This window comes from Denticeps clupeoides, chromosome 15, assembly GCF_900700375.1.
Source record: "Denticeps clupeoides chromosome 15, fDenClu1.1, whole genome shotgun sequence".
Taxonomy (NCBI): Eukaryota; Metazoa; Chordata; class Actinopteri; order Clupeiformes; family Denticipitidae; genus Denticeps; species Denticeps clupeoides.
In genome coordinates, this window is record NC_041721.1 from 10,601,973 (window position 1) to 10,674,061 (window position 72,089).

Here is a 72,089-nt window from a genome sequence, read left to right on the forward strand (position 1 = left end):
GGGTTTCCTCCCACAGTCCAGGAGAAGTGGCAACTCGGAATTGTTCCTAGGTGTGTGTGTGTGTGTGTGAGAGAGTGAGTGAGAATTAAAAAAAAAAAAAGAAATTGTCACAAATGAACCAATATGAAGAGGTGAGGAAAGGAAGAGGGTTCCTCTATTCTACCAGTTGCAGCTCCCCAGTAGTCTGCACCGATCCCTGATAAGGAACATCTAGTTCCTACAGCGCCAGGCCTGGCCTTGGCGTCTGGGCGGAGTTCAGCGCGCAGCTAGGCCGCCCCTCGAATAACAGGAAGCACGGCGAGCTACAATCTGCTTTGCAGGCGGCTAAACGAAGCAGCATCGGTGCAGTTCCAGTAAGTAGTGGGGAGCAGAATGCCAGGCCAGTCATGAGCTTTCTCCCACTGGCCTATGGCAGACAAAGCAAGGCCAGGCATGTCACGTCATGGCAAGGCATCCACACCGGCAGCTTAGCCTGCCATGTACCCTGCGGTTGCTGATACAGTTCCAGCCTTTGGCCAACATTTACAGCTCTGCCTGAAAGGCTGGAGAACAAGGCAGCCTCTCAGAAGACATACTGATTGGCTTTTAATTCAACACTTTTGCACCACCACACCCGTGTGGCCACGAGAGGTTCATATTGCGTGGTGGGGAAATATATTGAAATACTTTAACCTTAAACAACTACAATAGTGTAGTTTTTCTACAGTATATCTGCATACACTGTTTATTAATTGTCATCTTGTGCTTGCAAACATGTGACTATTTTATTTGATGTTTCTCGTGTTATTACCGTAGTTGTGTTTGTTTGTAGTTGTTATTTGTATGTTATTGCTATTTGATACACCACAGTCCATTTATTACATTTATTATAATAAATATATGTTCGTGCACTTTTTTTTAATTGGGAGATGTACATTTCAGTTTGACAAATGTTTATACTCAAAATCCACATACATACTAAAAAGCTGGGTTCTCCTGTTGTGGCCTCCCTGTGGGACATGGGTGACATGTCCACTGAAAGAGGCAAATACCAGCCACAGGAAGGAAGTGAGTGAGTGAGTGAGAGAAGGGCAGCAGACACGTCCTCTGACAGAAATGAGTGAAAACAGGGATATGTGGGTGGAATAACTTTTTTTTTTTTTTTTTTTTTTACTACTGAGACGGTCATAGAGACAAAAAGAACAACTGGACCTCTAAAGGCATGTTGTTTCGCCATTACACTGCAAGTCCGCTATTGTTCAAGTCCTGCCATCTGCTGAGCAGGGGGTTCAAAAGTCAAAGTGGGTCCGACAGTCCCTGTCTGCCCCGCCCTAAATCCGCTCAGCTATTCGTCAGCTATTCAACACCCGTTTAATTGAGAGGTTTCGTTGGTTCATATAAAGAGCAGCTGGAATGTTGATGAGTGGGCAGGTTGCCATAGCAACATTAAAATATTGTGCCATCGGTGCACCTGAACGGTCAGCCCAGTTCAGCGGCGCTCAATTCATTTGATGACTTTGATCCAAATTTGAAAGCTGTCAGGGGACAGGCAGGCAGAACAGTAGCATGGGGGTTAGTGACACCTTTTTGTGACCTAATATTTAAAAACTGAATTACAATAAAACAGACGATGTAGAAACATTATGCAGAATAATATGTCATAGTACTAGATTTAAATGGGTTGACAGGTAAGGGTGGGCTGTTGCATGTTGGGTATTTTAATTGCCCCGTCACCCCCAGAGCCATCATTGCTTTAGCTTGGCCTCGTCGCTGCACACTGGATGAACCTGAAACCCGTTAAACGGATAAATAAGCAGAACTCCTCAGGAATTTGCACCGTTTGCGTACAGTAAATGGGGGCTCCACGCGTGAAAACTCAGAGAGGAATGCAGCCATCTGAAGTTGTTTGTCTTTCAGTGGAAGGGGCTTTGTCCAGCGAGCGTGTCTGATTGAAGGAGCGGTTCGGCGGCTCCGCCGTCTGCGACCTCAGCAAAGTGGGGGGCTGAAGTGAGCGGAAGATTAGGGCAGAGGAGTGGAAAGAATGAGCGAGACCAGGGAAGGGGGATAAGAATGTGTAGGACAGGAGTGCCAAGGAGATAATGCCTGCCTGTCCCTCCCCCTTGCCCTCTTTCTCGAACCCCTCAGCCCCCCCCCCCCCAAAAAAAAGCACCCCATCCCTTTCTGAGCTGCTGCGTGGGATCAGAAGAACCATGAATCATAAGCTGGGCTCTGAGGCTGCGCAGCGTGAGCAAATTTCTGTTGTTTCTCCGTCTGTCAGAGAAAACGAATCGAGACTTACCTCTACCACCAAAAGCTTAAGCTGGCGGCTATTAAGGAAAATGGGCAAATTCATCTTCGTAATCCTGGGAAAGTTTTTTTTTTTTTTTTTTTTCCCCCCCACTCATGTGCTGGGTATATCTGGCACTGGGTCTTTTAACCCTTAATTGACTCCGCGCCCATTTACACTACCCACTCACACATGACCACATTTAAAACACTGTAGAACAAGTGTGAAGGCTCAACACTATATGGGGAAAGAATATGAAAGTGAAGCGATTGTCATTGGGATATACACAGCACACGGCGACTCAACGACATGTGTCCTCTGCTTTTAACATCACTCTTAGTAATCAGTGGGCAGTGGGGACTCTCACGCAGCCTTCAGCAGCCATTTATCACAGCATCATTAGTGTCAAGTTTAGGGTCATTTTTAAATGTTTTTGTTTTTTTCAAAAAATCATTGACAATGATTGAAATAATGTATTCGAACCCACATCTGCTGATGTGGACCCTTGGTGAGCAGGGAGCAGGTGTGGGGACGGTGCTCAGTGGCACCTCAGCGGCACCTTGTCGGATCGGGATTCGAACCAGCAACCTTTTGATTACGGGGCCGCTTCCTTAACTGCTGGGCCATCACTGCCCCTTTATATGTGAGGTTACGTGGTAAACAAAACATTTTTAAACATGGATAAAATATTTCCTTTTAGACAATGGGGAAAACTGGAAGAGGTCCACTTCGCAGAGTAGATGTGGGGCAGTGGTGGCCTAGCGGCCCCGTAATCAGAAGGTTGTCGGTTTGAATCACGTTCCGCCAAGGTGCCACTGAGCAAAGCACCGTCCCCACACACTGCTCCCTGGGCGCCTGTCATGGCTGCCCACTGCTCACTAAGGGTCCACATCAGCAGATGTGGGTTCGAATACATTATTTCAATCACTGTCAATGATTTTTTTTTTTTTTTTTGCAAAACCACATTTTTAAATGACCCTAGACTTGACACTAATGATGCTGTGATCAATTGCTGCTAAATGCTGCGTGAGAGTAACCCGCTCACACGTGCACAAAGTTCAAAATGCCACCGAGCAAAGGTGTCAGGAGTGGCATTACAATTATACGGTCTTCACACACTATTCACACAACCCTGAGAGCCCTGCCTACATAATTTTCAGCCATTCTGCGATGCACGTGCCCCGTGGATGGAGGAAGGCACCATTCATTTTTGTCACCAATCATTGGCAATGAAGTACCATGTGATGATGGTTGTGTTTTAGACAGATTTGTTCAGTTGTTTCCTCTCTTCCTAAATTAAAAAAAAAAAAAAAAAACTATTTAATTTCTTTCTGACTTTCATGCACGGTGAACTGAACACTGCTCTCCTTTTCCCCATTCTTAGAGAGGGACTACAGTTGCAGGTCAAAGGTTACGTCTGTGACGCAACAAGTCCCTCTGCGTGGGTGTGCAGAATCTGCTTCCGGTTGACATCAATAGCTAAGAGCCAACAGGCCCCGCTCTAAAGCAACTTGCAACACAACATCACAGCACAACAAAGTGCAGCCTGCTTCAGCTCGGCATGAGGCCATGCTTACGGCCGTTCGATTGCAGTTGTGGACTAAAGCAGATTACCTGTCTCGCGAGGGTAAAGTGGAAGGGAACAGATGGCAGAATGGAAAAGTACCAGAGTTGACTGTATGACTTTGTGCAGTTATGAGAGCTGTACCACTATTTATCCCCAGCTTTATCTGAAACATCGAGTCCTTACAAAAAGCACAATCAGGGCAGAACTCTTTTCCTGTGCCAGGCACACTTACTTTTGAAGAACTGGAAATGATTTACGGGTCGTACTCAAACCGGCTCCACATACTTAGTTTTACCCCAAAATTTGCCACCTGGAACCTCTGAGGTCTCACAGATTTTTATTTTCTAACATAATGAAAACTGTAAAGTATGTGATAACCGGTGCAGCAATTTTGTTCAGGCCTTCGGCCAGGAAAAGGAAGCCAGACAGAAAAACAGAGCGACTGACAGAGTCCTGTGGAATGAGAAGGAAGTGTGTTGTGTGTTGTGTTGTGTGAGTGTGTGCGTACACTCAACGTCCCTAAAACCACTAAAAAAAAAAAAAAAAAAAAAAAAAAAAAATACAGTCATGGTTGCCAGATCCTCAAACACTTTACAAAAAAAAAAAAAAAAAAAAAAAAATTCAGAGTAATAGCTCTTTGGTGTGTCTGTATTAGTTTTTTTATATAGCTGGTAGATTTAGGATTAAACAAAAAGAATTTGAGAGGTAATTCAAATGGGCCAATGTACACTATACCATACCAAAACGTTATTTGTCAAATAATTATATAACAGACGATTCATGATAAAGTGCATTAAATAAAGGAAAAAAGATAATTACATAGTGGTAATCTTTCAGTAGTGCACCATCTCGTGGCAGGACTAGGTAGTGCCTTTCAACAAGATAAAATGACATTTTTCATTTAAATTAAATGAGAAAAAAAAATACTGCATAAAAAAAAAAAAAAAATCAGAAGAAATAAAAAAAGAACACTTTTTGACAATGTACAAGTTTATTTTTTAATGAACTCTTCAGTGGTTGGTAGTCACAGCACAGCTCGCATGTATGAAGCCACACGCCTATTTGACAAGATAGGGGGAAATTAAAAAATAAAAGGAGAAAAAAAAAATCTAAAACCAAAGAGGAGACAGCTGAAAGTCCAACTACAGCGACTTGTTATTCATATATATTTTTTAAACTTTACTACAGTATATTTTAAAGGCCACTGAAATGCATAACACGTGTTTCTTGATGCATGGACTTGGAATCTGATGTGATGACAAGTTCTTTAAACTGGACAAGACTCCTCGCATGGCATTGACAGTGCATTTAGACATCATGTAAAAGAAAAAAAAAAAAAAAAAAAAAAAAAAAAAGAACTGGATTAGCAATATCTAGGAAGATTTTTTTTCTCATTTATTTGTATGTTTTAAAGTGACAACACCTTGGCTAATACTACAGCTTTTTAAAAAAATCAAAAGGGAGGAAAAAAAAAAAAAAAAAAAAAGTCAAGAATATGAACAGCACTCTTCCAAAGATACTGAATACAACGTGTGAAATGTAGTGAAGCAATTATATTATTCTTCTCACAATTATGGTGAAAACACTTTAAAAACTGAAAAGACTGCACTGAACTCGGCTGGCCGCCCCTTGCAAGAGGGAGGCTCTACTGTAATTCAATGTCTTTAGGCTATAAAACAAAGAGAGAGAGAGGAAGGAAAAAAAAAAAAAAAAGAAAATAGTTAAAAACACACTTTGTTGTCCTCTGAAGTTCGTATATTTTAATAGTAACAGACGGGAACCGTAAATGCATGCCATGTGCTGGTCTCAAAACAATACATACAGGTATATACAGAGTCACTCAGTACCTGCTAAAACAGTGAGGAATAAGGAATATAAACCAACAACTACACTACAAACTTAAAAAGAACAAAAGGGGAGGGCAGGTGAAGGAGGAAAAATTTGGAAAGGCCGAGCGATGGACAAGGAGGGAGGGGTTAAAATAGAAAAAAAAGGAGTGAACATTTCTATGAGTGATGGACTCTTCATTAAAGCATTTTTATAAGAAATAAATGCATATTGCACATACAGTGAAAGCTTAAATTCCACCAAGTCCATCTAATCTGTAAAGCAAAAAGTTCAATTTCCCTCCTTGAAGACAACAAAACACAAGGGAAAGAAGAAAGAAGGCATAGGAAGGGTGTGTGCACGTACGTGTGTACATATGTGTGTGTGTGTGTGTGTGTGTGTGTGTGTGTGTGTGTACATAGGAAAGAGGGCAGAGGGACAAGAGCTGTGTGCTAAGACCGTGGAATGCTGGGAAGTCTTCTGCTGAGTGACAGAACCTTCTGGCACTTTGGGAAAAGGAAGCGTCTGAAAACAGGAAGAGAACCTCAGGGAGAACTGCGCATTGAATAAAATGTCTAAAGCAGGTACAGGAATAATAATAAAAAAAATACAATGGGGTAGAGGGAAAGGTGGTGAGACCCCAAAAAAAAAAAAAAAAAAAAAAAAAAAAAAAAAAAAAAAAAAAGGATTCAGTGGCACAAGTAAAATGGGGCGGTGAAGAACTGTTCCTCTGTGACAGCCAGGAGACTCTTTCGTTTGTTCGTATGTACAACTAAGGCTTTACTGGTTACATCATTTCTGAAGGCTTTTCCCGCCCCTCGATCCTTTCACATGACTATCTGTTAAAGAGACTGTCTTCTGTAAACGTGGTGGTTCTGTAGGGAGAGGTGGGGGCAGCAAAAAAAAAAAAAAAAAAAAAACAGGCTATCTGTCTAAGGGATGGGGAGAGTTTTTCAGTGGAGGAGTAAAGTTGACGTGGTTTGGGGGAGAGACTAAACCTTCTTGTTGCTGATGTCTGCTGCATTTAATACATAACATGTGCAATACCATTAGTCGCTGCCATGGAGAGGGTGGGGGGTGGGCACAGACGTGGGAGAAGGCGAGGAGGGAAAGGGGTGTGGGGCTCTGTTCTATTTGGAAAGCTTGCTAATGACTCGAATTAGGGCTCCGTTTTCATCCTTTAGTCTCTGGTTATCTGCCTTCAAGTCTGGTAGCGTCTGGAAGAGAAACAAGGGAGGGGAGAGAGGAGAGTAAAACAATAAAAAAGAAGTTTAGAGAGAATTCAGCAAATAACATGCAACAGGTCACCTGTACAACCCCACCCTGATGGAGGTTAATTGCACAGCTTGCATTGGAACCCTAAAACACAAGCGCCCTGAAGGTGGTGCCGTCAACACACTAGACAACTGAAGTGGGGCGTGAGAGAACAGCCATGCAGACCAAGAACTCCGGCTTCATTTCCCGGGAACCAAACACACAGCAACAAATCAGGTGAAGCAAACAAGGCCTTCGTTTTAGGTTTTGTTCGTCAGCGAGGAGAAGCCAAACGACAAAAACACAACGATCGGGTCGGAGAAGATCACACCACTTCAGCCGCATTATGCACACCAATGATCACACAAAATACTAGAGAAACTTTGGCTTGGTCCCTTTAAAAGAATCTCCACCGCTCAACAACAAAAAAAACGCAAAGGTTCCATAAACCCATATATAACAAAAATAAGCAGAGACCAGTTCTGCCAGGTAGCTCAGCAAGAATCATTGACTATATAACTGTATATAACTCCATCTCGTCCCTTGGTTCCCAAAGAGTGGTTCCAATGGTTACACTGTGGCTCCCTCTGGAGAGAGAGTACCCTGCTGTGTGTCATTTTTATTCTGAATATACTCAATGTAGTACAGTATATATCCTTTACATGCTGTGTGATCGTAGTCCACTGCAAATACTGCAATCAATATTAAATGACAAAATTCTTTGATTTTACATTTTTTAATAATTGGGAGGACTTTACTGCTGCTGTGTTTCAACGTTGATTATGAAGCAAAATATTACTAATAATGAAAGTTTGAGAACCAATGTACTTTGTACATTTACCACATCCATATTCTAGTGGAACTAATGTTTTTTTTCCCCCTAACTTTTTTTTTTAAATAAAGCAAGTAATACATTTTCATCAAATTGTATTTCATTGCAGACAGCATGAACACAAAATAATTCACGTTTTTTCATGTCAACATCATTCGATTTGCAACACATTCCAAAAAAAGTTGTGACAGTACAGCATTTACCACTTTGCACAGTTCCCCTGTCTTTTAACAACACTTAGAAACATTTTTCTTCATCATCTCAAAGATTTCTGCCCGCACTTGGTGGCAAACTGGCGATCCTCTGCCCATCTTTGCTCCTTTCCTCGATGCTGCTTTTGTTCCGAATCATGATTGCGAGTCACCTGTTAACATCACCAGTTTCAAAATCACATCATTATTTAGTTATTATACCTCATTACTACACCTGAATTGGCCCCATCCCAACTTTTTTTGGAATGTGTTGCAAGCCTGAATGGCAAAAAGTGATATTTATTTACAAATCAAATGACGTGTACCAAAAAAAAAAAAAAAAAAAAAACATGAATTATCTTGTGTCTGCAATAAAATAAAAGTTAAGGGAAATTTGTGAATCACTGCTTTATTTTTTTTATCCACTCCCTGTCCCAAGGGAGGAAAATGTAAGATATGAAAACACTGTTTTTATAGTGTATTTGTAAACTGTATTTACAAAATGTATGTAACTGTATTTATAGCATACTATCGGCAACCGGCAGTTAGCACGTTTTATTGTCTCGCTGTGCTGAAAAAAGCTAAAATCAATGAAAGAAAGTTTATCAAATGTGCCACTGCATTAAAGCGGTCACATTGACACCGGAGGGGGACAAAAAAGGATAATACTTGCAGGTTTTAAACACAGAGAACTCTGTGTGAAATATTTATGAGATGAAAGATTTTTAAGAGCACCTAAGGGAGCAATGTGCCATGAGCAAATCACCAATCTGGCTCCCCCATAAATACACTGGTTTCATGAAGCCATGCAATAGACCTTCTCCTCAGGCACAACAGACAGGGCAGAATCACCGCCACTGAAGGGAGGGAGGAAGGAGACAAGAGAATGAATGAATGAATGAAAGAAAAAAATAAACAAACAATAATGACACAAATTTAAATGAAACCAACAACTCTCGGTGAAACAGCCACATCATGCAGAGAAGCCAGAACAGGCATGACCACACTCAAAACGCCACACCGGGAGAGGCTGGCTATGGACCAAGTGGAGGTACTTCAAAATGAATCATTTATTTTAGATATTACTCCAAAAACTGAGAAAGTCAAAATCGTTTAATAATAATCCCTGATTATGGTTATATTACCTACTCAAAAAGGGGCACAAAAAAAGGAGCAGAGTAAGCAGGTTTGTAGAGTGAACAGTCTCTCCGGGTAAGGGCAGAGGGGCGTAGTGAAGGAACGGGTGCACCTGCCTGTCTACGAACACGGGCGGAGCGCGAATGGAGCATGAGAAGAAGGGTGGTGGAGGGGGCTAGTGGAGTGAGGGAGGGGGGCCGCCTACAGGTCCACTGTGGGCAGCGGGCTGCAGGTCTGGGAGAGTTTGGCCACCACGCGCGCCAGGGCACGGTTCTCCGCCTGCAGCCTCTCGTTGTGCTGCCTCAGGGCCTGAACCTGCTTTACCTGGTGGAGGTTCTGCAGGAAAACCACAACAGGACAGAGCGAGGGAGAGAGAGAGAGAGAGAGGGAGAGAGAGAGAGAGAGAGAGGTGCGTAGGAACAGAAATAGCAGAATGCCACAGAGTGAATGGACACAATATTCATGTGATTGACAGCAAAGTCAAGAAAATGAGGGGAAATAGTAAAGTGATAAGTGGGAATATTCATTAAGACACAAAGATCATTTAGATAAAAAAGGAGGAGACGAAAGAAGAAAAGGAGAACAGGAGCTTGTAGACATTAGGAATGGCCAGGACTTTCAGTGCAACAACAACAAGATGAAACAAAATTATGAGACAAAGAGAGAGCGAGAGAGAGCCCAGCCAAGCCAGAGCTGCTAAATGACCATAACTACCGGCAACCGTACCGGAAACTAAGCTGGATTTGCTGACTGCGCATTACGGGCCATTTTTAACTGTACTTGAGTGGAACATCCAGTCTGACGGGCTTTTGATAAACACACACCTTGATGTATGACCTGGGCTTTAAATCTACACATAACAGACGGTACAAAACCGGATAGCTTCTGTTGGAACATTATACAACAGTATTTGAGATAAATAAATTAGGCAGTACAAAATGAAGACAAACTTATCAAGAGAAGATAGCATTAAGGATGAAATGACCTGAAAAGACTGAAAACTACAGGACATAATTGAATGACATAATATGACATAATACAAATCACATGCTTTTAGCATTCTTGACACTGATTTTATAGTGACACCGGGTCAAGATCCCCAATGACTGGCACCCCAAACTCCATGGTTAAATCAACAAATTGATCATGTTTGAGAATGTGGATGATCAAGATTCATCCACAAGAATTTTTGTCCTAAATAAGCAACGTGATCTGAGGTTTATTGCAGATGCCACACATGCAGAATCTTTGTGTATATTTTACCTAGCCTCTTATCGCTCATGTCGAAGGCATGTGATAAAGCCACAGAATGACTGTACTTTTGGGGTAAAACACTTAATATGGCCGAGACTGTTTCCCTTAAACCTGGACAAAACAGCTTTCCATGTAAAAGTAAACCAATAAAGTTACCTTCAGTTCCTCCTCCATCTCAGAGATCTTCCTTTCTAGAGCCCTTCTTTCCTGTAGACAGCAGAGAGGGAACAAACATTGTCAGAAAGCAAGAACTAATAAAATTCAAAGTCTCAAAACACACATTCATACACAGACACCCCCGACCCAACACAGACTGCATCCAGCATGTACCCCATGGCAGCTGACTTCTCGTTTACAGTCAGATGATGTTAGAAATGAAAGACTTTCTGGGGTCAATTAAGACCCCATGAAGAGTTATGGAGTCCATGGATGCAGTTTGTGGTGCATTATGGGTAATGAGAGCTCAAGGTGAGGTGAAGGGCTCCCCAAACGCAGGCAGGGTGATGAAGCAGGAAGACAAAGCCAAAAGTGGCAAGAACCCGTTGTAGTTACTGACCATTAATGTGTATAATATAATATATATAAGAAGTGTTAGGATTATGATAAAAAGTTGATTAAGGGAATTAAGTTGACATGGCATTTCAACCACTCATCTGTAGTGGCTCCCGTGACCAGGTGGAATTTTGAAGGACATTACGCAGATTTTTCAAAACCAAATAAGGACTCATTCAATAAGACCATGATGACTGAGGGGAGCTGGAGCAGTAGCATGCTGCTATTAAGGGAAAACATAAGCCCAAGATCAAGTAGGTGGTGAAAGAACATGTGAATCAGGTTAAAGTGCTGAAATGATACTTATGGGGGGGGGGGATCATGCAAATATCATAACCTTCAAGCTTAAAATGCAAACATTTCTGCAACCCCTCTCTCTCTCTCATACACACACACACATACACACACACACACACAAAAAAAAACACAGATATCTAATGCCACAGAGTCCAGAGGGGTGATCACACGTTGCCTGAGATACAAGAAACACACACAGGTGACAGAGGGAGCTTGTGATTGGCTGGTGGGGCTGGTCCCACGCCAGATAGATGGGCGCGTGAGACAGCCAGCAGTGGAGCTATTGAGCTGTAGAAACTCTGAGAGCTTAGACCATACCACCCAGCTGATACTGAGGCCTGCCTGTAACCTTCAGACATAAACCAGTTGGCATCCGTTACTCAACTCTAATTACACAAACTCGGCTTCCAACAAAATACGTACATACATACATAAATGGTTATGGTGTTAAGGGGTATTTAAGTGTTCAGGGGTAAGATGAAACAGGATGTCTAGAAGGGGGATTTGATACAAGAACACTTTGAGGAATGAAGTTTGAAAGTTTTTTTTTTTTTTTTTTACCCTTTTCTCCATCTCCAGCTGAGAGCGGTCTGCAAAACGTTCCTGTCTCTGTAACACAAGTGGGATGGTCACAAACATGACTCATGTTAATTAAAAGGGTTCTTACACGTTTTTACAAAAGAATTTCCATGACTTTTCAATGAACACACATTTTCATGAACAAATGTTGTCAGAAATGTTGTGGGGGAGAAGAAAAAAAAAAAAAAAAAAAAAAAAAAGTCAAATTTACCAGAAAATTGTTAAACTAAACTAAATCACAACCCTAATTTAGCTTAACTGAAACGAGAGGGTTTCTTCCTCGAGTTCACGCAAGCGGGCTGCAGGAGACCCTCACCTGCGTGGCTTTCTCCAGCTGTAGCTTCAAGTCTGCCAGCTCCAGGTCTGTGTCACGTAATTGGGCTTTCAGCTTCTCATTTTCTGCTAGGATTTGCTCATAAAGCTGTGCAGTGAAATACAAAAATGACATTCATGTTCACTCCATCACATGACATTAACCACTGAACTTAACAATGCATAATTTTTATTGTGCAAAAGTCTAACCACCTAGCAATTCTTCATATTCTGCTTTCAAAAAGATATTCGTAAACAAGAAATACCTGGAGAAAAGGCTGAACATTTGGCTGAAAATAACAGTTTCTCTTTTAATTAAGCAGCCTTCTTATCTGGTAGAATAAAAAGTGAGGTGTAAAGCATGCTGGAGGATTGGGGCTGCATGGTCACACAGTAGTGTTGGGGATCTCATCAAAATGAGATATCCACCAATGAGATATCCAATGAAATAACCACCATGAAATAACAATTATTGACAACCAAGTAAAGCTTTTTAGAATTACAAAAACTCTGTTTTAAATAACGTATTGACAATAAAGTTGACCGGTGCTAAAATAAAAACCTGTGCACCCATGTCATTTTCCCGACAAACTATAAAGAAATGAGGGGTGGGCTCAAGACCTTTGCATAATACTGTATATACCTCAACTCGACTAATATTAAGTAGACACTGTAAAGACCCAGACCCACCCCACGGACCTTTTTATAATCAGTGGTGTCATCCCGCTCCAGCCTGCTGGTGTACGGCCTCCGCCCCTCGCCGTAGACCCGGCTGGTTAGGTGCTCGTAGCGGTCGTAGGAAGAGCTAGAAACCCCTGATTCGTTTCTGGAGAACACAGCATTACCTTATGCATCAAATATTTACACTGCGGTGTGGGGAGGCGGGCGGGGTGTGTTTAATGTGTAGCACGGAGTTGAGGGAATTGTGGGTAAACACAGCGGGTAGGGGACTGTACACAGAAAGAAGGCAGTGAGGTGACAGAGAGAGAGAGAGAGAGAGAGAGAGAGAGAGAGAGAGACATACCTTGAGAGCCGGTCACTCTGCAAATATATATGGGGAGAGAGAGAGAGAGGAGACATTATCAGTAATGTTTTTACCTGCTGGCACCCATGCCGCCCCTCATGACATTTTTAGAGCAACCTAAGCCCCTCTGCTGTCTAGACTGCAAGTGTGTCTGGAATGTAGATTCATCAATTAGCGGGTGCTCTGCTGCGTTTGGGCACTGATTTTCAAAAGGAATGAGAAAAGGGAGCCGCACCAAGCAATTGGGACGACAGGCAGGTTATTTCTGGTGTTGCGATCGCACGATGACAGCTGCGAAGGGATTCTCAGCCTCACGTAAAAATTCACAAGTCTTTTCGTCAAGATCCTCAGAATTCTCTCACCTGCCAATCACACCAGTTCTAAGAAGAGCTTGTGCGCTGTACCATGCCGCGCCCTGGACCAGGCCTGCCCCCACAGTCCCTAACAGAGGCCCAGCAGCATCAAACCACACCGAGAGCTGAACTAGATCTCCTCTGGAGTAGCACAGACGGCCTCCCAGGAAGCGAGGGGAGACGCGGCGGGACTGCATCCTGCAGACACGCTGCTCCACAACGACCGACAAGGCCCACAAATTACAAAAGTGTGCTGAAGCGGCACAGCCAAAACAATAAAACCCCTCAACTGGAAGTCCGGCAGTGTCAATATGATGGATTAATCAAAATGGCATTTTAGGTTTATACACTACAGTTCAAAAGTCCACGTCCTGTCTGCCACTTTAAAAAAATTCATGATCGTTATAAAACGTGCAATGATCCAAGTACGGCTGAAACAGTTGCAATAATAAAAAAAAAATCCGCCTTCATCACACTAGCCAAGTATCCAGAGCTTCAGCAAACCAAGGTTTGAATTCTTATCTATTTATATATATATGTGTGTGTGTGTGTGTGTGTGTGTGTGTGTGTGTGTGTGTATAAATAGATAAGAATTCAAACCTTGGTTTGCTGAAGCTCTGGATACTTGGCTAGTGTATCCAGAGCTTCAGCACACACACACACACACACGCACACACACGCACGCACGCACACGCATGCACAGAGAGACAAAAAAATCATGTAGTAAAGACAGGGTTATGAACTGTTATAAGAACGGGCTGGAACAATCACCTGTCATAAACAAGAAGACAAAAAAAACCAATCCAGTGCTACAGATTCTGTGACCTATGTGGGTGAAGGAATGAAAAGGGCTAGAGAAGGCAAACAATAAATGCTTTTGTAGGAGTTTAGTGAAGTGCCCACATGCTCTACGTGGCTGAGCTGTTGAATGTCTTCTCTGAGTCTGTTTGATGATAATGGCCTATTTCCTCTCTCAGTTCCATTGTCCACCCCACCCCAAACAAAGCCATCGTCTACTCCCTTCACTTCTGGTACAGCAGAAAGGCAGGATTCAGTTTCTGTTCCTCCCTTCCACATGGAGGGAAAAAGATTTCTGTAGAGACCTGCCCCAAACCTCTATCTCGTCTCATTAAATCACTGTGGCAGCAGTTACAAAAAAAAAACTTGTCCAAACGAAGGGCTGAAACATGTCTTACTGCACCTTGCAACAGAGAAGAAATGGAGGGAATCTGCGGCAATCAGGCAGCGAGCGGATGAGGTGAAAAATGGCACCGCTGAAGACGCTTTTACTGATTACTTGGGCAGGACACCAAATATTTGAAATCTCAAATTTTAAAACTTAAGACCTTTTAAAGTCCACTTTAAATAAAATGTAATCTTTCCATATCAGCTCCGTCACGGTTCATCAAAATCCCGTGATCGTGTTGTCAAGTTCCATTTGAAGCACAGATAAGGACTATCTTATGTTGAACCGTGACAATGCACACATTTCAAACACATTTTTCTCTTCCTGTGGAAAAGCACCAAACCTGGTCCACACGTGTGCCGTCTTAAGACAAAGACATTTATAACTGACATCCAGGCGCTAATATGCGTGAGAAAATTGGGACGTGGGAAAACACAAATAGAAAAACAAAACCAAACGTTTATGCCCAGCCCTTTACCACAGCATCCCCTAAACACCAAAATTGCGTTGCATCAAGACAAGTTCTGTATTCCACTTGTCAAAAATCTTACTTCTATCTTGGAAGGTACGGCTGTGAAGATGCTTCAAATTGACCTCTTATTTTAACCTCTGAGGGGGCGGAGTTTGGTGACTTGACTTCATAGTTTTTATGCGTCTGAAATTGCCTGCCTCTCGCCGATTAGCCACACACGGATTTATCCTGTATTCCCCACAACTGACTCCTGGTGTGAAACCTTGAAAATATGACCAGGCGTGAAAATGCCCCGTGGGACCGGACGCAGATCTCTTCTAACGATCTTTCAAGGCCCTGCCGGGACCCTGCTGGGTATCGGGAAGAAAGGCACAGGCGATCAAATGGGCGTTTCCCCCAGTCCCGGTCTGCTCACAGCATACAGCAGCGTCTGCCTGCTCACTTGACTAAGACCACCTTTTTTTTATTTTTATTACCATAGTAACAGGATAATAGCAGGAAAGCAGTAAAATGGAAAACGATTAATGTGGGTCCAAAGACAGTGCGAGGGTATTTTTATATATATATATATATATATATATATATATATATATATACACACACACACACACACACACACACACACACACACACACACACACACACACACACACACACACACACACACACACACACACACACACACACACACACACACACACACACACACACAGCTGGCGGGCGTGTTCAGAGAGCAGATCAAATCTTCACATCACAGTGGGGTTTCAACCCTACCACAATCCTACACAAGGTGGAATTCCTTGTCTCACACAAGAATTTAATAATGAACTGTAGGGCAATACTAGGAAAGTTCAGGACAGAGCCAACATGTCACAGAGGTTGTGGAAAGGTTACCTGAGGTTCACTTTTAGTGCTGCCCTCTTCTGAATCCGACTGCTGGTCCGGATCATTCTCATCGCTCTGGGCAAGAAAGGCAGACAGATGTACTTATTTAACGGGCCTGAGTTAGTTCCACAATTATATAAGTCAGGCTTGGGATCAATGCCTTTTTAATGATCTGATATTAGAAATTATATGAGGAAACATATGAGTTATATGAGTGGGTGGTAGTAGCCTAGGGGGGTCACACACTCGCCTATGAGCCAAAAGACCCAGGTTCAAACCCCACTTACTACCATTGTGTCCCTGAGTTAACCCAGAGTGTCTCCAGGGGGACTGTCACTGTACCTACTCAGTGTAAGGGTGTCTCTAAAGGCTGTAAATGTAAACATACATACATACATACATACATACATACATAGTAGAGGTGTGAACCTTCACTGGTCTCATGATTCGATTCTATTACAATGATCAATGCCTCGATATCAATGCATTGCAATAAATCCCATTAACTTTCTACATTATCTCATGATGTTACAGAATACAAGATTCTTACTACAATTTACTACAATGAGCAGAAAAACTGCCGGCGTTGTCCGCACTCAACTGAAGCCACAAATGCCAGAAAAGTGGCTGCTTACTGGAGAAGCCGCTTTCAGGCCAAATGTGGCAAATGTTGCCGTTGGGCTCAGTTTTCTAAACTCCCGGTAAAAGAAAAATGTTGTGTTGTAGAGATCTGGACACTCCATTCCTGCTTCGAGTGAGTGTGTGTTTCAAAGGGGCAGAAACACGCTTTGATTCCAGATTTTGTTTTTTTTTTTTTATTTGATTCGCAGAAATAAGTCATGACCTGCAGCGGTCAAAGTTCAACAAATTTCAACTCTGACCACGGTGACCATGGAAGAAGGCCGCCGAGTGCCGCACAGCATGAAACTCCTACCCAGAGTGGCGCTGTACTCAGATCAGGCAGCCACAGTCACTACCAGCACAAAACAAATATGACAAAGCAAAGTCGTTATGATATAATCGATTACGTTCTGCACTGCATCGACGCAGAATTGTACACATCTGCATCAGAATGCACTGATTATATGATTAATTTCAACAACCCTAATACATAGATTAAAAAAAAAAAAAAAGGAAATTGCTACATATTAGGATTCTAACTGAAAATGTATCATATTTATTAATAAATAAGTATGGTAATATATGATAAGTTATATACATAAATGTTTGTTTAATTGCTTCCCTGTATGCTGTATTATAAAACAATGGCTTGGGCAATGCATGCATGAACTCTAGTGTTTCGAAATTTGCCCTGGTTAGACAAAAATACTCTTGATGTTATATCCACTCTGTCTAATTTTTTTAGACTGACTCATATGCCGCCATCTCTGTGGAATCCAACTTAACATATTTAATTGTCTAAATTAATGTCAACTTTTGGCTCTCTTAATTGTGCCTGCTGTTAATGAGCAGGCTTTTGTTGTTAAATTCTGCTAGCCGCGAGCTGTTGTTCTGGAAATAGTTATGCACTCTGCCATTTAATTGAGACCAGCACTCATCAGACTGAGCAGAATGTGCCATCTTACCCTTAATAACTTACCCTATAACTTCGGTTTAGCATTCACCCCCCCCAGTTAAAACGCTCCTTTCTCTGTCTGAATAAAACCTCCCATGTGCAATAACAGTGTGGTCTTTAGTGTTATAACATTTAATCATTAAATGCACATTTTGTTTGGATCTGAGGGCTAGACAACAGACCTCTAAACTTGAATATCAATTATTCTGTGCTTATAATACTGGAGTTGAATATTATATGTGTAGGTGTGTGTGGTTGTGTGTGTGTGAGAGACAGAAAGAAATTGATATATAAATAGATAGATATTCACATCTTGAATCGGGTAAGAGACCCCGGTAGAGCGTCTCTTTTCACGTGGGCGTCTGCGGTCTCTTATGGAGCGCGGCTGAGACTTGTCCTCTCCTTCCTTCTCCTCCTCCTTTTTATCCGACTCTGTTTATAGACACAGAGAAACGGTGAGATGTTAACAGCCCAAATATCTTAATATTTCATTTCTCACATGATCGTTGCTGAAACTGAGGAATTCAGGGCTGTTATTTATGACAGACCTTTCTCGGCATCTCTGGAGCTCCTCTGGAAACTGTAGGAGGAGGTGATGCCGGTCAGGTTATTGGGTCGGTTGAGGGAGCTGGAGGAGTAGAGCGAGCTGCTGGAGGATGACAGGGAGGAGGTGCTGGAGGACGGGGTGGAGGTGGTGGCAGTGCTGCTGGAGGAGCCGGGTCGGTAACGCTGATAGGTCTAAAGGCATAAAAGTGACCACAAGCAGAGGAGCATATATAAATTATTTATTTATTTAATTGTGTGGATTCCCGTTTTCTTTTCTTTTTTTATTAATCTTCAAAGTAAAATACAAAACAATCAAATATTGTGAGATATTGGTAGAAAAAAAAAAAACATTAACATTAACAATATTGTGGTATGGAATGAAACATATACACACCTCTTCAATGCTGCGGTAGCGTGACCTGTAGTCGTCCTCTTTAGTCTCAGTCTCCTTCTTCTCCTCCTGCTTCTCTTTATCTTGCTTCTCTTTCTCCTCCTTCTCGTCCTCCCGGGTGCGTGTGGGACGGCTGCGACCGATGGTCTTCTCTGCCTCCTGCAGGTCTGTTAGAGTGACTCCCTGGAAGTGTGATGGGGCAGGAGCAAAAAATCAGTATTCACGTTTGTTTGTGCTTTCCTGTGAACGTGAAAGTGAAGTGATTGTCACTTGTGATACACAGCAGCACAGCACACGGTGCACACAATGAAATTTGTCCTCTGCATTTAACCCATCACCCTTGGTGAGCAGTGGGCAGATATGACAGGCGCCCGGGGAGCAGTGTGTGGGGACGGTGTTTTGCTCAGTGGCACCTCAGTGGCACCTTGGCGGATCGGGATTCGATTAGAGGTTGACTACCTTCTGATTACGGGGGCCACTTCCTTAACCGCTAGGCCACCACTGCCATACATACACACACACACATACATTTCGCATTCATTTCGGAACTAGCTCCAAAAAAACACTGGGACATATTATGAAGATACTAATCTGTGAGATTAAACAATAGACATTATCTGCAGCAGGGGTTGGCGATATATCGAAAATACTCTATGTATCATGATTTGTTCCACATGCAATGTAGTAAAGTATTATATCGTGAACACATTATAAATCCTAGCATTATTGCTAAACCGATAGCATGTACTTCGCTTTCAAGATTCGCTTCAGTGCCCAGTCAAAGCGGGCAGCTCCCTCAAACAAGAAAACTTGGCATGTACCTTTTGTACTAGAAGAGAAGCGAAACCACAGAGATAATCTGTATCCATACATGCCACAACACTCTTTTTAGAAGAGAGTATGCTGCGAGAGTTCATATTGCTAGTGTAGTGTTAATAGTCTTTTCTTTTAATGCTTTTTAGTTGTACAATCTCATTTGTTCACCAAATAACCAGAAACATTTGGGAAAATTGCACAGTGTATGCACACTGGTGGCACATGTTTAAATAATAAAAAAAAGGACACTTGATCCAGAGTGTCAACTGCCTACTAGCAATTTTGTTTTTGCTCACAAAACCAGTGGATTTCAAAGAGAGAAAAGGTGGCTGAGCAGTTAACAAATACGAGCCACATCCCCACAACTGCAGGTCTGTGGTCCAGCACAACACGTGAACCTTATCTATATCATACCTTTTTTAATACTTAATAGCATTAACAAATGTTAAACATGGTGATCAGTATATTGGTGTGATTGTAGATGTATGCGGTGTATCACAGACAGGCCAACATCTGACCGTACCACTGCACCGCAGTTAAAAAAGTAGATCTCTCTCATACACACATACAAAAAAAGAATGCATTTGAGTGTTCAGACTTCAGGTACAGAATTTTTGGACTTGCCTGCGTAGACCTTCTGGACTGCCTGGCCTGCCTGGATCGAGCTTTCCTCTGGGACTCGGATTCTTCATCCCGGACAGGAGTGAGGTATGATCTGTGCATACAAGGTTATTACTTATATTGCAAGCATACACTCCGTACCAGCTGAGTGAAAAGTCCCTTCATAAAAAGGGTTAAGCATCGCAAGGCAATCGGGTGACTCATGTCTTTTTCAGGGCAGTTAATGGTGAAGGCAGAAGTGTGTTTATACTACATTTACATGACAGTATACAGCACTTATCGAGAGTGATCAGCAGATATGTGACCGTAAACTGCCTGCTTGTCTAAGAAGGCAGTCAACACCCGGCCAAATGAACATCTCTCGCTCTTTTGGGAAGCATGTTTAGATGTGCTTATTTTTTGTTTAATCATAAAAATTGTTCTAGCACAGTCACTTCAAAGGGTGCTGTACCGCTTGGGCATGGGGAGCTGCTAAAGCAGGCTGTGACAGTGCATTGCAGAAATATGCATTGTTCATTCGGTGTGAGCGCTCTGGTCATGAAAAAATGACTTATTCTGAGCCAAGGCCTTATAAGGACAAGTGTGTGGAGCAGAGGGGGAAAAATCTTTCCCAGCAGCGCACACTGAACGGCAGGAGGAGCAAACGGCCTGCTGAGCTGTCAGTGAGTGGTTTAAATTGAAAATTCACAGTGGGTCGTTTTTACCAAAAAAAAACATTATTATGTAGAGGTGAAGATGTCTTTTTATTCTTTTTTTAATTGCTTACTTAATTCACTTAAATACGGGCTGTCGAAACTAACAGTGTACATAAAGCTAATGTCATGCTATTTAAAGGCTATTTAAACACACTTCCTTCTGTGACCTTTTGAACAATCACATATACTAGAGATTGATGTGGTATTTGTGTGAATATGTTATGGAAAAATACTAACATTGCATATGTTTAGGTTATGCATCAAGACTAGATATTTATTTCAATGTTTGAAGCATTAGAAATACCCCATTGTAAGGGTGAAATAAATTTATAGAAGTGTTGCCATATACAGTTTGACTATGGACCGTTCAAAGGGTCAAAATTGGTACTTTTTGTTACAATCTTAGTTCTAAGAGTGATAACACATCTTAGTGATCAGTTTCCCTCATCCTGTTTTATACATGGTGTATGCACAACCGTATAGGGCGCGTTCAGCAGTGACACGTCAATTCCACATAGATCTGTAGCCACCTGTTCCAATTCCGAAGATCAAGATGATCTAGAACATCTTCCCCTTTGGTTTTACAAGACCACAGAATCCACTGGAATTTCCGAGAAATTCCTGGTGCACGTACCCTCGATGAATACGTGGGCCCTAACCCTCCCTTGTGCATATTAATAAACCTTCAATTCTCCTAAAAGCCCCAGGGAACTTCAATCCGTGATTGCTTTCTGTATATGTAAATTGCCTCTGCGTACCGAAGCGTGTCTCCCTTTGCCCACATTGTGATTGGTCACCATTGGAGTGGCATTTCACCACATTTCCCACTTGTCATTCAAACTGCACTGGGCGTTTAGTAGTCAACCTCTGAAAGTGGTTTTCTGCCACCCACACTGACACTCACCTGCGTCTCTCTCTGCCATCTGAGCCAAGCACCATGCCAGTGGTGGAGGTGGAAGTGGTCGAGGTGGTGGTGGTGGATGCAGTGTTGATGGTGGGGATGACCGCAACAGACTCTCGCTCCTTCTCCTTGTCTTTCTCTGCACTTTCGTCCTGCCAGTACCTGTAGCGCAACGGTTAAACAGTGAAAAGGGCTATTAAAAAGAGCTTTATATTTCATCAAGTTCCGGTCTGCTCTCAAGCCTGAAAATATACTGAGACGTTAAGGTGTTACAGCGCAATTAGTTTGATTATTGTCATGTGAAAGCAGGCTTTTCATTTGCTATGAAGAGAAATCTCTGAGGAAAAACAGAATGTCAGTCATTACAATCCACATAAAAGGCTAAGTAAACTAAATGCAGGTTTCAAGAATGGAATGTGTTTAATGTTTCGGTGTGTATACACACACACACACACACACACACACACAAATATATTGGAATATAAATATATATATATAAGATTGGAAAAGAGTGCAACAACGAGCAGCTCAGCCCAGCCACGCATGAGATGCAGTACTGTGGGAACAGAACACTTTACCTGCTTGTGAAGCTGGTAGGGCGGGTGGATGTTGTTGTGGACGTGGAGCCCAGGCTGGAAAGCAGGCTACGGTGGCCGGTGGGGGAGGTGACACTGGACGAGGTGGTGCTGGGCGTGGAGGAAGCGGTGGAGGTTACAGAGTCCTCATTCCTCCGACCAAATGAGCCACTTTGCAAGGATGGGCAGACAGACACACACGTAAAATCACCAATAGGAAATAACACAAAGATAAGAAAAGCGAAGCAGACAAAGAGCAAAAAAAAAAAAAAAAGTAATACTAGGGGTTCAAAAAATTAAACCAGGTCATAAGTATCCCATAATTAGTGAGCTCCAGACAGCACTTTGAGGACACTTGTGCAGCGTGGCATTACACAGCAGTTGCAAATACAGCCGTGTTGCAGTGTTGTTGCCAGGGGCCACCAACCCTAGTTCAGGAGGGCAACAGCTTAGACTTTTCCATGTTCCACCACACCTGATTCGACTAAAGAACTGGGGGGTAATGAGTACATTTGAATGAGTAGTGCTAAATGAAGGTAAACACAAAAATGTGCAAGAGCCCTGCAGGACCAGCATTGGTGACCCCAGACCTATACTAAAAGCCAGAGGTTTGAGATAAATTACATGCCACTTTGCATTACAAAGTTAAAAATGCAAGTTGCAAACTATCACTTGCATTTGCTTCAAGTATTACTACTACTAATAACTCAATCATATTTTTTAAATTATATAAAGGGGTGCCCAAACATCTCATTTAACATCATTACACTGAGGAAAAGGATGGAAGATGGGCAATAAAACAGAGGGAGGCAAGACTGATTCCCTGTCCACATGAGAATGTCTTTTTTTGTTTTTTTCCTTCCTAATATCAGGCTCTCAGTTTTAAAACCATGCATCCACATGGCAGCATGTCCCGAAACTTTATCAACACTCAGTATGTCCCAGCATGTTATTTTCACCCCTCCCCCTGTTCACCAAACTGCTCTTTTCATTAAAAAAAAACAGAGGATTTCTTAGAGTTGAGCTGCAGAACACACACAAACATGTAACCCGCCATTATTGTAGTTATGTATGACTCGTTTGGGGTTATAGGTCAGGTTGATCTAATAAATCAGCTAGGGCTGCAACAACGAATCATTTAAATCGGTAAAAATCGATTACTAAAAGAGTAGGTAACAAATTTCCTAATATATTTGTTGGGTCGTGACAAGGTGACATTTGATTATTAGAGAAAAAAAAAAAAAAAAAAAAAAAAAAAAAAAAAAAAAAAAAAAAAAAACACACTTCTCTCACGCACTGATGCTAGCAGAGTTCGGCGCCTCAGACAGGGTGGAGATAGAGGAAAGAGAAGAGGCTGCGCTAAAACGGACCACATGTGATGCTCTGACCAGCGGTCACGCGTTGTCTGTTTTAGCAGACGTCTGGGTCTGACCCGCCCATTTCTCCCCCCACGACACAACAGCGTGCTCGTCAGCCCACATGACAACAGAATCCCTCCTTTTTCACACTGTATTTCACCAAGGGTGATGTTAAAAGCAGAGGACACATTTCGTTGTGTCACTATGTGCTGTGTTTCATCAACCTGCCTCATCAACACCATCTGAGCGGCTGTTTTTTAATAATAAAAAAAAATTATAATAATAATAAGACAGATTGATCAATTATTAAAATAATCATAAGTTGCAGCCCTAACATCAGCCTTTGTTCACAAAAGAGGCGGTTTGCAGTCCACATTTATACTTCAGGCAGATATTTGCACTCTAGAACCAGTTTTCTTTTTTTTTTTAAATGTACGTTTTGAGTCCCCTTAAACACTGCGAGGATGCAGGAGATAATAGGTTAGAAATGTTCCCGTTTCTTGTGTGGACATGACCTGAATGAGAAGAGAAGCGGGGGCGAGGGGCACTTGTGGGCGGCGTCTGTAGGACTGTGGGCAGGTACCTTCTGTGAATGCTGTAAGACTGGTAGTAGGACTGCCAGGGTTTAGTGTTACAGGTGTTAGGGTCCAAGCTTGAGGTGGAGGAGGACTTGGCCGGCACGTCCCGCGTGCTGCTGCTCCGGCCTAGTGCAAGCGTGTGGGACGTGCTGCCGTGCAGGGGTGGGGCGAGAAAGGCGTGTTAGCAGGACAGCGGGCACACACATATTTACAAATCACACACAGGCAGACACGCAAAAAAAATAAAAGCATTTAAGCAGACCAATTTATGCAAGCCACAGTTTCTGCTGGTCTAGGCTGTTTCAGTTTAGACTAGTGGCCAGACAGGCTGAAATAGTGAAAAGAGCCACATCAGAACAGCAGAAACCAGGAACACAAATTTAGGTCAAGCAAGCAGCGCCAGTGTGGCCAATAGCAGGTCAGAACTGGGCTTGCTGGCGTGGCCACTCAATGCACCTTCGTTACACTATATTGCAGTTTATGAATAAAAACTCGTCTAGAGAAGGTCAGTGGAGAAGGATTGGTTCTGGTGGACAAAAGCTGTTAATATAACAAATACCACTGCTGGCAGGTAAGGCTGGGCAAAGACTATATCTATATATAGGTATATCTATCTCTCTCTTAATGTATTATATATTATTAATCATTATTAATATATTAAAATCAATACAAATTTAATTTCTGTTGTTAACATAAGCCAAGACCTATTAAAATATTAACTTATTAATGATGCTAAAATCAAATAAACACTCATTTTTTTCCATTCACAATTAACACACTTCCTCAGAACCATTTGTAACAAGTGATTGGTGTTAATTACATTGGATCATAGGATGGGTACCACCAGATTCACTTATTAAAATGGTGGCAGACGTGGAGGCTAACCTGCGCTGATAGCTGGGTGTTCGGTTCAGGGAAGCAGTTCCTTCACTGTTCTTCATGTCCTCCTCGCAACGCCTCCTGGTGTACGAGCCGCTGCGTACCAGACTAGCGGCAGAGTCCCTGAGGACCAGAAGCTATAATAGTACCCCAGGGTTCTAGACCAGAAAACTCTCAAAATATGTAAACTGTAAAATGTCATCTACACTACAACATCCTCACAGCTCAGGTTTGAACTGATTCAAAAATTACACAAGAAACCTTAAACTGTTCATACACAATGTACACATTTGTTCTTCTTCTTTGATATAGGGACTGAGATGGGGCGTGGAGGCTGCTTTAGCCACACAGCATGCAGTGTTCCACTTGTGAGCCGCACCATACAGCTATTAGCAGCAGGTGGCGCTCAAATGCATACATATATACATAAACAGACAAACAAGGGCTCTTCTACTCTCTCAACCCTCTTTTCACCTGTTCTCCTTCTCGTCAATATCTGACATGCTGGCCAGCCGCCTTGGTATAGTTGGTGCAACGTAGGCCAGACGGGCTTTCTCTTTTTCCTGTGGAGACAGTAAAAAAAACAGTTTAAAGCATAGAGAGGCAGCTGTAGTACTTCTAGCCTACAGAAAAATAATGGCATGGGGGTATAGTGAGGAGATATAGCAAAGCGAGTAATGACATGAGAGTAGAGAGTACAATTTGACTACTACAAAAAGACTACTTGTCCAATGTTTGATACTGAATCAGAAGGGCGTCTCTGCCTTCTCTCAAAAGCAGTTAAGATGCTTTCTAATGAAGCAAACAATGGGCTTGGAAGAGAGCAGCTTTAGTTTCAAATTCCACCAGGCAGCAATTTTATGGGTTAACACTCAAAAGTGAATTAAGCGGAAGGCCTGGCTGTAAAGGAATCAAATTTGTCAGGGGCTTAAATGATGAAATTGTTTGAAACAAGCTTTTGAGAAACCTCAAAAGACACTTCTGGACTAATCATGGCACACACTGAGACCTGTTACCTGATGGACATCCCAACATGTATGTTGGAGGGCAAAAAAAAAAAAAAAAAAAAAAGTTAATTGGCTAGAATAGTTCATTTAAAATAAAGTAACCCCTTAAAGAGTCTGAACAAAAGAATTGTATGTGTGACCACAACAGTTCACCTTTCACCTTTCCATAATGACACCCTTGTACAAAATCTATTTAGTACAGAATTTAGACCAAGCTAGAAGAAGAAGAAGAAAAAAAAAAAAAAAAAGACGAAGGCTTGTTCACGTGAAGATGCAAACACAGAGAAGCAGTTACTTCAGCAAGTAAAGGTCAAAGGTTACACAGACAGGCCGCCCCGCTCGCTTAAATAAACCAAACAGCAATATTCCAAGTTAGGAGCACTTGCATGAGCATTTGAAGCACTGTCAAATCACTCACCAATATCAGACTGGCAGATATTATACAGGTAATAATGGCTGCAGTGCCATTAATGCACAGGGTTTTTTTTTTTTTGCACCACTCACCTTCTCTTTGTTGTCCAGAGAGGAGGAGAGGCGCGGGCTGGAGGCCGAGCGCATCACGCCCGCCGCATCCTTCTCCTTCTGTGCCTCCTTGGTGGCTGTGATCTCCGCCAGCGCGCCATAGCTGCCCGTCTTCCGCAGGCCCAGGCGCCACGAGGCGGGGGACTCGTCCTTGCGGTCGTCCTCTTTGGGCGACACTTTCCCCGCAGGAGGTGTGAGCTGCAGGGGTGAAGGGGTGGGGGCGGGAGGAAAGGTAAAGACATTGGCATCAGTCTGGGGAGGAGGGACATATTTTGGCCAAGGGAGAGTGGTGACATCCCAGTTAAAGGACTCTTACAGTGACTGTGTGTAAAGGTGAAGGAACTGAGTGGAAAAGCTCTTGCTGTGGGCCCTCAACAGATCCAGAAAATAGACATTTAATAACATTTAACTCAACCCACACTCCAGGGGGGACACTGGTCACCCAATTTCACTTCAAAATTCAGATTAATAAGAAAATCTGTTAGTCCATTAAAGTTATATTAGAAAAAAGAAACCCAGACCCAACCCAGTGCAGGTTTCACACTCAGCAAACACCCCCCCCGAAGTCAGTCACAGCAGAGTCAGGTTGCTTTAGAGGCAGAAGAGCGAAGCAGACGGACCACCACAGAGGACAAGAACCATGCAGGTCAACAGCAACGGGGGCGGGGTTTAAGTCTCGTCCCATATTTGAAATGGTTAGGCAGGACGCCACAGTGTTGCAGAGGTTTTGCTTGTGAGAGGAGGGTGGAGGGGTTAAAAGTGCAGGTGGCAGGGTGGGGAGGGTGCTCAACATTTCTGGACACACCGAATGTCTCACCATAGCTTTTTTGGGCACAAGAGAAATGCCAGTTTTGCGCAAGCCTTGACGCCACAATGCAGGACAGCCTGGCTCCGCCACGGGTATGAAGGGAGTAATAAACTCAGACTTAAGCCAACCAAGACACGAGCAACCGAGAAAAGAAAAGGGTGGACAGGTGGGAGGAAAGAGACAGACAAGAAAAAAGGAAGAGAGAAGAAAAGAAATGAGCCGAAATAAAAGAAAGCAATAGCAGGAGAAGCAGTAGCTAAAGACACATCAAGATGGATGGGTAACAGAAAAATGGATGGCTAATAGAAGGGAAAAAAAAATATATATTATATATAATGGGAAAGATATTTATAATAATAGCCACGTGACTAACAAAGCGGAAAACATCGTGTTTGAGTGTGTGAGTGACACAAAAAAAAAGGGGGGGGACGGGGGGACGCTTTCATCCCCTCTTGTGAACTTCTTCAGCAACAGGTCCTTTTCTCTCAAAAGGTAGCCTTCAATTTCCTGGGAAATGAGGAGGGAGGGTACAGGGAAAGGCGGACCGGGGTCTAAGTGCGGAGGAAGAGACGTTTGCTTCTCATCATTCCGAGACCCAGCAGGCAGGGACTTCCCAAAGCCTGGCCTGAGCTGATCAAAGGATGGGACAACAGCCACTGGGGACACTGAACAAAACTCAGAACAGAGGGTGGGGGTGGAGGAAGAAGAATGTTTTTGCGAGCTCGTGGCTATCTTGAGTTTGGCCGTGTTTGTTCTTTCTCTCTTTTTTTTTTCTTTGGTGGGGGATGTTGGGGGGGGGGCACATTCTGCAGCCAAATAACAACAACAACAACAACAACGCAAAGCAGAAAGTTCCACAGTGCGACACAGACGAGAAAAGTGACACTTTTGCTCTATCTTACATAATTGTGATTATCACTACACACACGCACCACTGTTCAGAGGTTTAGGGTCAAAATTAGCCCCCCACCCCACCCCACAATCATAAAGGGATGGACACAGGGACACACACACACACACAATGAAAGCAATTTGAATTTGGCTAATAAAGTGCCTCTGTACATATATGCAGATATTCCGTTAATGAGAATATTACCAAATGACCTTAAACTTTAGAACAGTAGTGGTTATACATAGCAGACTACGTTGTGGCTGGTGCAGCACAGACACATACACAAAATGACAAAAAAAAAGCAAAATAATAATACTATTGAGAAGTAATGACTAGCCCTGTGCAAAACTTGCCTCTGTGGTACTCTCCGTGGCAGTTGCAGAGGGAAAACTGTCCTGCAGGGGGCAGCAGACACACAGGGAAAACGATGAGTGTGTCATTAAGAGTCCCACTGCATGATCTGAAGGGCTGAGGTGAGAGTGGCGAGCACACCACAGCGCGATGCCTTTCCAGGAACACCGGCCTCCCTAACAACCCCACCCCCCGCTTCGCGCCAGCTCTCTATTGCCATGTTTGATGAAGAGCAGGCGCTCCCCACCTCGTAAACTGTCTGTAACTCCTGAAGTGGGACTGAGCTTGACTGCGGCTAGAGCTCTGCTCACGGCAGAGCGTACACCAGCTGGCAGGCTAATATCCATATCTGTATATTCATGTACAGATCAATGTGTCATATTTCTGGCAACTCAATTTGGCTACGCAACCGAAGAAATTGGGATGTGCTTTTTTGTAGGTTCTCGCAGATAATGAAAGCCTGCACTGCATTTGATGCAAAAGGAGTGAAATCACATTTGCCTTACCTTCTTGGTGGGTGAGGTGGGGGTGGTCACCTGGTTAGTGGGGCTGGTTGGGGAGGAAACAGCAATGCTCGCTGTGCTGTTTGCGTTGCTAACAGGGGCAGAAGATTTTGTTTTTTCTGAAAGAAAGGTTGAACAGACATGAACAAAATTATGTAATTGTTTTTATACAAGTATGGTATGCCAATATCAAATATTCTTCATGTTGTAAATGACTCTTGCTCTACACGTGGAGGAAATTTTTCAGTTCCAATGGAATGCTGTGTTCCCTAATTTAAGTCTGCCACTTTAAAAGATGCACTACTTGAGTATTTGGTGCATCAGCAAATGTGTTTATTTTTTACCTTCTTATTAGTTTAATTAGGGAAAAAAAAAAAAAAAAAAAAAAAAAAAAACACCCCTAAACTTTTGAACTGTAATGGAGATACTATACATATAGTTTCTACATTTGTGTTTACCCTTGCAAAATATGTAACTGTAAACTATACATAAAATAACTATAGTATAAAACCACCAACCCGCTTCATTCTCAGACTCTGAATCTTCTTCCTCCTCTTCCTCACTGGAGCAGCTCGACTCGTCCTTTTTGCCCTCGTCTTCCTCATCCACCTTCTCTGGCTCGAGGCTTTCGATGCGCGGGACCCTCTTTTCTGGCTCAAGGAGCAGTGTCTCTTTGCTGAGTCAAAGAAAAGATCATGCAGACGAAGTCAGCACGGCAATTATTCAAACGGACCACAAATAATTAAAGCTTAAGACGAGTCCAACAACCCGCCTTCTTAGGAAGGAACTATTTGTGAGGCAAATCCATTACGCTGACACTTTCCTTCCTTAAAACGGTCCAGACGGTCTGCCCTTTCCTGGAGGGTAAATGATATTTACCTCTTAAGAGGTTTCAGGGATTGATTGTTGTCCTCAGTGGTCGTCGTTTCTATCAAAGGTGATTTCTTCACATCCTTCTTCTCACTCATGAGCTGTAATTTGACGGAAAAAAAAACAAAAAAAAAAAACATAACCCTCCAGCCAGGTGCAAGAAGGCAACGCCACATCATTTGGCCAAGGACAACCTACCAGCCTGGAGCAAAAAACTTTTCCAGGTCATTCTGACAACTGCAAATTATGCCTGTAGCATTAAAATAAAAACAGCTTACCAGATTTTGCTTCTTTTGTAATTCCTCTAAATAGCCAAGGACATCTTCATCTGCTACATCAAACGCTGTTTGCCCCTGAAAGGGAGAGGACAATGTGTCAATAAATGGAGGGTGGGGAGTCAGTTAAAATAATCATTCATAGAACATAACACACCAAGAAAAAAAAAACAAGAAATAAAAGCACTAACCACTTTATTAGTAAGGTCCATGTCGCACAAATTCTCCACCAGTATTCTACAGGCTTCCTCCTTGCCCCAGTGAGCTGCCGCATGGAGCGGAGTCCAACCATCATAGTCTTTAATATTTACATCATACCCTGCCTGGATTAAAAGCCTGAGAACGGAAGAGGTGAAAAGAAAAAAAAAAAAAAAAAAAAGGCATTATGAGATTTACCAAATCAGGTTTAGGACCAGGTTTTGTGCTGCAATCTAATCTTTACACCATTTGCCAAGATTTGGAGTGAAGAACATGAATGTTGTCAAAAAGCAAAAATGTCCATCCACCCAGATTTGGGGATCATTATTTCTTTAACCCAGAATGCACACTTTGTGACAGCACCACCAGCAACAAACTGATATATTCATCTCAAAACCACATCCACTACCAAACCAAATGATAAATTACAAAAATTACTGGTTTTACTCAAGACTTCTAATGGGCAAACTCGTGAGTTACATTTGCAGACAGAATACAGAATTTCCTGGATCGCCTCCTTGGAGCAGATGGGCTAGAGCATCTTCAGCTGTCCCCATAGGCAGCTCGGCTGAAACCAGCTGGCAAAAAGTCCCAAACAAGAGCGCAAGAAGCCGCTGCCCCCTCAAGTGCAGTAGGACACGGTTGAAAGAGGGTACGGACGACATTACAGTCATTTATTGCCATGGATACTTCATTGTTTAGTGTTCTAACTAGCCGTGACTGGAGAGATAGGAAGATAGTTGGTAAAAAACAATTTACGGGCTGGGCTTTGGCCGGTGGGTGAACTCACTTTAAAACCTCTGTGTATCCCTTGGCAGCTGCGACGTGCAGCGCCGTGCCCCCAGACTTTGTGTGCCGTACATCGTTGATCTGGCCGCTGTTGAGCCACTGTCGTGCATCTCGCAGCATAATCCGCTCCTCTTCTTTTCTGGCTGCCTCGATGTCCACCCCTAGCAAAAATATTAATGGGAAAAATGTAAAATTACATGTAAGATGAATGGAGAGCTTTTTTTTCCCTTTTAATGAAGACAAAACATACTATAATAGCCCTCGCCCTGGGTACCTATGACACATATACACACACACCTTTCCAATGATGTAATAAATTAATTACATAAGATGAGTCAGCTACAATAAAATTCTTACGAGGCAAATATCTGACCTGAGCATACTATATATGGTGCTATGGAGTTATGCCCATTCCTGCTTCGCATGTTGGTAGCATTAACACAGCAGAGGTAGCACGTCAGTGCCAACCCGCTGGATAAACTGGCGTTAAGTAAACAGTCTCTGTGGCAGAGAAAATCAGAAACTCTGACTTACATTGGTATAATTCTAAACCTTTACATTTACATGTAAAGCAAAATACGAAACAGCTGCATTAGGAATAATTATGAACAAATTACACACACACACACACACACACAAAAAAAAAAAAAACACCTGTATATAAATAGAACATACAGACTGGATTGTGGAACAGTGCAGTACTTTACAAAAAGTCACTGTATTGGTGGTTTCTACTGCACCACCTACAATGCAATCCCAAAAAGCGCACGATCAGGCAGGATTTTTGGTACTCTATACACGCTAGGGGGAGGTATAGAGCCTGACCCCATTTCAAATGTGTGCAATGTCTGCGTTACAACAGCAACCATTTCATAATCCTATTTTCCCCTGGCATTTCATAGTTCAATACTGTGTTCTTCAGAAAAACAATGCATGTATAGTTCGATTAACTGTGTCATTGGGTCCGAAGCATACAGATGTAACATCTAGTCCATCGCCCTGAGCATCCCGGGCAAAAATACAGGGGCACCTGGCTGCACTCTTGGCTGTTCGCTGTTGAGCTACATAAACAGACGAAAGCTTTCTGGGGCTCGGGCCAACACTTCAGTGGAAGGTATAAAAATTACTTCCAAAGTAGGCTTACTATTTGCTCTCTGGATTTTTAAAACATATATAAACTGGCAATTAGAAATCTGGGTCTTGATTAAATGTGAGGCATATTTAATGTGTCATTAAACCAGAAAACTACAGAAAAACATAAACCTGGAGATGCTTGGTGCACCTATGGTAAGGTTAACATAAAATTAGTTTAATTACTAACTACTTTGAGTATAAAACTATATATGTTGTGTGTGGTGCAAGTGACATTCAGATTACTGCAGATATTACATTTTTATAAGTGATAACATTAAATTTTTGGTAAAATAATTTTTGGTAAAATAAGCAGAAATGTACAAGTCTGTGCTACATTTACTAATGATGGCAAAGAATAAAATCACTAGTGTGGAATGGTTGAAATGAGCTTAATATGAGGAAATGGGACTGACAATGGTATACGAAGCTGGAATTTAAATTTGAATACATTTTAATTCAATTTTAAATGAATTTCCAAGAAATGTAGAAAACAGGAGGCGGCGTTTGATTAAAACACTACAGAGGTTTGGCAAACCACCGCATGAAAGATGACTATGGTTCATCCTTAATTTGGTTGTGCTGGTTTGCATAGTCCGCAGCAAAGCTGAAGTGTGAATTATAGTAAAAAATAAATGTTTAAAAAAAAAAATTTAATAAAAAAAGGTTATGTAACTATAAACAAAAATGGACATTTTGAGGTTACTCCATTTTGCAACTAGAAGGCAGAATGGTTCCTTTCACCTCACCTAAAGATAAAAAGGAGGCCATTACCACAAGTTATTGGCAATACAGGTACAAAACAGGTAGAACAAAGAAATCCACGCTCATTCTATAAAGAGAAACACAAACAGGCACGTGTGACGCCAGAGCAGCAGCCCAGTGTGTAATCTGGACGATTTTACACTAGAACCTTGCACCCTGGACCAGAGTTTACTGGCTCTTCATCCATTCATATAAATCCTTTGATCCAGTAAACGGAAAGCGCGATGGTATTTGTGCCCCGCTTCCTTGCTAGCGTGCATCTGACCCAGTCCAGACAAAACACATTGACTTGTTTAGCATGGTGCAACCTGCATTAAAACTAACAGGAACAAACACGATCCCCCAAAACAGCCCTTCAACAACACAGACTTGTACAGTGTGGGAAAAGGCGGTCTAAGCACATATTGAAACCAGAGATAATACTTCACAGAGTAAAGGCTGGCACTCGAGGGAAGAATGTCTAATGCCCCAAATTGCTTATCTGGACAAAAACCTTCAGCTGGCATGAATGGTTCAAATCACGGGCTCTGTCTAACACAAGGAAGGCTTGGGCTAAAATAAAGCGGACCTTAAGGTCAGGTGAGCTGAGGGGTAATTGCTAGTCTCCACTTCAAAATTAGATCCTGCTAATGGAGAGTCTAAGGGAAGAGCACAAGACAGGGTGCAAATCATATTACAAGTGCATAGAGCGTTACACAATGGCGTTATATAACACCTCAGATGGTGGGGTACAGAGCTTCACATTGCACCAGCCTGAAAAACCGGCATCCTCCAGTTAAAATCAAGACAAGTAATACTAACTAAATGGCTACTAAATATTTTATACAATATGTGAAACATTTGTGACTTGGTTCCTCTCTCTCTATCCATGTCTATCTATACCTGTCCCTATATAAAATTTTGGTACAATTACTAGGGCACAGCATAAGTCAATATAGCACAATGGCTTCAACAAAGAAATAAACATTCTGCTGACTTTAACATAAAAGTTCTCAATCATTAGCATTTCTAAATACTGATGGGGCAAATTTTGTTCCAAAAGTCCAAAATTCCTCAATGGCAAGTTAGAGCCCACGCTAGTTTTTGCATCCTTCAAATACTGCAGACAAATCCATGGTGGGCCTCCACATCTGCCAGCCAAGGTAGATCGCAAACAGCATGCCAAAACTATGCTCAAAAGCCACAGAGGGGGCATCAAACACTGCAAATAAAACCTGACAGCTGCCGCCAGCTGGGATGCACAGGATCCTCCAGGGCATGGGTTAAGCTGTAGCTATTACATAAGACACTTTAGAGGTGTACATGCTAACCAATCAAGGACGTGGATCTTTAAGAGCTGGAGACCAGCCTGATATTAAAAGCCCCCTTGACTGGTACAGCGATGAAGGATCCTTGAATGTCTGCACCACCCTTTCCTCCTGACTAGATGCCAAGGTCAGGCTGCATATTCCATAATTAGCCTGACCTGGCTACTGCACAAGCCCTCCAAGCTGAGGTCTCATCAGACCAGAGGTCAAATGACCAAGGGCAATGGGAGCAAGTGGGGTTAATGGGGATCTTTGGGATTGGGTTGTTAATTGTTCATACTGCACAACTGATTGACAATGTAGGGAGGTCACACAATATGGTCCATTAGGTTTCCAAAAGAACATAAGGTTGCTAAAAAAAAAAAAAAAAAAAAAAAAAAAAAAAAAAAAAAAAAAAAAAAAAACACACACACACACACACACACACACACACACACACACACACACACACACACACACACACAATGTCCTACTTTCTCATTAGCTTTAGCTCACTGGCAACCCAAGCAGACATTTAGCATGCAGAACATCTTGTAAGCCAGTCAAGCTCTGCCTTCAGTCAAGACTAAGTGTCGTGGCCATTATGTGCCAATGCTCCCTCCAGATGAGGAGAAAAGCCATGCAATCGTGCCAAAGCCTCGTGCCATAAGCATGCCTCAGCAACGCCTTTCACCGTTTACATCATCTGAAGAACGGCAGGGTCAAAAATAGAAAAACCCTTCCATCCAGTTTTGCATCATCACAAAAGAACCAGAGTTAAGTGGATCACATTTCTTTATTATGTAACTTCCCCCAAGCCAGCATGAGCAAGATAATGAGTGGGAGGGCCACAGGGAAAGGCTCAGTGGAATTCCGAAATCCTTCACGTCGAGGTGCCCACCACCCATTTTGGACAACACGCACACTTCACTGCAGGCAAAAGGAGACATTAAAAACTAAGATAAGTGAAAGATGTAGCAGCACAGAGGCTGGCAGACCAACCAAGCACTGGCAGGAAGTGCCCATGGTGACCTCACCAAAGCCAGCTTTACTAAAGAGAGGACAAGTCATTGCAGTCCAATATGACTGCAGGGCACAGCAGACATGGCAGCAATAGCCAACAAAGCCGTGCACAGCTGGCTAGCTGTTATCACAGCGCAAATAGACCTCTCAAATACGGCCGATAAGTCACACTTTGCTGAAGCAATCTCTGAACTGGCCTTACGACTGACATTTGTGCTATAGTCCCTCTCAGGGAGACGTCCATGTGACAGCTAGTGGAAGATGGCAGCCCTTGAGGCAAAAAAAAAAAAAAAACAAAGTGAATGAAGTGGTACCTTGCCGGTTGATCTCGTTTTGCAGAAGCTCCTCCATGGCCTCTTCCTCCGCGATGTCCAATGGCGTCTCTCCCTCACTGTTAACGACGCCCACATTAGCACCCCGACTGATCAAGTACCTGCAAACACAGACGTCTGTAGTCAGACATGCGGCAAGGTATCTTTAATGAAAACTGAGGTTTCAGATATACAAAAAGCAAGGCTCAAAGAAAGGCTCACTTAGAAAAGCCTTTTGATGACATCTGAAGTTTAAAAGCTTCCCAGATCTGTGACGTGAATCACATCTGGCAAAATTACTTAGCTTAAGAGCTTCTAAAACTACAACCTTGACGCTTTTTCATAAAAACAATAAGACAGACTGTCTAGCATATAAAAATGGAGATTCACTGCCTTAAAGATGTCTTTTCAAGATGCATGATATTATTGTATGGTGGCACCCAAGACAATGGTCTTTCTGATGGTCTCACCCGGACCATCTGATGGTTTCACCCGGACTAGAATCTCTCAAGACCAAATCTTGATTCTTTTTCTAAAATCATAAATTATATATTTATTAGAAAAGGATTATCATGCAGCCACTCAAGAATCAAGTGTTGCCACTCGAGCACAAGACGTTTTTAAGTGTGTTGTAAGAGTTGAGGTCACCTCAAACAAGCCATTGTCTGGTCCAGCACAAGAAAGTCCCTGTCATGCTAAACAATGGGGTAGCTGGGCACTGGCAACAGGAGTTAATGGCACAATAAGGGACGAGTGCCGAGAGCCTCACGCAGCTAATAATTAAACCCAAGGCAAAGTAGAGCAATTTAATTTTAACTTTGATAGATTTATTTAGGGCCAGGGTTTTAATGTGACATTATGTCCTGTTTGTTAGGCATTTTATTGCCGCCTTAAAGTAATTTGAAGAGATAAATTATGAAGTTGGCCTACACCTCAGTAATGAAAATGAGGCCCACTTGATGTTGTCTTGCTTTGTGAAAGGACAATTAGATGCATAAAACAAAACCCATGGACATTTAAGGTCCGAGCACTGCCCAGTACCCAGAACCCTGTGTTTACCAAGATATCTACAGATAACGCCGATCAATAGAAACGTTCAGAGACTAGCTTCTACTACTCGCAACTTTCAATGGTATGTAAAGGGCTCAAACTGGGAAACCCAGTATCATGTTTACTTCCTTAAATATCAAAACCTATTAGTAGTCAAATAAAATCCCCACATGGAATGACAACATATACTTTATTTATAGTCAGAAAATACTCCTGGCAAATCACTGGCAGGACCATTCATTGATTTCCATTAGCTCAATGACCAGAGAATGCTAATTTATGAAAAACGGAGGGACGGCAACAATTCCATAGCAAACCAAAATCAATAATTGTGAGTATGGTGATCCCCTCATGGTGTTTCCAACTAGGGCTGGCTGATTGTGGTGCACCTCTACGTCGTTCAACAGGAATTATAGATATGATTCTTTCAGCCAAGTCAGTCCAGGCGCTTCTTGGAACATTGATGGGATGGAAGGAATTGCTATACCAACCAGAAATCAGATGAAGATGAAGGAAATTGTGCAGTGATCTTTTGACAATAGGCTTGTTCACTTGAAGACTGGTGAAAGATGACTTTGGGTAACTCAGCAGTTACTAACGTGGGAAAAGGTGCGACTAGTGACCGCGTTTTTTACGTTTTCCATGGGACTACACTCAAATACAGTGCATCAATCAACAGGGACAGAGGGATCCCACAACAATGATCCTATTGGCAAACGGGTACCCTGACAGACCAGCAAGGGACCTGTGCCAGTGTCCAAACCAGGAGCCAGGTGCTGCACCCAGCTGGAGTGCCGCCATTTTACAATGACTGGGCCGCCAAGCCGGCGAACATGCAGCGTTCTACATTAGACCAATACACAGTCAAATGCATGTCGAACAAATAGGGATGAAACAATGACGACTTCCACTTACTCAGCAATGTCCATGTAGCCACAAGAGGCAGCTGCATGGAGAGGGATCCAGCCCTCATTATCCGGTTGGTTAACACAAGCCCCATGCTCCACCAGGAACACCACCATGTCCATGTTGTCATCTATGCATGCCTAGATGGGGGAAAAAACAAAAAAAACAAAAAAAACAAGACAGTTGTTACAGAGCTAAAACAAAGAAACTATACTTCAGTATTTCATTTTGATTCCTTTCTCGTGGAAACTCTCTGATTGCTGGGTGCTGACGGCACGCCGCGTTAGTATGCTAACAGGAACAGCAGCCAGCTCTGAGGTGGCTGGTTGCCTCTGGTTGGATTGCCCGGGCGCCCTGGAATTCTGGCAGGGGCAGCATTTCCAAGATGCAGAGACACAGTCAGGGGGTTTGGAATAGGACACTGTGTTTAAAATGGAGAATGTGGGGGATTTTCCCGATTCTTAAAAAAGTGCCACCCACTTCCATAAAGGCACTAATAAAATTGAACGGAATCTAAACATTTTTTTTAAAAGCACGTACAACTTGAAAGATGACCCAGGAAGTCATAAGCAAAGCATGTAAGTGATATACATCAGTACACACACTGTAAAACATTAACATGAACGCGCACAGCAGCAGAAAGCTCTCAGCGAACGCATAAACAGGCCGTAGCACAAAAATGCAGCGAATGGTGAAATATACATTATTCAAAGAATCTGTGTGCAACAGCTAGGTCACGCAGATAAGAACATATCTATGGTATTTGAGGAATTATTTGTTCCAACAGGGAAAGGAAGTGGGGGTCTTTGGGACAGGTGAGGGCCAGAGGCCACAGAAGGATCAGCTGCTCACACACACCAGCAACAGCTTTGGATCAAACCACCAAACAAGACCAACTGAGCCTTATAATAAAAATAAATAAATAAATAAATACATTTTTTTTTTAAAAAAATTTTACATACCGCGACATTTTGATATGATTCTGTATAAAATGCGAGAAGGAAACCAAACTGCAACTTGCAGGGCTTCCATCACATTTTGAAATCTCAGGGTGGGGACTGCGTAACACTTACAATCAGGCAGCACACCACACAATCAGCAGGCATGTGCTGATAGTAAAAAGTAAGATTAGGTAATACACTCTGTGAACAAATTCATTGCATTTGGACAACTTCATTGCTGAAGGTGAAAACACAACCGTATATGGCAACACAATGAATAAATATCAAAATTACGGAATTCTCGTGAATTATTAATGATGAGCCCATACATGATTAAAAAAAACTAGCAGAGACAAAACAGTGGACACCTTGAGCAGGAGACCCCCAAACCCAAACTAGACACAACACCAGTTTTATTACTTCTCTAGAGAGCGTGATAACAGTCACAGTGGGTTTAATAGAAGTACTCTTTGGCAGTTAGTGTTTCCTGCAGACTGTATTTAAAAAAAAAAAAAAAAAAAAGGGGGGGGGGGGGGGTCCCTGGATTCACGTAAGAGTGTGTTCAGCCTCTTTTTTTTTTTTTTTTATTGCTTTGATAAGTCTAAGACCTCCTGGCGGCTGTCCCATAAGCCTGCTTGTAAAAGCTTTAAGAAAGTTGCTATGACTACACTCACTACACGAGGGAAATATATTCACACTCCCATACTCCATATATATATATGTGTGTGTGTGTGTGTGTGTATGTATATATATATATATATATATATATACACACACACACACACACACACACACACACACACACACACACACACACACACACACACACACACACACACACACACACACACACACACACACACACACACACACACACACACAAAGCTTCACGTTCAGGGCACACAACTATCTGGCTTGAAGCCTTGACCAAATTTGGGATGTTTGGAACAGTGAACATGTAAAAGTCTTGGTAGGCCTCAGCACTCTTATCTGGGCTCGCCCAAAAGGCAGCCCGCCCCGTCGCTGGGGTCCTTCCGCCATTTCAGACTCGCGCCTGCAGGCCTACCAGCCTGGGCTGATGTGAGCGTGCTCAGAAACAGGAGGCCGACATTTTTCTGTCAAGAGTCATGAAAATCCACATTTCAAAATCACTTCGGCATGAGCGATGAGTCGTTGGGAAAATGCTGTCAAATAACTACTAACAAAGGTGAAACGGCATACGACACAAAATGCATAGCAGAAGGAAAAGACTTGCAGCTGTCAGTCTTCAATATCAGCCAAGAATAAACCCAGCGCTTCGTAAGCCAGCACTTCATTTGACGGAGGCAGAAATTGTACTGAAAGTCGGCCACACTTTCTGTCATTGTGATATACAGCGTAGCACAACACACAACGAAAAGTGTCCTCTGCATTTAACCCATGACCCTTGTGACCAGTGGGCAGCCATGAAAAGGGCCCGGGGAGCAGTGTGTGGGGACGATACCTTGCTCATGGGGACCACATTGAACCCACTTCCCTTCAGTTAAGAGTCCACTTCCTTACCCTTGAAAATAACTTAACTGAAGTGAGATATTATGAACCTACGAGGAAATTTTTTTTCAGAAAACAAAATAATGATAAATTTATGGAAATCACCAATTACACTCAAACAATAGAGATAATGCAATTACAAAAAACAAGCATCTCCTACATTACATAATTAAGTATAATTGGAACTATAATGCCAGTTATAGGAGAGAAAGTAACCCCACCCCCAACCCTAACACCATTACCATTAACAGCACAACTCAGCCCTGCCCGGCGTCCAGCCCCCTCCTCCTACAACACCGCAGAGGTAATCCTGTAATCGCTGTTATTGTTCAGTGTGAGAAACGTCACACACACACACACACACACACACACACACACAGACACACACACACACACACCCGGTGTGCAGGATGATGCAGCCGTAACAAACTGAACTGGTCCATCCTATATAGCTGATTAATCATGGGTACAATTTGAGGTGAGTCTGTGAGCCGATTCGTAATGAAATAAGAGCATAAAAGGGCCTGAACGGAGGATTACGCGAGGAATAAATCCATGCCGAGGTGTACTGGATGATTTGAAAAGCATGACACAGGGGCCAGGAGCCACCCAAAGTGAAGCGGAGGCTGTTTGCCTCTATGCTGGGCCATGTCACAGCAGGACAAACAGGAATCTTTAAATCTACTTTAAAATACATACTCTTGCTCTTTCAGCATCATGATAGTGAGCATCACTAACCAGTTACTTAAGGATTAAAAAAAAATATATCAGCAAGATGATCTGTTCTCGTAAAACACAACATATGAGCACATGCTTAAAAGCCAAGAATGGATGTAGGGATGAGTTGTTTCACGCTGAACCTATTGTGTCAATCGTGTTAACCTTTATTCTATTTTTTTTTTTTGTTTTTTTCAAGAAATGAGTAGCATGCCCTTTCACAACATCCTTTTTTTTTTTTTTTTAAAAGGCGATTACTCAAACAGCACAAAGTGCGCTCTTCAACCGAACACGCCACTGTTTACGCTGCGTGTACATGTTCAGGATACGCTGCCTGTTCCAGTCATGCACCGCGGCACGATGGCGAGGCCTCAAGTGGTTGTTTAAGAGAGGGACAAAAAGGAGAACGAAACACGGTGGAGAAGGATAGGGACCCGACATCCTATCTGGCACAAACGCCTCACACCCTTGCGGCAGTGTTGGGACGGTCCAGCGACAGCGAGCCAGCGCAGACAGGGTACAGGCCAGCCCAGCGGCCGAGGAGGAAGAGCGGAGCGTCGGGTAAGCCCTGGGAGTCTATGCCATGACGTTGGGGCTTTTCAGGAGTGAAAGATGCGAAAACGGAAGCTGGGGTGGTTAAACCGATTGGTGATGAAGCCTCTGGTGGGTACGTTTTTGGTTCCAATTGACCATGAGCGATTTATACATTCATTCTTGACCTAAGCCAATAGAGCGGTCTGCATGCACACATTACTTTGTCGAACCTGGGCAGACATTTTGGTTGGGAGAAGAGCTTTTTGCCTGGTAGGCGGAGTCGACGGTGCAACACACCCACCTTCTTGCTTATCGACTAATGGGAACACAGCCGCTCTTGTTCGCTCTTGTTCTCTGGCACTGTGAAACCGAGTCCGTGCCTAACCTCCCACCTACACTAAACTGTTTACCCCCACACAACACGCACTCAACTATTTACATCCAACCCAATAAATTCCCCGCACATTTCCCTTCCTTCCTGATCTGGTGCTCGTAGCACGCAAAGCATGCTGGTCCGGTCAGCCTGGGAGGCCTCCTGATGCGCCCCAATATTGTCAGGATGTAAACAGGGTCGGGCTCAGGCCTTGTCTGGCCTAACTCTCACACACACTCACTCTCTCTCTCACACTCTCACACACACACACACACACCTCAGTTTAACAATGAATAGTCACCGTAAAGACACCGAGCGCAATTTTAAAGGTGGAATCACAACACATACAACTTGTTCACTAGAATCTTCAGAACTGACTTGAATAGATACAAGAATTATTCCTCATGGTACTTGCCTGTATCGAAAAACCAGTTACCCTAGTTTAGGGCTGCACGATTCGGGGAAAAAATACATATTGCGATTATTGAGATCAATATTGCGATATGCGATTGCGATATGATAAACATACAAACTACTTATAACCTATACTTATAGCCCAGTGCTTTCAAAATACAATATTCTACAAAATTAAATCACAAAAAACTCTTTTACATTACTGTCAAATGACAAACCCTGGTAAGGCTAAACAACTGTTTTTATTATATTTGGCCATTATAAAATCCCGTATTATAGTTCTTACGTTTAATCAAAACATTGTTTGGAGGCTGACTTGAACTCAGGGATGCATAGCTTTGCTAGCTTAGGTAAGGTTAAGATTTGTAAACTGAGGTGAATTTCTTTAGGAAACCTTCAAAGTTTGAGAAAAGTTAACTAAACAGCTAAGAACAGTCTAAATAGTTAATGCCTACGTTTAGCCAAAACGTTGTTTGGAGGCTGACTTGAACACAGGAATGCATAGCTTCGCTAGCTTAGCCTATCTTAGCTAAGGTTAAGACTCATAAAACGGGGATTTTATAATGGCCAAATATATTAAAAACAATTGTCCAGCCTTACCTATGAAATGTAATCCCTAGTTTGGAGCGTACAGCGGTTTGTACAGCCCCAAGCAGCACAAGAGTGAGGCATTTTTATGCACTTCTCTCCATAGACATGTATATGCTTCACGCCACAGCAGAGCCTCTCGCAATATGGCGGCGACGTTGACGTACGATGCAGCGAGTCATGCGGCGTCTAACCATATGTCTCCGAATCGAAAGTAATGTGACCAAACACGTCACATCCGACTGAAGTGAGACTCGCAATCTTTGAGAGAAAGAGAATGGATCGGATATGTTGCCGATCCAATCCATGTACTAAATCATTTAAATCGCAGCTTTTTGCGTTCATGTAATCGCACAGACTGACATCGCGATTACGATTGCGATTAGATTAATCATGCAGCACTACCCTAGTTGTTGCTGTGTAATTATTTCTGTCAGCCAGAACATGATCACTGACACATCTCCTGCACACAAAGACAATACGTCCCCATTCGGGATGTTTCAACCTGCGCCAGTCAGTCAGTCACATGCGCAATCCTCATTAAAGTTCCGGGTATTATTATACACCCACAAATAGGGCAGTTGTCCTGTGTTTATGGAAATTCCATTTAAGTAAACCCAGAGGGCCCTTAAGCTTACACTAGAGAACATGTCCAAGCTCAGGGCGCGAAATATGTCTGATAAAGATTCCTCAGCCTACATGCATCTGCCACACACAAGTTACAACTCAATTTGCAGCAGCCACGTGGCGATGATTAGGTCCGTCCTATCTATAGATGAACTCAACAACACCCCGCAATGCCAGCCTGGATAAATATGGAGGCGATCAGAGCAGAAACAACATGGCGCACATCTTACGCGGCCATTCTAATCAGGAGATAACGCGTTGGAACTCTGGCTGAGGCCCAGAGACGGGCAGGGCGGCGCCGCACGCCCGTAAACGCCCGGAGAACTGTTGCCATAGCAACTCAGCTTGAAAGGGGACAAGAGTTCAGGCTGGTCGGCCCCTTTGTTAAAAAACATAAATAAATAAAGAGTGGGACTTCATTTAAAAGCACACAGGGGCAGCTCTGATTGCGCTAGAGGCAGGCCAGCACCCGTCCCCACACACACACACACACACACACACTGCTGGGCATGATGAAAAGCTAAGCTCACAGCTGAGAGCGGTGATGGTATGATGGTCACACTTCCCACCAGCGACGGCTCTCATGACCAGTTATGGTCAAACACTGGGAAGCTGGACTCGAGACCTAAACCTGGATAAAACATCCAGTCCACACGCCCTGGGCGACAGGACAGTCACATACGCTGAAGTCAGGTAACAGCAAGGTCTTCTGGGTCAAGTCTTTTATGTGACTTCAACTCAAGGTCAGGATGAGGCTCCATGGACATTTCCATTGGAGCCTCATCCTGAGGCACCGTTCACATTTATCAGACGCCCTTATCCAGAGCAACTGGATATCAGTAGTTACAGGGACAGTCCCCCTGGAGACAATCAGGGTTAAGTGTCTTGCTCAGGGACAAAATGGTCATAAGTGAGTTTTCAACCTGAGACTTTGTGCTCTCCTGGTTCATAGGAAAGAGTGTTAACCACTTTTACACCCACATTTCTGCTTATAATGAACAAGATCTTATTTAATGATGAAAGGTGTTTGTAGTGTGTGAAAACAAATATTGCAAATTAATGTTTTTAAATTGTAAAACAGTGTTTCTAAAAATTATTCATACAGTCTCGCCAACATCTGACTGCGAACAGATGGTCATCAACCATTAATCTATGAATGCCCAAGCAGACACATGTACATGCAAACTGCAGCAAAAAAACTTCAAAATCCAAAGTCCATAAGAATGCAGTGCACATTAATACCAAATTACAGGAAAAAAGTCAGATCAAACACAAATGCCAGTAATTCCCATTCAAACCTTTTATTTTCCCCTCAGTCTTTTCTGGCACCCCACGGAATAAAAAACAGACACGACAGTGGGTCAAGTGCAACACATAAAAGAGCTACATGTCTACATCTACTATACACACATCTTTATCGCATCTTTAAAAAGATGCGATAATCCACAATCGCAGTTCAGAAAGAGGACAGTGGGCTTTTTCCAGCCTTTAAAAGGTACTGTGTCTTCAATCTGAGGCAGGAGAGGAGAACGGTGTGTCTGTGTGTGTGTGTGTGTGTGTGTGTGTGTGTGTGTGTGTGTGTACTTGTATGCATGTCCGCATACAAGATTATCTGATGGGCAATCAGGCATAGATGTCCAGAATAACTTTAGCAGCCCATATCAAGGTACGGGCGCTTGAAGACTCCTCCCTCCTGGCCCCCCGTTCACGTCCTCAGGTGGCCAGGAACCACAGAAGAAGCTTTCAGTTAACACCGCAGGTCTAGGCAGAGGTGAGACCTTTTTGCCTTGGAGGGCAAAAAAATGATCCACCCCATTATTATATAATAGATAACAATAACTTAGTTTATTACAGAAGCACACGTTTAGTGATCAAATACAGAACTACATGTACAATGTGGTAACGCTGATACTCTTGCCATGCAGACATGGGTCTGACGTGGGCCGTGACTGTATTGCAAGCTACCCATAAATACACAGGACTATTCTCTACATGATGCATGGGACATTGATAACACAAGTTACTTTATTCCTATAACTAGTAGTCAGAACTATGAACAAGTGTGACATGTATGTAGTACTTGTCCTGCTTTACTACCAGGTCGTTCAATATAACGTTCTTACAAAAGCCATACAAGCAGTTTGAAAACACAGGGACACAGAAAACTAGTCTCATTTGTTAATCCAAGTTCCACAAAATTCTGTGAACTCTATAAGCATTTGGACAAAACTATTAGACAATCTACATCGATTACTGGCTGTTATATAGAATATTTATGCAAAGAATCACAATAAAGTCATGTATTAAAGATCTTTTACAGAGTAGTTTCACTAACTAGACTAGATGTCTCAGTCTTGATATGTCCACATACTGGTTAAAATATTCATAAAGCATTAACTGTTTATTTTTTTTACCACTGATCTGACTTCAGAGAACTGAACTCCAGAGAACACACACAGCTACAACTTCCAACCCCTTCCTGTGGATGAGGTATGGCATCAGGAGCACCACAACTGCAAACAGGATTACTCTGTGAGAAGTAGTGCAATGTGGGTAATATGTCATACATCACAGAGCAACAGAGCCACAAAGCCAGCGTGTTTAAACAGAGGCCTCGGGCCACTCACAAACTCACGCGCCAAACACATTCACCAATGTCGCAGAGTTTAAACCGGCCATATATCAGAATCTGATGAAAGAGGCTGTGTTTTCGTCCCCGCTGCGCTCTGCACATCATAATGACAGCACTGGGGCGTGGCCTGACTTTGGGGCTTGAATACCCCCCCAGGCATAAATTTTTATTTATTTATTTTTTTTTTAAATCAAACGACAAGTTGAAAAACAAAACAGCGGTGGAGAGTGACATGCCATGTTACATCATCATGGTTACCTGGACTTTCAACGTAAACCTGGTCACAAAGATACATTACAAAGTTAGAAATGAGAAAAAAAAAGGATGAAGCAAAAAGTCATTTCTTAGAAAAAAAGAAACTCTAATGTTCTTATTTCCATATGCAGAATAATTAAGCACAATAAAAAAAACAATCAGAAGAAGTTCATTTCTGCTGACTGAGGTTCAATCAAGTAGAATGCATGATTAATAACCTATGTGCGTGTTTGAGACCCTTTAAAAACCAAAATTGAATATTAAGAGAGAAAAAAAAAAACAAGCCAACATAAGGCACAATATTTATCTACTTTATTATATACATAACTATTTCATAGGCTTTCTATGAAATCCCCATGTCCCCTCAGTGTGACAGCCTGGAGGAGGACAGGAGGTGGAAGAAGGATTAAGATCTTTGCAACCTGTGCTGTAATGGTTAGTTTAGCATGGGTCTATTGGGAGCAACGGCGCATACCAGCAGTTAAATTCTGGATAAGCGCGAGCTTCGGGGCAGCGGCGGTGAAGACCACGCCTCCACGGAGCGATGTCACCCCACCATGCTGCCACTTCCACAAAAGGAATTCCTTCTTGGTGTCTGCCGTCTGTATGTATGGTGGTGTGTGTGTGTGTGTGTGCGTGTGTGTGTGTGTGTGTGTGTGTGTGTGTGTGAGAGAGCATTAGGGGGAGGGGAGAGAGAGAGAGAGAGAGAGAGAGAGAGAGAGAGAGGAGAGGTAAAAACCCAGCTACCGTGCTACTGCACGAGGCCAGGAAAAGGGCCACACTAGCTGCAGGATGGCCAGCTTGGTTACAGTAAAGAGAAGAGAAAGCTGAAGATAGGAAGTGGGTGACAAGACACTTACAGAAAACAAGAGACATCGGTGTGTGTGTGTGTGTGTGTGTGTGAGAGAGAGAGAGAATGCGAGAGAGAGAGAAAGAGTGAGAGACAAAGAGAGAGGTTAAGAGCAGCAGCCAGAGCGTTCCCTGCTCCCCGTGCCGCTGCTGAAGACCATATATGGCTCTGGGATTCCCATGGAAAAAGAAGGGCAGGGGGGGAGAAGAGGTAACTGTACATTTCACTGCTGCTCCAACTCCAGACAGGCAAAACAACGGCAGTGGGCAGGAGCCGGGTCGGTTTCCACTGACTGGGCACACACACACAGAAGGGATGGGGGCAATGAGGTCACTTAGACGCCAGGGGCAACCCTGAAAGGGGTGTGTACGGGCCCACCACACCAGCTACGTTTTTCCACTTCGCTTTCCAAAAATATGCAAAACGTGCTATGCACTGTGACAACGATGTTCTGTTCACAAGAAATAAAAGGTGTTTTTCTTATATTACAATATTCTTATATTAAATGCAGTACCGTTTAGGTTATGCCATGTTGTTTTTGCTCAAAAGCTTCAAATGCAAAGTCAATTAAAATTACCTACAAAGCGAAAATAAACTGACAGATTTAAAAAGGAAAACGTATTTGGGTTCAAATCCCACTTACTACCATTGTGTCCCTGAGCAAGACACTTAACCTCAGTTGCTCCGGGGGGGGGACTGTCCCTGTAACTACAGATTGTAAGTCGCTCTGGATAAGGGCGTCTGATAAATGCTGCAAATGTAGATGTAAATGTAAGTTGTCCCACTAAAAATTATCATCATAGGTACAATGTGTAAAAATAAATAAATAAATAAAGATAGAAAATCCTGTCTAATAACAATGCATTAATTAAAAGCAAGTATTGTCCCAAGTGGGACTACATGCACAATCGAAGCCTGCAAAATATATATATATATATATATATTTTTTTTTTGCCCCAATGTATATTGTAATACAATTAGTATTAATCAAGCTGGGGGGAATAAAAGAGGCAAGTAGAACATGGTATGAAATGAACACTGGTGACAGGCGATGGGACTTCATTTCTGAAGAGATAACAGGAAAGCAGAAGCTGCATTTGAAAGTTAAAAATTTATCAAAAAAAAAAAAAAGAAGAAGAAGGAGGAATTGTGCTGGCTATTAGTGCTTACATGAACATGTTTTAGCAGTATGACCACAACAGATGTTGAACCTCAGCCCTAATCCAGTCTGCACACGCAGCTTGTTCGTCCACACCATTAATCCAATCAATAACCATTAGCACTGGCGGTATGGATCCCAATTTCTGTGTTGGCACTCAAGGCAAAAAATAAAGAGAAGCGCTGTTCAAGCACATCTACGGAGGCACATTTCCCACAAATTGAACATAAAGAGAAGCAGGCCCTCCCCTTCGTAAGCGATCGCTTCGTAAGCAACTGGCCGAATTTGCTAATTAGCCTCATTGTCCGGGCAGAAGGTCCGAACTCATCGCGGAGCACAGCCGGTCCGGTTAACGGCTTGGCCGCCCGAGCCCAGCGCAGCCTTTCTGATGCAGGCAGATGGGGGGGGGGCAAGGCTCTGATATCAATCAGACGCGGCTTCCTCTGTTTGCACAGCCACCATGGAGATGACACAGGCCAGTCCTCCGACAAGGACACTGTGACACATTCAACGGGCCATTACAGACAGTGCCAAAGACTACGTGCATGTGTGTGTGTGTGTGTGTTTGCGCGTAAGAGAAAGACAGAGTGTGTGCCAGTATTGGTCACTGTGTTTTTCACTGGTGATAAAAAGGCCCGACCAGGCACAGCTCAGCAAGGAAATGAGAAAAATAAACACCCTCTTCCTGTTCCTCTCTGACTGAAAAAAATCTTTCCAGCACCCCCCACTGCACCCTCTCCAACCCATAAACACACACACACACACACACACACACACACACACTAGGTCAGAGCAAGAGAGCCCAAACGGATCATGGACACACCTTCCCACATGAAGGGGAACATGAAGACCAGAGGACGGCAAGGCAGGCGCCCTCCCCCGGCAGGTTTCAGGGTTAATGTGACCCCTCCATAAAGACACAGCACTCGACTGCTGAGCAACAACAAAAAATGTTTTAGCATTTCACATTCTCCAAACTAAAAGCATTGGGAAGTATAACTAAAATTCACATCATAATTTATTGAGTAAAAGTTTTTTTACAAAAATCCCTGTAATATTGCTGTCATTGTTAGAATCTCTACATTCGTACTGAGTGCCATGACTTTTAAGATCATGGTACAACATACCATGTGTTCTTTCCTGAACACTTTAAAGCATAATGTACTCAAATATCATCTTAACTTTACAGTTGGGGAAAAAAATAATGCAAAGATGAAACTGCAACTACACAAAATCATGGGTTTGGTGAATTTCAGGAATAACTTTATGAACCAGTCACATTCTACGGCTGAAATCTAAAATATTTTATAGGAATCCCGATCCACCACAGTGCCAATGAGGTGCCACTGAGCAAAGCACCGTCCCCACACACTGCTCCCCGGGCGCCGGTCATGGCTGCCCACTGCTCACTCAGGGTGATGGGTTAAAAGCAGAGGACAAATTTCACTGTGTGCACTGTGTGCTGTGTTGCTGTGTATCACATGTGACAATCACTTCACTCTCTTCTTTCTTTCTTTTTTCTTCTAAAAATGTTGGTTTTTCACTAGATTTTTACTGTGTCGTTACCTTATTCCTTATAATCATACCAAATAATATATAAGCTAAAGTTCAGGCTTCAAGGTTCAGAAGCCTGAGGAACTTTTCACTGTGAGATTAACACTCATGTCATACAGTGGAAAAAAAAAAAAAAAAGATCTATATGAAAATATTGCCTAGTTACAATTGTGAAATCATAACTAGATCAGAGAAAAAAAAAATCCTGTAATATTGCCAAATCAACAATGATGTGATTTAATCATATTAATGATTTATAACCACAAGGATATAAAGAGTTTTATTTACCGCCTCTACTACATTGGACACTGAAAAACCCGTTCTGTCTTGCGAGATGCGGCGCGGTTGCTGAAGACGGGTGGGGGGAGGGGGGACGTGAGTGCAGGTGTGAATGCTGCCGAACTGCACAGGCCCGTTCCCGCCACAGACTGGTTCACCTGCATACAGGTGCGAAGTTTGCAGTGTAGGCTGGACCGATGCTAGGTAAACAAACAGGCTTCCCAAAGGCGTGGGTTACAGATACGGCACCGCCGGCTTCCCGCAGCTCAACTCATGGAACGTTCACGGCGTCAATATAACAGTCGACGGGTGTAATGCAAATGTCCAAAATGGGAATTGCAGTGTCTCGATCTGCTGACCTTTTGGGATTTTCACCAATTCCTGATCTTCCTCCAATTGTTACTTCAAGTTCTGCAAATCCTTAAAAATGAAGTTCAACGCCGGCCTTCGATGACTTTTCACCCAAGCAGAGGAGCTGATAAAGAGACACTGAGCAGACTGAAATTCTGACTAAATGGCCATTTCACAAAGGAGATCAACTATGTCTGGGGTCAAAGCACTGCCTGAGAATGTCCCTGGAGCAGTCAGTCAATCTTCACATCTTCTGAAAGCTTCCCATTATGGCAGCGCACACAGCCTTACAGAGCTGTGAAGGTAACTACACATTTCAACGTCTCCCAATAGCCCGGAGAGCTCGGGACAGAACGAAACAAGCTGTATGACATAGACGCTGACGTCATGTAGGCCTGGATTTTATGTTTCAGACAAAAAAAAAAAAAAAAAAAAAGCTTTCCTCTGTTCTTCCTAATTATAAAAACTGGTGGGCTTATTTCTCAACCGGAATCTCAGTACGTGGCAGTGCGCGTCGGCCCTCACACATTCCTCCACGAAAACAGTTTCTGCAAACCAGTCGCGACCTGTAACGATGCTCCGCTCCAACACAGTCAATCATTGCAAGAGAACTTTACAGCTGCTGCTGGCAATGCAGAGTCTGCCAAAATTAGAGTTCAGCTCGAATCTGCTGTGGGGGGAAAAAATGACCTGGACTAGAATAGAAAGTCATACTAACGTGTCACCTTGTGGAAAAAAAAAAAAAAAATGCTGTAAAGAAAAATTCAGATCCTTTAGGGTGTCGAACCCGCCGACAGGTCTGGATCAGCAGCTGACCCAACATGCCACGGTGCCACAGGACTTCCTGCCCCTGATTGCAGGTTTCGCACCACCACGCAAGCGAAAAAACATCTCGACTCTTGACTGCCTGGAGCGCCACCCGCCGAAAATGCACACAGGTAAATTACACACCTCAAAGCGCCAATGTTCTAATTTTAGAGACGTCACCTTTCTGGTAGTTGGGCATCGAGCAGTGACTCACCTAAGAAAAAAAAAATTCTATCAGAGCACAGTTGGATCATCCTTTTCCAGGCGTTTATTTGGCTTTTTTTTTTTAACATTCAGCCAATCGGACATTTCGGAAAGTTCACGGAATTTCAGAAAAATGTATCAAAACTCAAAAAAGATAATAAGATCCAATGACAGGTCCTGATTTCATTGTTTACAGCATATCATTAAACTATACAGAAGAGTGAAAATAGAAAATTCCTGTATGTTATACATTTTTATATATCAGAGGATAATAATAATAATAATAATAATAATAATAATCATGTAAATAAAATAAAATAAAAAAATAGACATTATGCCTGCAAGAAATTAAGGTTGGACTGCATACAGTCCATAAAATACATATAACTAAATAATACAGATGCACCCCTCAGACGAGCAGAAAACATTCCAAATCCAAAAAGACATTTCATTAATTATGGAGCACTTCATAATGAAACTCACAGGCTGAGCTGGTTATTAGAAATGCATGAGGAGCTACAGCAGGACGGGTCACATAAAGGAAGGGGCGCAGTGTAAGAAAAAAAGGTTTTTGTTTATGTGTGAACTTTGCTCAAGTGGACATTAAAAGACAAGCGAGGGGACGTGCACAAAAACAAATGAAGTGAAAAATTGCAATTGCGATCCACTCCTGACATTTAGGTAGCTTAACAGCAGAAGGGCTGTTCAGAGCCAAAGGGCATCTGGGGCGGGCGCGACTGTAACTCAAGCAGGATTCTCAGAGGAAAGGGGGCATCCAGGCGGCTTAAAGCCACAGAGTGCATAGCAACCAAAAATTAATAGGGTTGAGCAGATAATTCAAGCCTTATAGCACACCGGTATCATGGTATCACACAAACAAATATATCATGGACTCTCACATAGTAAAATATGATTGGTAATACTGAAAAACAATGACTGAATGCAGGAAAAGACAGCATCAGCGGTGACCTGGAACCATTTTATAGAACGCGATGAGGGGGCCGATTAGGCAGAGCGGACCCCTTTCTGCCAAAGGCCCAGACACTCGATTCTTCACACCACGGGCAAAAACCTGGTCCTTCATAGGTGGAGTTTCCAGGCCCCAGCAGACGCTGACTTACCGCATGGATCAAGTGATGGGTGGTAACCCAAACTGCTCTAAATGTCTTCCTTTGAGGAAACATCACTTTCCAGCGTTGGGAACCAAAATACCTGCATGGCATGTGACACCGACGCACAACCCGCAGTATTAATGCTTTGCTGCTAATGCTAGCATTTGAGATGCATACACAAATTGGGATTACGAGTCTCTGTTCACCATTTGAACCCTCTTCTCATTTATCCATGATCACTTTTTGCAATTATGTATGTGTTAGTTGTCCCCTAATACTGTATCTGAAGTCGCTTTCCAAGATTCAGCCTTGGTGCAGAATTATAGCCAGTCCCGAAATGAGATCTCCCCAGGACACGCCGCTTCTGTGTCTGTAGCTTTAAATGCAAATGAGGAGGACAGCGGCCTATAGAAGCTGAGAGGGCATCTGCAGAAATCAACACCATTAATCAACCACAGAAATAAAAAAAAAAAATGCATTACGCAATTTTTTTTTACATCCATTCACCGAGCAACTTCAATACTTCGCACATTTGGAAGCCATGACTGTCGGTGAAGATAATGTTTTAGCGGAGGGGTGGGAAATTCTCTGGCCGGAAAAAGCATGAGGAATGGGAGGTGACCTTTCCCCTTATGACAATATAAGGGGACAAATTCCAGATCCGACTGTCTGAGCTGCCGCTCTCTGAACAGCAAAGCAGAATGACTAAAGCTCTCTTTATACATATCAGCATTTCTAGCCACTGCATTTTCATGATAGGGGACCATTAAACTCATGCAGGGCTGCATTGTCCGGCTGGACCACATGTCAGTTGTGGCAGAATAATACAACCCCTCCTCTGAATCTGCTAGTGTTTTGGGTGCACTTCGCTAATTTACCCGTGTAGAACAGTCCGCTTGCATACAAAAGAAGTAACAAAATGGATTTTTCACTCCTGCCATCCCTTCCTCTTTCGCTAGCTTGATCATTTTTATGTGCTGCTATGGGAGTGCCGTCGAGATGTTTATGAGGAAGTAATGGATACTGAAGAGTCCAGCATAGCTGCAGTCCTACTGAGCGGCTGCTGCTATGAAATATCTTTGCATTCGAGTGCTCTGTCCATTTTATCCCCATCAGGGATAAACCATACTTTTGACTTTTTAAACAACAAGATCAATAGTGTGTTATGCAACATGAAAGGACTCTTAAAAGCAGCAAGCAATTTGCTGTTATTCAGGTGTTTATTCAAACTCAACACTTTCATTAGATCAAAGCTTAAAACCTGTGGCTTATTGGCTCAAGAACTAAGCCCATTTAAATCAATGCTTTTGTGAAACATTTTTTTTTTAGTTTTGTGAGACAGTTTTTTTTCCCTGTACAATATGATTCACATAGGTAAACCCTTTATTCATCGATATCTTATTTTTCTGCTGTTGCCATAGAGCGTAAAAATAAATTGCGACGCTTTAAAAAAAAAAAAAAAAAAAAAAAAAATTGAAATGTGCTTCAGTTAAAATGGTCCAGTGCTGTGCTGTAGTCTGCAAAGCAGGAGTGATACGATAATAGGTGGAATAATTAAATGATTTTAAAATGATTTTTTTTTTTGTATTCGCTTCATTCGAGTTACTCGTAAACTCGTTTCAGCCCTAGTGAGTCCTCCTCAGTTGTTCAGATGGTTGTGCATTCCTTTAACGTAGCACATGCTCGGCGCTCGTCGCATCCTTAGTCTCATTTACAATTAATATAATTTCCATGAATACACTAGAGTAATAAATGAAACCATCTTAAGATGGATCATGACTAAATGACACAAGGGAAAATATTAGCACTACATAAATGAAATCAATTAAGCTTGTTTTGGTGGCTGACGCCACATGTGAGACACAGATGACCCAAAAACCTCTGCAGTTTGTTCATGTCTCAGAGAGGGTGCTCTTAATCTCATTCATGAGATTATCCACAAGTTGGTCTGTTTGGGGGTTGCACCTTAATTCAAGTTGCCTTCGCGAACATTAAGAGAGTTGCTCTCCCCCCACGTAAATCTAGTTATCATCACGTGAAGTTGAAGAGAGAACCTACTAAATGCCACTCCCGGTTTTGGCTAATGCCTTCTCGTTGATCAGAAGTGTATATAATGATGTGACAAACAAACTGAGGATTATGTAAACTACTTCGGCCACAAATTCAACCGTAATGCCCATTTTCTGTGACAGCATCATCTGCTCAGAAAGAGCACTGAGAACAGAGAAGCAGCCAGCTGGCACAAAGTGTCATGTGTGTGTGTACGTGTGCCAGAGAGAGGGGTGCAGAGGTGACAGCTGAAGAACGTCCCTCCACTTTTGCCATGGTTTCCACTCAGAGTCATTTAAGGAATGTCAGGCAGCCCGCATCTATCTGCAATCCACATCTCTCCCTCCCATCTCAGAACTCTCGGTCATTCATTCATTCATCTGCCACTTCTTTATATCTCGTTCTCCTTCGCGTGTACAAAAACCTGCTCACGAAGACCACACCCACGTTGCGGTTATCACACAGTCAGGGCGGCAAACTGCTGCGTCCAACCCCCCCCCAAATCTGTTCCAGGCCCCCTCTCTCGGACACTGGCTTCCTACTACAGTAGAACTAGAACTCTGCGACTCATGGCATAGGTTAGCCTCTGAAACTCGTCCCAGGCCACAGAGCGGCTTCGGCAGGACACTATTTATAAATCTGACACCGGTGACCAGTGCTGCCATCACGGTCACTTGTCCTGCAAAGGAGCCAGCCACCGCTGCCATGCTCCCCCCACTCCAAGGGACAGTTACAGCTTGCAATGATGATTGAATTCTCTTGAATTATTACATTAAAGATAAGCAAAGGTGCTTTGGTGCTGCAGATTACAAACAAAAAACTTGTGCTGTGGCCAAAATTTTTTTTTTTTAAAAGCACAGGGGTAACACTGATTGTCATAACAGATAGACACATACAGAGTAAATCATGCCTTAAAGGGGCATGGCAAAAATAACGTAATAATATTATCTGCCATTTTCTTTTCCATAAATTGCAGTGGTTTGCAATAAGCTATGGTGCAAGTGCAAGTCACTTTGAAAACAGTGCACATGTTTCACCTGTATGACCCTTGACAGAAGTAGGGGGAGTGGAAAACGATACCAGGTATAACATCCTATTCTGGATCAAGTCAGGCTCGGCCAGAACCATGCGGTGGGAAAAAAGGGCATTAGCTCCAGTCAAGGGGCTATCAATGAATGCAAACAAAGAACACGACTGAACAGAACAGTCCCGCCAGCCTTTCTTAATGCTTTTCGTCTGCTCTGCAACTGAATTCCCAGCATAATGTATTTCCGTGATTCATATTAAAACAAAACGCCATCTTTTTAGGTCATAGCACCACTGAATGAGCCAATCAGCTCTGAAGAGACATTGCAGGGCAGATATTTGCAGAAACCTTAACCTACTTCAAAATAATAAGGCCTTATTGCCCTTACGTTACTATTACACAGTCAGAGCCCTGGGTCTTTAATCCCGTTACTACATTAATGAATCTCTGCTCCATGCAAAAAGGCTAAAAATAAACCCGCAAGTCAATCACAGGCAAAGTACCCCTAATCCTATATGACCCGGGTTTCTGAGACTTAAGGATATTAGACACTGGTGGGAAAAATGAAGGGGAGAGGGTCTTTATAAAAAAAAAAAAATAGAGGGTCTTTTAAAAAAAGATAGGCCTGGATATTTTTCTACAAGTTTCTTAAAATGCCAGTGAGGCTATGCTGGAGGATTAAAACAGAACGTGGCCATTCACTGCTTCCCTCCCCTCAGCCAGCTAATAGGCGGCTAGTTCTATCTTGGGAGCGTCGATAACCACGCCGGCACCTCTGATTCAGCGAGGAGCCAGTCCCTCGAAGTGGACCGCTTCCCACGGAAATCCACGAGACAAAACAGAGATTACCTGAGAACCCTAGACTGAAAGCAAACCACGCAGGGCAGAGACGTTCTTCTGGAAGGTGGTCAACTAACAAAAGCAAAGTTGCTTTTTTTTTTTTTTTTTTAAATGATTTTTATGTTGGGGGAGGAGAAAAAAAAAAAAAAAAAAAAAAAAACACAATGTGGTTGACCTTCCAACAATCCAGGGATTATCACGTTAAACGCAAATCCCTCTATCACCTCGAGCTTCTTTCTAAAACCCCGTAGCCTGAGATCACATGCTGTCTCTCTTTCTCTCACAGGCCACGGCTCCTTCGGGTCTCTCCAGACATGGTTAGGTGCATCCCAAATTCTTTCCTCCCCAAACAACGGGCCAAAAAAAAAGGTTGCAGCTCCGGCTGCAGCACCAGAACAGGTCCTTGTAACGGCGACGTGTCTAAATAACTGCAGAAACGCGCAACACGACAGATCGCTGCTGCATCGGCGGACATGCGGGCGGTGAGTAACCGCGACATCACCGGCCAAGGTTTACAAGACACCGTTACTGAACCCAACAAAACGCTTCAGTGACACATCCCGCTCCGGACTGCTGACGCAGCCCTGACGGATTCACCGCCACTTTGATCAGTTTAAAGTTCAGGATTAGCGTCCACCCCTCTGTGAGCCACCGGTATTGACATGACATCACCGTCGAAGGCCTGCGAGGCACGATCTGTCTTCAGAATACACATACGTCTGCAAGACACGCCGATGACACCATCCGAGCCGGTCACAAACGCCTGCGTTCCCCAAATAATCTCAAACCGCTGCTTGAACGTCGTTGCAGAGTGACGCAAAGAATGACGCAAGAAAAGTAAACACGACCCTGCAACGTTTTACAATACCAGCGGTTTTCTTTTCTCCCCTGACAGACGAATACACACCGGGGGTAAATTGATACTTGATACTCCAGTGCGGTTAGGAGGAAGTTGATTTGTGATGGGGAAGGGTTGAAACTTTACAATAAGGATTGCACGCAAATTAACTCTTTCTAGTGAGTCGACGTGTGACGTCATCGCGTCGATCCGGCCCGATTTATAACCAGACTGCGGCACATCATCGGAGCTAAATAATAATAATAATAATAAAAAAAAAAAACTCCAAAGGCAGCTTCAACACCTACGCTGCCAATGAGAATGTAACAGAAAATGAAACGTTCTCTCGTTATGTTTTTACTTCAGATTGCGGAATATGAACGGCTGGAGTCGATTTAGATTGACAACCACGCGTTGCAAACACGGCGTTTATTTGAGCAGCAACAAAAAAAACCTGCTGTGTGCAAGTAGCTGGCCTGCCAAATGTAATTAAAGAGGTCAAACAAGTAAGAGGAATGAGCAGAAAGTGCAACGTGAACGGGTCCTTCCGCAATGGCCACCGTTTAAAGTGCGGCCGCTCCGGCTACCTTTCATAAACATACGCGACGTTCCCTGCTTTTAACCTGGCCAAACATTTCGTGAGCGCCCGTAAAAACTTGTTCGCAACCGAGCGTTTCCGGGAAATAAATGAAAGTTCGTGAGGCGGCCAGCTAGCCGCAGCCTGTATCCTGAATGGCTGGAAGCAGCGGGCTAGCAGGCTAGTCGGCTAACAGGCACCACCCAGGCAGCGCTGCCGCCGCCACCGCCGCCGCTTCTTCTTCTTCTTCCTGCCTCTGTTCGTTTGACACACGGGCTGCCGCGGAGAAGACGGCCGAACCCGACGCAACCGTCGCCCGCCAAACGCGCGGCTGCGGGGCCCCGGCGGCGATCGGCTGGCGGCTCTCGCCGCGTTTTGGTGCTCTTCCTGCCCGGGGGTGTCCGGTTCAGTCAAGCGGCCCTCGGAGCGCCGATCGCGGCCGGGGCGGGCTGAGTAAACACGGCGGAGCGACGCCCCCCCCCTCCTCCCCGACAAATGGCTGTTTGATCCCATCGCCCCGCACACGTCCACGGCTCGAAATGAAAGAAGCGGTGCAGGCCGCGAATAAAAAAAACGCGCGGCAGACGTACCTGGTGTAGGGCGGTGAGCCCGTCTACGTTGGCGTAGTTGATGTCAGCGCCCCGGTCCAGCATTCGCAGCACCTCCTCCGTGTCGCCGCTCGAACAGGCGGCCAGAAAGACGGCGCCATCGTCGAACTTCACCTTCGTCTTCTTTTTTTTCAGCACGGACGGCTCCAAGTCAGTCTCCGAGCCCAGCCAGCGCTTTAGCTGCTCGTTTCTCTTCTGCTTGGCGTCCGCCATCTTCATCCCCCTACTGCCGTAGGCTTCTTATCTCCGCTCCGAGGGAGGATATACTTTATACTGCCACTATCCCACAGCGCAACGGGGCGTGGGAAGGGAGGGGGCGCCGAAGGAGCGTCAGGACTGTTTTCCATAATATCGCGAGACAAGGTGACGTCACCACTGGAGCTGCAGTATAGCGTCATTAGTAGCCGGTGAAGGGATAGTAAAAAGGTTTCAGCATTTATGGCAAGTTTATTTTTTATTCATAGATGTACAGTACCAGGCCAAAATTTTGGACACACCTTCTCATTCAATGTGTTTTCTTTATTTTCATGACCATTTACATTCTCACTGAAGACATCAAAACTATGAATGAACACATGTGGAGTTATGTACTTAACAAAAAAAGGTGAAATAACTGAAAACATGTTTTATATTCTAGTTTCTTTGCTCTGATTACTGCTTTGTACACTCTTGGCATTCTCTCGATGAGCTTCAAGAGGTCGTCACCTGAAATGGTTTTCTTGAAGGAGTTCCCAGAGGTGTTTAGCACTTGTTGGCCCCTTTGCCTTCACTCTGCGGTCCAGCTCACCCCAAACCATCTCAATTGGGTTCAGGTCCGGTGACTGTGGAGGCCAGGTCTCCACTTTTTGTTAAGTACATAACTCCACATGTGTTCATTCATAGTTTTGATGCCTTCAGTGAGAATCTACCAATGTAGAATCTACCAATTCTTGCACACTGCACTTTATGTGCACTTGTATATAAGATTTAGTTTGTTTTTTGCCTATTTATTCATAAAAAATAGATATAGTTATTTCTAAATCACAAACAATCCACAACTTGGACAATAACACCACATCCTTGCACATTGTTGATTGTTGTTGTTGTTGTTGTTGTTGTTTTTTTCTTCCTACATTGTACTTGAGAGACATCATCTACTGGAATCAAATTCCTTGTATGTGCTTGCACTTACTTGGCCAATAAATACGATTCTGATTCTGCTGTAAATGGTCATGAAAATAAAGAAAATTGAATGAGAAGGTGTGTCCACACTGTTGGCCTGTACTGTGTATATATTAAAAAAACTCCCTCTTTAAATTTATTTTTGCCATAAAAAGAAATGGCTATATAAATGTGTATGGCTATAAAATCCATACGCATTTCAAACATTTTGGTCTGTCTGTTTAACTTCTTCCTTTTGAGTCCTTTCTCCAAATTATTGTATATGGTCTCTGTATTGTTTTTTACATTTGTTTAGAAAGAAGAAAGTGATTGTCACATGTGATACACAGCAGCACAGCACATGGTGCACACAGTGAAATGTGTCCTCTGCTTTTAACCCATCACCCTTGTTGAGCAGTGGGCAGCCATGACAGGCGCTCGGGGAGCAGTGTGTGGGGACGGTGCTTTGCTCAGTGTCACCTTGGTGGATCGTGATTCGAACCAGCAACCTTCTGATTACGGGGCGGCTTCCTTAACCGCTAGGCCACCACTGCCCCTTTTGGTACTTCCAATTAATTTACATCAAATTTTTATTTCCCTGAAACCATTTAAGTTTGTGTTGAACTTACCCTGGCTCTGTAGTTGATCTGTAGTTTTACTGTTACATTTCTACTTAATAATTTGCTGGCTTCAAACAATGTCATTGCACACTGTTCAATGTCAGTAAAGGTATCTTGCACCTTGAAAAACAAAAGGTATCTTGTACCTACAGTAAAAAAAAGCATTGCTTGACACTGATATCTACGGAATAAAATGAGTAAATTATTCACAATATTCACCCACTGAAACACAAAAGAATCCTTGTTTAAAATGTAATACATTTGTAATATGATGTCAGTCCTTGTAATGCACACATTATCTACTGTCTCTCAGAAGACAAGGCTGACAGAGAGGAAGCCATTTGGAAAGGGAACATGAAGATAATAGCAAATTGATTACATTATTATAATGTGGGACGGAGGGGCTCGGCTTTCAGACTACCATGGATCGATGTGCAATATTCACACAAGATTGAAAGCGTAAATTTCATATTGTTGTGCAGCCATGTTCTGTTTCCACAGCATCCTTCTTGCTATGATGCAAACACAAAGCTTATATATCCAAGCTCATGGGTGCTAATTCCTTCCCACACACAATTTTGGTAACTGAGGTTGTAGAAAACTGAGCATGCGTGTGGCATCGAACAGACACTGCAGGAAGCGGTTGGCGTAACAGAAAGCCTAGATGTATCTTGGATTTGGACAATTGCGCCATGCACAGTGCAAACCATCATGCAGTAAAGGTACATATATCTTCTCACCGGGGCATCTGAAATTGTTTCTTGAGAGAACCTGTGTTGTCTAGTGGATGTGTTTGTGGGGGTGGTCCCAGGTTTTTTTTGTTTTATACTGCCATCATGCTGCACAGTTGTTGGCTGATGCCCATGTGGAACACTGGTGTGAGGGGGTTGTTGTGGGAGGCTGAAAGAAATTGTCACAAATTGTCACAAAGATGGACTCATGGACATCATTGCACATTACATTTTTATACAACAAATGTGATTTTCCTATAGGTTTTTGGATGTAAATTTGTTAAGAGGGTCCATCATGATATCTTAACACCCTTAACCTGTCAGTACAGTGATCTACTCGAGTTGCGAGGCCCTTTGAGCAGGATGTATATTGAAAACGGATTGCTGCAAACCAGGCATCAGAAGAGACGGCGTCTGTGTGTAGGGGTGTGTGGGTGGTGGCGTGCGTGGGAGAGAAAAGAGGATCAGGGAGCTGAACATTTTTCTGTACTAGCACAGGAGGGGCTCTGCGATGGAAGCCAAGACACACACTCACTCAGTGGAATCAGATCAGCAAAAGTCTGCCACGATTTCCTAGCAGAATGCACATGTCACCATAAAAGTGCACAGAATGGCCACAGAGTCTCTGTATGCTGCAGGGGGTCAATTGTCCAGTCGCACACCATCTTCCTTGTGTTATTTCGTAGCTATCAGACAAATCTGCAAAGAAAGTGATGTGCAAGCTTCTGATGTGCATAGTGTAAATCATGGTGTGCAAGGGTGTAGTTAGTGAAGTCCTGTAGGTCACATTTACCCTGGGTTTAGCAGGGGTAAGACAGTCAAAACATTTTTTGATCAATATGTAATTTAAAATGATGGCCCAGGATCATAATAATCCAAATTGACCGTGATTGAAGGATTTAGTAATCATTACTTCACAATTAACCTTATCAAGAGTAAAACAATAGTAGATCAGCTTCTCCATTTTATTTGCCAGTAAATTAAAACTATAATGATAGTGAAAGTGATTACATGTGACACAACACAGCACCGCACCCAGTGAAATGTGGTCTCTGCATTTAACCATCCCCTGAGGAAGCCGTGGGGAGCCATGAAAGTGCAGTGTGTAGGGACGGTACTTTGCTCAGTGGCACCTCGGCGGCTCGGGATTCGAACCGGCAACCTTTCTGTTACGAGTCAGCTTCCTTACCTGCTAGGCCACCACATTTGACATTGTATGTATAAGATGTATAAAGAAGGTGCACTTCTTTATACATCTTCTCATAGTAGGGTGGTAGTACCCTAGTAGGTAACACACTCGCCTATGAACCAGAAGACCCGGGTTCAAATCCCGCTTACTACCATTGTGTCCCTGAGCAAGACACTTAACCCTAAAATTGCTCCAGGGGGACTGTCCCTGTAACTACTGGTTGTAAGTCGCTCTGGATAAGGGCGTCTGATAAATGCTGTAAATGTAATGTAAATGTAGTCTGTCATGCATCTGCAGGTTGTTTCATATAGGCATTCATTAATGTGTTTACAGTGGTGTGAGAAGTCATCCTTCAGTTAAAAATCAACAGTGCCTCAGGAATCAAGTTCAATAATTGCTATTTTCACTTTTGAAGTATTTACTAATAAGCCGAAAACCTATAAGATTTAAAAATAAAAATAAGATCACGTCGTCACCTATTATTGAACTTTTTTCTACCTATTCCATTTAAGGATGTGGCTGGCTTTATGGCTGTGTGGCGGCTACGCCTTTACTGAGACTCTGCAGAGGTTCAAATGCTCTTTATAGTTTGATTTGGACATATATGTCAGTTTCCAAATTCCACTGCAGCTTTAAAAAAAAAAGTACTACTGGGAAAGCAGGTGAGTGAAGTGGTGTGGCAGAAGGTGTAACGAGTGTGGAGATTGAGTACCATCTGAGTGAAGCCAGACACCCGCTCCTTGTCGCCTGTGGTGCCTGTTGCAAAGCCGACATTGGCGCCTCCTCCCAGACCTGAAAATACAGGCTGAGCTGCTATCACCGGCGATTGAAACAAGCGTGCTTTGATGTTATCGGATGATGTGAGTGGGCAAGCAATACCACAGATAACTCTAGGTCAGGCTCGGCCCATTTCTGATAATCGTTCGCTGCTTCACCACTATTAAGACTAACTGAATACACATAGACACACACTCATGAGGACCTTTTGTTTTATTTGTATATACTCCATGCTATAACCATTCCTATCCTTAAGTAAAAAAATTAAGTAAAATTCGTGAGCCCTTTTGAATTTCAATGTGATCAGATTGGGTATTGACAAATATAATGTGTCTAAAATAATAGCATCAAAATCTTTCATGTCTTTATTGAAAACAATCATACACCACTCTTATTGCTAATGGAAAATCTATGTGAATAAATAATTAGTTGAACCCCGCCCTTGGCAGCAACATGCTCAACCAGGTTCTTCCTGTATCTGTAAATCAAACTTCTACAGAATTTCAGCTGATGTATGGACAATTTCACAATATTTGACACTCGACTGATGCAGCAAAGCAGGCCCGAATCGAGATGTTTCCTCCATCACTTTATATTTGGGATGTTTTCATGATGATATGGTGCCCTTTCACACCAGATGTAGTGCTGTGTGTTTAATCTTAGTCTCTTCAGTCCACAAAACACGGTTGTTCAACGTTGTATGTATGGTACACTCATGAACACAGATGTTACTCAGTTTTAACGACGCCTTCAAATCTAAACTAATACTTTTTTTGAAGTTCACATACTTTTGCCACCAGCAAAATTAGTTGTTTACGATTGTTCTCATAAAAGACATAAAAGATCGTATTGTATGTGTTATTATTTTAGAGACCACATCATGTTTTACTTAAACCATTGACTTAGATGAAGATCAGATCACATTTTCTGACAAATGAATGTGAAATTTAAGTATTTATGTTGAATCGTTGTAGATGTGGTTGAAGTTGAGCAAGATTTCCAGGTCTGGCAGAGGGGTTAAAGTCAGTCAAACCCCACTTCACCAAGAGAGTAATAATAGCAGTCTGATCTCCATAGCAGTCACATGCTACACCAAACAGTGCAGCTGTAAATTCTGCTCTCTTGCTCTCTCTCTTGTTGTTGCAGTCGGTGTGTACACTCGGTAGAGTGTGTATGCCTACTGCACATGGAATGAATACCTTGCAAAAGGGGTTGTACAATTGCCAAGTAGGCTATTTGTCTGAATATTAACATCACAAACCCTTGAAAAACTTATTTTGATGTACACCCAAGTGTGGGAAACACTTTGTCTATTACAGTTTCAGTCTACAGAGCAGGGAGCTCTACAATTGCATTTACACCCATTTTATAGTACTTTCTGGGTCCCTTGCCCCACTCTGTACTAAGCCAGCATGAAGGGGTGGATTGTTGGTGGGTCCGTCTTACAGAGCTTTTCATGTGTGGTTCACACTCCCAAGCTATTTGCATCAACAAGCATGTTTCCATCTACTTGAAATACTCTATTGCTCTCACTGGATGTTGAAGGGAGACCCTGGAGAATGTGCTCCAGACAGTCTAATGTCAGCCACCTGGCAGGGCTGGGTGAATTGAAGGCGGTGGTGTTAACTCCCATCACACATAAGGAGATAGCTCACCAAGCTGGACCCTGGCCAAATAAACCCCCTGCCCTCTTGTCACCTTATGCGACATGCTCGGGGAGTGGAAAGAGCAAGGAGGGTTCATCATCCGATCTTCCCACACAGCCAACAGCTGAGCTTTGACCCAGGCCAGAAATAGGGCAACCCCTTCACTTAGCAGCATTTGCTGCTCCGATGATGCATAATGACCTGAGTCCCTGTGTCCAGGGGATACATCAACACATATCCTTGGCTCAACATTACTCCATCATATTGGAGCCTTGAAGGCCATGTGGCCCTATCTGTATACAGTTTGTCACATACAATACGTGTACTTGCCAGTTCTCTTGGATAAGCTACAGTATATGCATTCCTTTTCTCCATGAGCAAAATTAGAGGTGACAATTCAGTAAGACAGGCTGCTGGAATGACCTTGTTTCATGGATAATTCGTCTAATAATAGAACAAAAAACTGGAGCTGTACAGTGGATTGCAATAGGCTGGAGCTGAAAAGCTGAAATGAGTCATTCTAAAAGCACAAGGCCATGGAAAAATCGCACTCAGTCATAAAAGGATAATTAGATCCCAGTGATGAGGTGCTGTGATGGGCGGTGATTGAGTGTGTTTAGTCTCTTGTCACCTCTGAGCCTCCCAGACACCCACAGAATAAAAGTTATCTAGAGGGCCACTCAAAGCCCGGAGGACATTGCCATGGCAACAGTAGCAACTTGGCAACAGGTTGGAGAGCATTATGAGAGAAACTCAAGCTTTCCTTTACTTGCCTTTCCATTAGCGGCCACCTTCTTAGTCGCTCCTCAGGCTTTGTGCACGTCTGTAGTGAAAGCCGTAATGAGACAATTCAATAAACATCTTGGTCTGAAAGTTGTTCATCTTGCTCTCCCAGGCTTCCTCTAATGGTCTTCGTTGTTCTAAACAGAGCATATTCTTGAGCGGGTAACATTTATAAATGGTTTGATAACCTGCATTGTAATGCTCTAAGCCCCTCCACTTCAAAGCACTTTCTTTGAAAGCCTCTTCTTTCCCTGGCTATGACTGACTTCCTCAAGGAGACATCCATCTTCAGAGGAAGGAGACATGGGGGTTGAGGTTTCCTCCAGTGGCGAATTTGCAGTTTCTCTATTTTAGTGATTTTTCTGAAGCGAGGCAGGGTTGACAAGGGTTTTAAAGTTATAAATTGACTTCATAGCTACTGTGTTCTGGCTCACAGAGGCTGGTTCAGCTCTGGTAAATGCTCAGCTGATGGTGCCTTTTCTTATAGATTTTACTGTAAGGAACTGTTCTTGAATCACTATTGCTGGGAAAAGAGTTGATGACCACAACATTCATTTTTATTGCCTATTTCACCCTCCTCTGCCAGCAAGATATGCTCAACAGTGAGGACTGATGGGTGATGTATACAGTGAGAGGCCCTCCATTTTAGACAGGAAGACAGAGAGCAGTCCTGCTGAGTGTCTGCAAAATGAAGCCCCCCCTCCATCCCCCACATAACCCCCTTTGCTTGGGTTATAAATAGAGACTTCTTGTCCTAGACTCACTTCAGTCTCTCACTCTTGCTCAAAGTCCAGCCTGATCTCACTACCTCATCATCAGCCATTTCTCAAAACCTACCCAAAAAGCAGTTAAATATGCATAAAAGCATATGCACAGAATGCTTGTAGAATTAAGTAGTTTATGTAAGGTGTAATTAAGCGTCACCTTATTATAGTCTATTATATCAGATCAGTAAGTATGGAAAACATCTTTTCCCCAAAGCTCACAGATTTATAGATAAATAGGATAGATTTAGCTCTGTGATGGGCTTTTACATGTGTCAATGAGAAAATCCACAGCCAGGAAACTATGTGGTGACATGCTTCAGTCCCAGGTCTATAATTACTCAACAGCACAAGAGCTTGACTTTATCACAGACATTCTTTCATTAAACAAATAGAGTAAAATAACTTGTCTGTAATCCCATTCAAAACATAGACATCATCCACATGCCTTGCCTGGTCAGACAACTGTCTTTTAGGTAACGTATGAGCACAGGTTTAAACTCGCCATAACCCTCCCTCTTGAGAAGCTGCCTCAATAACCAGTTTTTTATGCATAACACAGCCAGTAAAGGGTTTTCTTGTGATGCTGTTTAAATTTAGGGCACTCTGTTAAGCTGGGTCAAGGTCATCTCATGTAACCATAGTGACAATCACAACATTGAGGATATGTTTAACAGTTTAATTACGTTCAATGCTCAATCCTATCTAATAAAATAATTTCATAATATAACACATATAACCTTAGCATTAAGTTAAATTAATTCCTGCTTTACAAAAAACTATGTAATTGTCAACAACAGTTTGGGTTCTGACAATGTGCCATTTTGGATGTGTGAGCACTGAGATTGCTCAAAACAAATAGAAAGCTTCCTGGTGACATACTGCCCCCTATTTGAAAGAGTACAAACTCCCCAGGATGAAAAATCTTGTAAATTGTACCTTTAAGTAGCTAACACATAATGTTAGTTAGCTAAAAGCATTCTCATCCATTTTCCCCTTGCAAATTGACAATCCAGCAGCCATGTAAACTTTAACATCTGATTTTAACCTTTGTCAACAGGTGATGTTGTTGCACATTGTGACATTAGGGGCACCTGAGGTTGAGCTCAGTATCTCATGAGGTCTGTGACTATGCAGATGCCCACAGCAGACAGGTTCTTCACACTTGGAATCTGTCAGGAGCCTGTGACAAGTCCTGACCTACTCTTCCTCTACCTGTGTGTGTATGTGTGTGTGTGTGTGTGTGGGGTGGGGGAGGTATGACACTTGTAGAGCCAGTCTCTGCTTCTTCAAAACAGCCTGGAGCATTTCCACGAGCAGAGCTCAGTTAATCAGACACATATGGCAAAGCCAGTATACGCCTCATCGGCCCAGACACCTTTAGCCGCATCTTGTCTTTGTGGTTTCCCCTCACTCACACACACACACAAAGGTGCAGTGTCCCAGTTAAACCTCACTATTCTCTGTTTATGTATTCTCAAGGGCATAACGTTGGGTCTACCATTGGCCGGTCTACCATTGGCGGCTGCCGGGGAAGAGGGCGTGCTAGCGATTGGGGGTTGGGGGGGTTGCAGTATGGTACGACGATTCACCACTTACTAAGCGCATTTTCTAAAACACTAGGGTAAAATATGTTGTTCTTTTAACAATAAAATGCTGTAAAAAGTGGCATTCAAGTTTTATTGTAAAAACCCACTATAGTGATCAGGCCTGTAGGATAAAGAAAACCAACAATTTATTAATGCAAAATAATTGATTTATTGGAATTATGTTAATAAATTATTTGAGGGGGTATAATATTGGTTGAATCAGTTTTTTGTGGTTGTCATGACACCCTCCGTAACACCCGTGCAAATTATGCGCCTGTGTATTCTACACCATTTCTTTTTTGTCTAATGTGTGTGTGTGTGTGTGTGAGAGAGAATGCCATTATTCCATAGACATTTGAATTAGCAGCGGAGTTCTAGTGTGCAATGTAACTCTTGTCCATAGACCCTCTTACAAGAGCTCTGACGTGTCTTCGCTTGCCCCCAACGCTGCCCTCCCCTCCGTCTTTGGTATCAGCTGACTTCAGTCACAGACAAAAAAGACAAAATCAGACAAAAGTTCTTCATCCTCATTAGCTTCTCTCAGAGAGTCATAAAGAAACCACTTAACAATGGAAATACCAGCGTGGTTCTATTTCAACTTTTAAATGGAAAATATTGCTGGAAGTGCGGCCCCAAAAGAGATGATCTTAGTCTGGCCTGCAAACGCAAACAAACACAACATAAGAAGAAACGACCGAATGCGCAACCCAGGACAAACAGCCTGATTTATTTTCAGCGTCCATGTGACATCATAATGACAACCTCCAATGGCAAGGCAGCAGCTAAAAATAGCCGGGATGTTAAAGCGCTGGTACATATATGTCCATAAAGCCGGCAGAACATTCCTCAGATTAGAGCGTATTCGGCGCTCGCGGGGAAACAATAACAGCCCACACACACTTCAAACACACCACCACTGGGCCCTAAGGTGCCATGGATCTTCCTCAAATAGGGACACGAAAGCCTTGTACCCCTGCCCCCACACGAGAAAGGGAGGTTGGGGTTGGGGGTGGTCATCCAGATGGGTGGTTGTGGTGATTTGTTTGTTTTCTGTTTTGGCCTTCCTGGCACTGTGTACATGAAGAGTTCCTTGACCCCTTGCAAAAGGTTTGTAGTGGAAAAAGCGCGTAAGGCTCAAATCTTCTAAACCAAAATCCGGCCGGCTGCTGCCCGCGGACCTTTGCTGCAGCATTAAAAACAAATGTAGCAGACCATTAAAATTTATAGGGCAGTCTTCCTCACATCAAATTGTTCCATGCCATTCATAACTAGTCCTAGTTATCCTCTTCCTAATACGTTTTTACTAATGTTTAGGCCAATGCAACTTTTAAAACAACATTTGCCTGAGGTTATGGCGTGTTTTTACATAAAAGCCGGGGGTTTTCTATGCAACACACTTCAAAGGCCCTATCGGCAAAAAAAGATGTTTACATTATTCCATCCTGTCTTTTTGTGGAGGCAGTGCAGGAGTGCAGTAGATGGTCTTGTACGATAGATACGAATGCTTGTAACCACACTAAATGCAGTGTAGATGTCTTGCAATATGAAAACTCACACCCTTTAGCAACGTGCAAATGTTGCAGAATGTGCAGAGCGGTCCAGCGGCACTCCGGCGCATCGCAAGGTGCACGTCAACCCTGCTCATATCTTTGGCAGCAAGGAAGGTTACACTCTCCTGTCCTCTGTCTGTCTCTCAGTCTGACTCAGTATGACTTCATTGGGGTCACAGTGAAGTGACTTGTGACTTGATACACATTCCAAGCTCTCTGTTTTTAGCCACAAAACAACAAAGCAGCAAATCAAAGCATTTGCATTGAGATCATGGTCGTCAATGTAGATGAGCACAGAGAATACCTTTAATGTAACTGGGACTTCATACACTTTTGTTATCATTTTGCATTCATGTATTTTTTGAATGTATTATTTTGCACGCACAGAAACACCAATTTAGTGCGCTGACCATTTCCTACTTTATGTCCTCTAATTAATGTGCATAAGGTTGCGGGTTCAATTCCCAACCCGTCAAATTGCCACTGAGGTCCCCTTGAGCAAGGTACTATACCCACACACTGCTCCACAACACTCCCCACAAAGGGTAATGGGTTAAATGATGTGTTTACATTTACATTTACATTTACATTTACGGCATTTGGCAGACGCCCTTATCCAGAGCGACTTACAACGTGCTTAAGTTACCATCGATGAAGAGATCAATTCCGGGTCACTAGGACCCCAACTATGAAAACATCTATTTTATTCACTCTGTTGTAGATTCTGTACACAAGTTCGACAACAAGAAAATTACAATTTAATCTAAATATTCTTTAAAGAGGAAGGGCTTGAGCTGTCGTTTGAAGGTGCTCAGTGACTGAGCTGTTCTGACCTCGAGGGGAAGTTCATTCCACCACCGAGGGTCCAAGACAGAGAAGAGTTTACTCTGTATCACAATGACAAAAACAATCACTTTCACTTGATTAAGCTGCTCGACCAACACGAACAACCATTTGTTAGAAATTTGATGGGCAGCTGGTCAATGGTGGAAACTTTTCCACATGGAACATTACATTTCAATCCCTCTTTCCAGCTCAACCAGTCAGCAAAAGCCCATTCAGGAGAAGAGCAGCTGGCATTCATATCTGTGATGCCAAGTGTAACACCCCCCCTACACACAAACACGCAGTATACCTTCACTTAACTTTTAAAATGTCTTCAGATTTTTTTAAATGTTAGTAGAAGCCTTTCAGGCTTACAATGGTTAAACTAATTAAATTAATTAGTTAAGCACTTCTTAAACTGAGATGCCATCACTGCAGCCGAAACACTGTCATGATCAAGTAGCACTGGCTGCCCGAGAAGTGATCTGACAGGCAGGCTTAGCTCTGAACTCATGATATTGTGTGTCTCACTGATGTGCTTGATGAGTTTCTCAAAACCAACTGGATTCTCCCCCTTAAGAAAAAAAGGGGGGGGAAAGAAAAGAAAAAAGAAAGCATCCACGACATCATCCATCCTTTCCTTTTAAGGAGCGCTCCTGGTGAGTTCTGTGAGGCACTGGCCCAATTTCCCAGCACATGGCTTCCCAGCTCAGCCCTACCACCACCCTGTCTCTGTATACCAATAACTAGAGAGGCCCACTACTACTCAGATCCACTACTACTCCCACATACAAAGCACACGCATATATCCTAACCGTAGTGTTTATGCTGTATCCGACATTATTACAAGGTTACATGATTTCATGATATTTACCTCGCACATGTTCAAGTTCAAATCCTGGCTCCATATTTGTGCGTACAGAGTTTGTCGGTTCGGGTCCCCTCCAGTTTCAATGGTTTCCTCACACTATCCAAATACACACACATTATCTGAAGTGGTAACGGAAATTCTAGCTGTTTTTGGTGGCCTGTCTTAATTTTAGTTTTAGTCGTCTTTGTGTTCAGCTGTCACGTCCAGACTCAATTTTTAGTTTTATTCAAATTTTAGTCAATGAAATTGTATTTTAGTCTCTTTTTTCAGTAATGCAATTATATTTAACCCAGTGAATATACAGCAGTACAATGACCTAGTAGAATAGACAATACCTTTTTTTTAGTCAAATCCATTTCATAATTATCTTATTATTATATTATTGTTACCTTATATACGTACATACCTTATATGCACGTAGTGTACCTTATACACTACGTGCATTCCAGAAATGGAAGACACTCTGACAAATTTCATTGTGTGTACCATGCGCTGTGTATCACAAGTGACAATCACTTCACTTTTAATAAATCTGCAAAAATGTCAGCAATTCCATGTGTTTCTGTCAATATTGGGTGCTGTGCGTTAATGAGGGGAAATGAACTTAATGATTTTAGCAAATGATGGCAAAATAACAAAGAGTGAAAGATTTAAAGTGAAAGTGAAGTGATTGTCATTGAGAAACACTGCAGCACAGCACACAGTGACACAACAAAATGTGTCCTCTGCTTTTAACCATCACCCTTGGTGAGCAGTGGGCAGCCATGACAGGCGCCTGGGGAGCAGTGTGTGGGGACGGTGCTTTGTTCAGTGGCACCTCAGTGGAACCTTGGCAGCTCAGGATTTGAACCGGCAACCTAACCGCTAGGCCACCACTGGCCCTAAGGGGGTCTTAATACTTTCCGTACCCACTGTATATATAATATGTATATGCAGTATTCAGCCATCATTTTGCCCAACTCTGCATGTTGTACTATGTATATCATAATCAGTGGATTTAATACATCAATCAGATATTCTGTTTTATGTATTATACTTGTGTGTATTCCATCCTATATAAGGTAACAATAAGTTGAAACCAGCTCCAGTAAGGCAAGAGAGAAAGTGTCAGATACTGATGTTCAGTG

The 72,089-nt window shown here is 42.9% G+C and overlaps 1 protein-coding gene across 4 annotated transcripts; it reads right to left on the reverse strand.

Moving 5' to 3' along the window:
- Positions 1-6,357: 6,357 nt before the first annotated feature.
- Positions 6,358-58,761, reverse strand: ppp1r12a (protein phosphatase 1, regulatory subunit 12A). 4 transcript variants are annotated; one of them, XM_028954691.1, is made up of 27 exons: positions 58,460-58,761; positions 37,621-37,751; positions 35,659-35,777; positions 31,141-31,300; positions 30,344-30,488; positions 30,156-30,230; positions 29,887-29,978; positions 29,526-29,683; positions 29,011-29,126; positions 28,507-28,548; positions 26,436-26,651; positions 25,399-25,487; positions 24,931-25,047; positions 24,051-24,194; positions 22,113-22,280; positions 21,538-21,696; positions 19,942-20,032; positions 18,505-18,684; positions 18,113-18,302; positions 17,875-17,996; positions 15,998-16,063; positions 13,093-13,109; positions 12,768-12,894; positions 12,073-12,177; positions 11,739-11,786; positions 10,485-10,535; positions 6,358-6,877 (listed from the first exon to the last, which is right to left on the reverse strand). In XM_028954691.1, exons 1-27 carry the CDS (start codon positions 58,694-58,696, stop codon positions 6,791-6,793), a joined length of 3,252 nt encoding a protein of 1,083 aa, XP_028810524.1. In that variant the 5' UTR covers positions 58,697-58,761; the 3' UTR covers positions 6,358-6,790. The 4 variants fall into 4 exon arrangements, with proteins under 4 accessions (XP_028810524.1, XP_028810525.1, XP_028810526.1 ...); XM_028954692.1 differs by lacking the exon at positions 28,507-28,548; XM_028954693.1 differs by lacking the exon at positions 24,051-24,194.
- Positions 58,762-72,089: the final 13,328 nt, after the last annotated feature.

Excerpts from the sequence above, each read along its gene's own strand:
- ppp1r12a (XM_028954691.1), bottom strand. The coding sequence starts at position 58,696 with ATGAAGATGGCGGACGCCAAGCAGAAGAGAAACGAGCAGCTAAAGCGC. Across the intron at positions 26,652-28,506 it reads CCACGGAGAGTACCACAGAG|CTCACACCTCCTGCGGGGAA; the intron begins GCAAGTTTTGCA and ends TCACCCCTGCAG. Across the intron at positions 16,064-17,874 it reads TCTCTTACCCGATTCAAGAT|AGCGATGAGAATGATCCGGA; the intron begins GTGAATATCTAT and ends TTTCTTGCCCAG.